Source organism: Petaurus breviceps, unplaced genomic scaffold (assembly GCF_028583685.1).
Source record: "Petaurus breviceps papuanus isolate PSGF00001 unplaced genomic scaffold, PetGlider_PUasm1.0 188, whole genome shotgun sequence".
NCBI classification, from domain to species: domain Eukaryota; kingdom Metazoa; phylum Chordata; class Mammalia; order Diprotodontia; family Petauridae; genus Petaurus; species Petaurus breviceps.
Genome location: NW_027185804.1, coordinates 22,652,567 through 22,723,950, shown reverse-complemented (window position 1 = coordinate 22,723,950; position 71,384 = coordinate 22,652,567). Strand labels below are relative to the sequence as shown.

General features: G+C 45.0%; 2 protein-coding genes across 4 annotated transcripts; both read right to left on the bottom strand.

The window, feature by feature from the left end:
* Positions 1-1,513: 1,513 nt before the first annotated feature.
* On the bottom strand, positions 1,514-40,535 carry TCP11L1 (t-complex 11 like 1). 3 transcript variants are annotated; one of them, XM_069091383.1, is made up of 11 exons: positions 40,399-40,535; positions 31,294-31,458; positions 22,837-22,969; positions 18,922-19,042; positions 17,847-18,067; positions 14,290-14,426; positions 12,671-12,867; positions 10,014-10,195; positions 8,938-9,110; positions 7,359-7,441; positions 6,774-7,000 (listed from the first exon to the last, which is right to left on the bottom strand). In XM_069091383.1, the coding sequence occupies exons 2-11, from the start codon at positions 31,433-31,435 to the stop codon at positions 6,920-6,922; spliced, it is 1,470 nt and encodes a 489-aa protein (XP_068947484.1). In that variant the 5' UTR covers positions 31,436-31,458; positions 40,399-40,535; the 3' UTR covers positions 6,774-6,919. The 3 variants fall into 3 exon arrangements, with proteins under 3 accessions (XP_068947483.1, XP_068947485.1, XP_068947484.1); XM_069091382.1 differs by lacking the exon at positions 7,359-7,441 and having other exon boundaries at positions 1,514-7,000; XM_069091384.1 differs by lacking the exons at positions 7,359-7,441; positions 40,399-40,535 and adding an exon at positions 28,438-28,555 and having other exon boundaries at positions 1,514-7,000; positions 31,294-31,433.
* Positions 40,536-43,876: 3,341 nt separating this feature from the next.
* On the bottom strand, positions 43,877-70,614 carry DEPDC7 (DEP domain containing 7). The gene is made up of 9 exons (XM_069091371.1): positions 70,471-70,614; positions 58,255-58,648; positions 57,391-57,521; positions 56,367-56,553; positions 51,462-51,673; positions 46,698-46,840; positions 46,429-46,554; positions 46,265-46,343; positions 43,877-44,217 (listed from the first exon to the last, which is right to left on the bottom strand). The coding sequence occupies exons 1-9, from the start codon at positions 70,541-70,543 to the stop codon at positions 44,003-44,005; spliced, it is 1,560 nt and encodes a 519-aa protein (XP_068947472.1). The 5' UTR covers positions 70,544-70,614; the 3' UTR covers positions 43,877-44,002.
* Between the last annotated feature and the right edge of the window lie 770 nt (positions 70,615-71,384).

Sequence of the window (71,384 nt, the reverse complement as noted above, 5' to 3'; positions counted from 1 at the left end):
TAAAGCTAAGGTCAGAATAAACATGGATGGCTATAGTTCATTTTGGAGATGACAGCATCCTTTTCAACCTATGGTTCTCACAGTTTGGTTTGTTAGGCTGTCTACAAAGGGTCCCAGATGTAGACAGAGCCCCTGCCTCAAGAACCTTGAAGGCACAAGCGGTACCAGACAGCAAAGACTGAAAGACACAGGGCAGAACCTCCCTCAAAACAGCATGTTGGAGGAGGGGCCAGCCTGATGCCTCGGGACACCGGTGGGTAGGTCACAGAGCTGGGGGCATGTTCCCCTCAGCTACACGTGTGCTACAGAGGAAAGAAGACCCACTTTTGTGTCAGTAAAAAGCCCATCTGTGACTCTGTGTTAATGTAGGCAAAACTCTTTTCATCTCCCCGGGCCTCAATTTCCTCATCTATAAAATGAGGAGTGGGACTAGCCGGCTTCTGAGGGGCACTTGCTCTGGAGCCCTGATTCTATCAAGAAAACTAATAAAAAACCAAAATGACAGGAAGAGAATTTGGAACTCAAAATCTTAAAGAAAAAATGTTAAAAATTGTTTTAACATGTAACTGGAAGAAAATATAAATTTTTTAAAAGGCCAAAAAACCCTCTAAACCCAAAATGAACATTGTGCAACAAAATAAGGTATGCCCACTGGCCTTTCAGACTGGCCAGTGGAGACTGACCTTCGAATGATCAAGATCAATGCTGACTTCTAGGATTATATTTATTTATGATGGTGTCTACAGTAACTAGTCCTAGGCTTTTTTTCCTTTAGAAATTATTCATTTTCAAACAGGAAAGGGTCTCATAGGAAGAAAATTTTCCCTCATGTTTTAACTCGGAAGCTATTGCAGAGTTTTATGAATATTTGATAACTGAATTTTTATGTAAATGCAAATTGACTTTACAGTTAACATTAAAGATTTCTCTATACAAGCTTCACCCTCAGGCCCCCATAGTGCCTTCACATTAGCCCTCTTATGGATATGAGCCTTTTCACATGAATTACTGTCAGACCTGAAGTTTCCAAGGAAACAAAATTTTCCCAAACACTGAAGCAAGGTGTTCATGGGACTAACATAACTAATTTACAGCAAAAAATAAAAGACTGTGAAAGCTACCCATCAATTCATAACGGTTCCAACAATAAGACAGAAAATAATCTCATTAACTTCCATCAGCATTAGTCTTGGTGTGATTATTAGGAACCTTTAATTTTTATATACCTATTTAGGTGCCACACCTATAAATCAGATGACAAAGAACAATTAAGTTCACAAACTTACCCTGATTGCAATTATATTCCCACAGTGAACAATTTATTTAAATAACAATTGAAATGATTGTTGGGATTTCAGAATACTAATTAAACAACTTCTATTTCCTTTCTGGCAATGAACCTCAACCACCATTTTGTTCATTTGCTTTCTAACCAGCTAATCAGATTAGCTCTTGGCATTTAGATCCAGGAGCTAACCAGTCCTGAAATGTATTTCATAAATAGTAAAACAGATTTAATTTAGTAAATGTTTATTGGATTCCACTGTGGTAGCATACTAAAAACAGCAACAAAAATACCTGAGAAATATAACTACGAATATCTTTTTTTTCAGGCAACTGATAGTCATCTAATATTTACTCATCTTCTAAAAACCTGATTAATAGGAGATGCCCTAGTCAAAATTCTGCATATCAATGAAGCTGATATTCCAGAAGATTTTTTAGAACCCCGTAAGGTTGCTTAACTGCCAATAATTTAAAGAAAAGAACTTGTATTTAAATACTCTCACGTCAGTTGGGTCCATGATCTCACTGGTGTGAGTATCTGTTCCACCAGCATAGACTGAAAGCCATCCACCCTGTGGGGCCATTCTTGTCTATATCTTGGTGCGAGAGACTGCCATACATATATATAACAGCACTACCTGGGTAGCAGAGCCCGTAGTAGTATTGCTGGTTTTTACCTGTAGAGAATGCTGTTCAGTGGGAGTTTCCATGGCTTTTTACTCACGGGCCACAACTCAAACAACAGTCCTTCAAGTCCAGACCAGGAATGCCCCCAGAATGAATGTCCCCTCTGCAGGAGGTTTAGCAATCACCTTGAGGGATGCAGTACCACCAAACCCTCCTGTGACCTCACTAAACATTCTGTTACTCAGACCATCCTCTGAAATGGGCATCTGGAAGCCAGCGCTTAATGCACAGGCCTAAGCACTGTCTCTAAGGACCTGCACCACTGTCTTTGGCCAAGGCAGTTAACTAGTTAGGCCAATGTGATGTAGTTAACCTGGCCCTTTGCTGACAAGAGGAAGTTGGGTAGAGGAAGAGGAGGCAAAGGGAGCAGGGTTGGCTGCAGCTCTGGAGTGAAGGTCAAGTGGAGAGCAGATGGAGGAGTATCGCTGGAATCACAAGCAGTCAGTCATACATCAAGCGTGTGTCTGAGCTCCACCAGCCTCTTCATGGATGGTAAAGCCCAAGTGGCAGGCCTGGAACCCAAAGCCAGGTTTCCCAACTCTCTAGCCAGTGGCATTATGAGGAGCTGTGCAGCCCACCTGCTGACAGGCAGGTGATGGACTTGGGCTGCAGGATGAGACACACAGATTTTTTGGTCATGGCCAATGTAGGAATTTACTCTGCTTGACTATGCGTGTTTGCTCAAAGAGCTTTGTTTTTCTGCCTTTCTTTCCCGAGGGGGGTTCAGGGGCCAAAAAATAAACTTTTGTTAACTGAAAAAAAAAATGAGATCATAAGTTACTACTATGCATAGGTCAGAGTGGAAAAAAACCACCAGACATAGAGTCTGAAGACCTGAGACTGAGTCCCAGCTTTGACTCTTTTTAAATGTGTTGACCTTGAACAAGTCATTTGTCCCTAAGCCTCACTTTTCTCATCAGCAAAATGGGGGCAAGAATATTGGCATCACCCACCTCTGAACCCTATGGTGGGAAGAAGTATGTTGCAAACCTTAAGATGCTACAGGGATGGGAGTTATTCTCCCACAAATGACCCCAAGGCCTGGTCTGCTGGCCATCATTCACTTATCTGCCCACTACCTGGGGGCCTGCTTCTTGTAACTCCCACTCCATTTTTACAGATCCTGAAACAAAGCCTCACATGCCTGCAACATGCCCACTGACCCCAGGATCCCAGAGCTGGGGACGCTGCAGGTCATCTAGTCGAAGGCCAGTGTCTTCCAGGGGAGAGGCCCGTGAAGGCTGAGTGACCTGCCCGGGGTCTCACTGGTAGGAAGCATCGAGGGTGGGATGTGAACCCAGGTCCTCTGACTCCAAAGTCCCTGCCAAGGTGAGCCCTTTCTCCAGAAAGGGCTAAAAGAAAAAACAATTTTGCCTCTGCCACCTCCCCCCACCATGGGATTGGTTGGCACAGGCCTGGCTTGTTACTGTGCAATGACCCAATTCAGCTAAATGATGCTTTTCTTCTGGCAACCAAAAACCCTTCATGCTTAAAGGGTTTGTAATATCACCCTGTCTCAATGTTAACTCTGTGAGAATTCCAGAAGAAAATAATCCACAGATCTTCATCCAAAACCACCAAACAACAGGCATCAGGAAACCCCACAGACATTTGGATTCTTAACTCTGCTCCTCAGAGAACCGTGGATCCTCCGCTTTGGGAGAGACCACAGCAACCTCTAGTCTGAGTCATTTTTGCATGGGAAATGACTCTAGTACTCCCAGCCAGCCTCTATTTCAGGCTGCTGGGGGGATCGGCCAGCCTCTCCCACCTTTCTGTGATCTCCCTAGGCATCCATCCACACTCCAAACCATTCCACATCCCCCTGAGGAATCACCAGCAATGAACAAGGAATCAAAATACTTCAGGAAGGTAAAAAGAGAATCTTTTTCCCCGACCCTCAAGCAGAACCATAGGGGAAAGTCATCTGCATTGTCTGGTGGCTTTATTACATTTTGGGGGGGAAGATTAGGGCCTTAACCATCAGGAGGAAGAATTACCCACCAGGAACGTAGGCCCAGAAGGCTGCTCTGTTGGGGAGCTCCCCTTTTTGCTGGGGAAGTCACCAGAACCGGGAAAGGAAAGCTCCTGACCTCTTTCTTCTGTGACATTGCTTGGTCTGACCTCCCTCTGTGCTCCCCACCTCTGGCCTTTTAAAAATATCCTGCACCATGAGCTGCCACCCCAGGCTACACTCTCAGAAGTGGCGCCTCTTTATCACATGGTATCATTTGGGGATGGGAGGTTTGTGAGGCCGCACCCTGGATTTGGAGTCAAAGGACCTGGCCAGACCCCAGACTCTGCTACATAATGGCCCCTATGACTCTGCGCAGATCACTCCCTTTTCTGGGCCTCTTTCTTCTTCTGTACAATGAAGCTGAAGCTGATGACCTCTGTGGTCTTGTTGGCCTGAATGAGCATGTCACAGGACCTCCTCTCCTGACAAGATCCCCACCACAGGATTCTCATTCTCTGTCACCCAGATACTGGTCCCCCTAGGGTCCTCAAACTTGGTTTTTTTAAAAAAAATGTTTTGATAGGAACATTTGTAATTGGCTTCCTTTATAGTCCTGTTTAATTTACTTTACACAGGTAAAAACAGCACTCTGAGAAAAGCAGGCAGCACTATGCTGCCCCAGGAGCCTGAGACAAAGGATCGGCTTTGCTAGAATGGGTGGACATGACCCATGGCTGGCTTTGATGGAGGCACTAACTAAGGCTGCGGGAGGCCAGGGGGACGGACGGCCTCCTTGTGGAGGATTCCCAGAATCGACTGAGGCTGAGTTTGCTCTTTTTTTCCCCTCCCTCTTCCAACAAGAAACGGGAGCTGACAGAGAGCTCTGTCTGTCTGGATTTCATGTCTGAAAAGCCATCACCTGCTGCCTTTGTCTATTTCCTCCTCTGCTCCTGGGGCTTCACCTGAGTCCTTTGTACAAACCCTGGGAACTTCTGAAATCTCCATGTGCCAAGGGGTAGGATTTAGGCTGATCTGGCGGCTTGGATGTCGATCTCTCAGTATTTGCTTCTGTCCTGGCTCCCCTCCTGCAGCCCCTACCTGCCCACTCCCTCCTGGAGCCCAAACTGGCTGCTTTTCTAAAGCCCTTAAGCAGCCCTGGCCCCAACTCTCCCCCCACCCTCCAGCATCGGGGCCTTCCTGGAGCCATTTCCCAGGTTTTCCCAAAGCTCCTGGTTCTAAGACAAGGTTCCTCTCCTGCTGGTCAATGGCCTAATTTAGCCCTAAAATCCTATCCTTTCTTCATTTTCCCCAATAATTTCTTTTTTTTTTTTTTAAAGCAATTGGGGTTAAGTAACTTGCTCAAGGTTACACGGCCAGTTATTATTTCTGGGTGTGGTGCTGAGTATCTGAGCCCGGATTTGATCCAGGTCATCCCGACACTGGAGCCGGTGCTCTTACTCACTGAGCCACCTGGCCGCCCCTTTTCCCCAATAATTTCACAAAAAAAAAAAATTATTTAAAAGTTGCCTTGAATGAGATCTTCCAAAGCTGCCTTCTGAGCTGAGGGAGTCAGGGGAGGAACCAAAGGAACTGGAGGCCAGAGGACAGTCCCACGACTGTGGCTTTTTCCTGCTCTCACAACGTTTGGGGCAGAGCCAAACCTAACCCCAGATACAAAAGGAACTGGAGTCCTGCCCCTAAATACACATGATGGCCTGCACCTAGGGGACAGGAAGGTCAGTTCTGCTCCACAGTCCCAGGCCAGGCGGGTCCCACCCAGCGACAGAAGTATGTCGAGCCCATGAGACGGCACAGGAGGATCCCAAGCAAAAAGAAGCCTCCTTATTGTCCATGGTACCCATTTACCTCAAAGTCTGTAAAGCTAGTGTGATATCTGGGACAAAGGATGCTCAGAAACCACATATCCTATACAGCCCCAACTGCAGGAACTGAGGAGCATTTAGTAAGCCCTCATGCCCAAAGCCAGAATTCAATCACTCCCATCCTGTCCATTGTACTGGAAAGTGAGATCTCAGTCTAAGCCAAAATCACACATCTTCTGTCCATCTTCACAGTGATATCAAATTTACACCTTCCCCCCTAAAAACGACCCCCTTCCCCCGTTCTAAGCATTCAAAAGAGTCAAAGAAACTTAACTTCCCCAGGCCCCAAGGGCCTGAGTTGCCCCAATGCCAGCTCAGACTTCATTCTATGGCAAAGAGTAAGTTCTTGATAACCAGAAAAAAATTCTCTAGAAAAATGAGAATCCTTCCAGGGCCCAGAGGGTCCATTTGGCCTGGTGGGGAGCAATCCCCAAAAGAGGACCCAGGAGAAGCAGCAAGGTTAGGGGTAATTTTCCCTGTAGTTCAGTTCGACCCCAGGGCTCTCCAGGGGCGGTCTTCAAGAGCTTGCAGTAAACTCGCTTGACCTTTCCCTGCCTACACCCACTGAGCATCTAGAAAAGAAACTCCCCGGCCCCCCAGGAAAGACTGTGAGCCTTCAGCAAAGGTCCATCTGGCCACAGAAGAGGTGGGGTCAGCTTAGCTCCTTCTAGGCCCAGTGTTCTCCTGAGAGCTCACAAGAACGGAAGCTCCTTCAGCTTGTAAACATTCACTCATAAATCCGTACAGCCCCCCAGAACGGAATTCAGAATATGGTTCCATCTTCTTTGTTGTTGCTGTCCTGTAGTGACACATTTTCCCTTTTAGAGTCAATGCTGAGAAAAAGGAATGTATTAAAGAGAAAGCCATTTTTCAAAGCAACATTACAGTAGAGAATAGGGGTTGGTAGCCAACTAAATAAATGCTGCTGCTACTGCTGCTGGCAGGGGTGGGGACCCTCTCTACAAGCTGACTGGGACCCGAGAGCCCTCCGGCTTTAATATCTTACTGAGGATGGTGTCATAGTAAGGGCTGAAAACCATGCGGTTGTAGTTGACCAGGCGAGCAAACTTGACAGCTACCTCTTCCAATTCTTTTTGGATAGGGCCTAAGCCCCCAGGAACTGTGGGGAGTGACTTCTGAAGACCAGAGGCAAGGTAAGCCTCCAAGAAGGCCTGGATTCTGGCATCTGAGATGGAAACAAAAGAGAGGTGATCATGACATGGGAGAATGGAGACAGACATCATGGACAGACATCCAGTGCCTGCCTACTATTGAGTGTCCACCAAACTCAGCCCTGGGATCTTCCCTCTGAGTAATGCCAGAAGACGTGCTTATGGACCACACCACCAGGCAATGCTGTTTGCTACACAGAAGGAGCAACAGGCTGGGCAGTCTGCCTACCCAGCAGGTCAGAACAGAAACAGCAGAGTCTTTTGCCATCAGTCCCAATGCCTCATATGTCAAGCCACAAAGAACAAGGGAAATGGGTAACACTCCACCTTGGAGTTGGTAAAAGATATTAACAGTCAATGTTAGATACTTACAGGCAGATAGGCAGGCACACTGATACATTGTTGGTGGACCTGCGAATCAGTCTGGACATCCCGGAAAGCGATTGAGAATGATGCTAAAAAAGTGATTAAATGGTTCACTGCCCTTTGACTCAGTGACACTCCTAATGGGCACACATCCCAAGTAGGCCACAGGCAAAGTCTAACACATACTGAAATGTTGACAGAAATGCAATTTGAGGAGACCAAATTCTGGGAGACCATCTATGAGGTAATAGCTAAACAAAAGGTGGTACATTAAGGGCATGGAAGATCACCTGCCCCATAGGAAATCATGACTATGCATGTGACACTCAGGACTGTGAAGGCTTGGATAAACTGAGGCAGAGTGAAGTAAGCAGGACAGACCACAGTGATGTAAATACAGCATTCCTGTCAGGCTGGGCTTCCCCAGCACAAGCCTTAAGGACTATGGGGCCATCATTATGACGTTCATAGAGTTCGAGGCAGAAGGGACCTCAGAAGTCACGGTTTAGAGATGCAGAACATTCAGGGAACTACCCTAAGTCACACAGGAAGTGATGAGCAGGATTTGAACCCAGGTCCTCTGACCCTACACCTAATACTTCAATGACAAATGCCTCAGAAACTCTGGCTACAGGAAACCTCTGTTTATTCTCAGTCTTCCCAGGCCAATAAGGACGTTCACCTCGACCTTGGGACAGGAGACACTGGCATCATCCCAGTCTTTGTGGAATGACCTTACTCCAAATGACCCCATGATTACCATTCAAAGCACAAGCATAGTCAACAGCCTACGGTCAGACACTCCCATTGTGGGAAATGATGCCTAACTGTCATGCCCGCCCTTTGCCACCAATGGCCAATAAACTTCTTAATCACAGTCCCTAAGGTGCCTTCTGAGTCAGCAGACTTCCAAGGCAAGCATGTTTTATGAGATTCCAATCCTCTGAAAACGGGAAACTCTCAATTAATCAATGGATTAAATCCTACAAAACTAACCAAAATACACCCTACTCCTGAGCCACGCCAGCGAAAAGTGTGTGTTTGTGGTCACTCCTCCAGCCTCAAGGCAGGATGGCCACCCCAATGCTCTTTCCTTCCACCAGAAAACCAGCCCAGTGGAGGACAAAGAACTTCACATATGGAGTCCAAGGTCCCAGGATCACAGCATGGCTCGCTCCCAGACAACTCATTGCCCCTCTTGGGCCCTCAGTTTCATCGTCAGTTAAAAAGGGGCTGAGCCTAATTTAGGGGTCCTTAACATGGAATCCATGAAATTAAAAAAAAATGTTTATAATTCTATTTCAATATAATTGGTTTCTTTTGTAATTCTCTGTATTTCATTCCATTTCTTTAAAAACATTATTCATAGAAGGGGCATGTAGGTGTCTCCAGACTGCCATAGGGGCCCATAATGCATAAAAAGATTAAGACCCCTTGGCCTGGATGGCCTGCCAGCTCTAAGTCCCATAATCCTACAGAGTGGGTCCTCTCTCTGCCTCCCACCTCCACCAGCCATTACCATGCTCCCATCAGTCAACAAGCTCCCTGTAGGAAACATACCCAACTGTTGCTATACCCAACATACCCATAAGCTTGCGAATGGGGTCATCAGGACTGGCAATTGCTTGGATCTGTCCTTTGAGGGCAATCTCCTTGTCAGCACTAAAGGGGGTGAATCCACACTGGGCCAGGCAGCCAGTCACCTCCACACACACTTTCTCCCCAATGGTGGCAAGGGCTTCATTCAGATTAAAGGACCTAGAGAAGAAATGGGATAAGAAAGAATAGCTGGGGGCTGGGGAGGGCATAGACATGTTGCCAAACACACACAGACCCCAAAGCCACAAGGCCCATGCCTCTGAAGACAGCTGAAGTACCTAACTAATTTGATTAGCCAAAGGATACCTAGAATCTCCTCTCTCACCCCCAAGCCTGTCTCAGTGAACTCGTGACCCACTGAGAACATTGTCCTTCAGGAGGAAGGGGAGGCTCTGGCAGTGTGGGTTCTACATACAGAGGCTGGGGCCCCTTACTATAACCCATGCCATTAAGCTGGGCTTTAAATGGAATCTAAAACCTCTCTATTCTCTCCAGGTTTCCAGGAGCATCTGGAATGCCTGGCTCTCCGGGTCTCCACACTGTGCTTGACTCCTGCTTTCTGTTGTCAGGGGCCCTGGGGCTGAAGGGCAGAACATTCAGAGGAAAGAGATGGTTTCATTTGTTTCAATCAGTCACCAATTTGATCTTACCAGTGGCAGTTAAAAGTGCAGGTGTGAGTCTTTGATGATGTCACATACCCTTCTCGGCCCAAACCCTGCAGAATGTGACCAACCACAAAGCTGGAAGGTCTGGAAAAGCCATTTGAATGGAGGGCTGGATGCCCAGTGGACTGGAGGGGAGGGGACACAAGGGCGAGAAGGAGAGGGAGAGAGGAGGGAGGGAAGAAGATGGAGCATGGCAGAGGGAGAGAAAGGTGACCTGCACTTTTAAACAGATGAAAGTGAATAGGAGTCAGCCCTCTGATTCCCAGAGACCAGTTCCCTGACCAGACTCCCAGAAAGGTGCATCTGCAGGGTGTCATTACTCTGACCCTCCTGACAAGGATTCATGAAGGCTGAGCTGTCCCTGGTGCCACCCCGAAGCTCCCTGGTGGTCACTTACGGCAGATGCATGTCTGTCAGCAGGACCTGGACAACCATCTTGAGCTTCTCAGCAAAGCCTGCTAGGCTGGACACCCCTGGGGCTGAGGCACTATAAGTGACCAGCAAGGTCGCCCCTACCACGCTGAGCCTCTCGAGCTCCTGCTGCATCTCTTGGAAGCGGGGCTGGTCCATCAGGACAGTCTACAAGACAACAGGGTGGCCATCAATGCCCCGACCCGGGGCTGGCCCATCAGGGCAGTCTACAACAGAAGAGTGGTGATCAATACCTGACCTGGCCAGCAGAGGGAGCGGAAGTCACAGTGCTATCCAGGCAGGGCTCTGGGTAATGGCCACCACCATGGAGGGGTTGACTTGGGCACTTCTTGCCACATGACTTTTGTTCTAATTGCTCTAGGGAACCTTCCTGCTTAGAAATAAAACAGGGGCATGGGAGATGGCGGTTGGAAGCCCTAGATAAGGGCAGGGAGGAGGAGGCAGCAGGAGAGGACAGACCAACATTTACCAAATCACCAGTGGTGCGCTGCCTTGGTTTTCACATCTGTAAAACTGCAACAATGATACCAGCACTGTCTATCTCCCATGAGCACTACGAGGAAGTGCTTGGCAGACTTTAAAGCAGGAGGAAAACAAGTTAATTTTGGCATCTCTGTATCCAATGAAGTGCCCTAAACATGGGGGGAGCTCAATAAATCTGGCGGCACAGGGTGTGAGTCGGGAGGACTTGAGTTCAAATCCTGCATATGTGGGTCCAGACAAGTGAACCTCTCTCGGTCTCAGTTTCTTCATCTATAAAATGAAGATAATAATAGCACCTACCTAACGAGATTATTGTGAGGCTCAAATGATGTTTGTACAGCCAGCTGCGAGCCTTAAATTGTCATATAAATGCTAGTTATTATTTTACTTTTTAATGAATAAAAGAAGTTCCAAAGGAAAAGAAAAGGACTAAGAGATCACACTCAAGGTCACTGTTCAGAGAAATGTCGGTGAGTGCCCTTATGATCTTCACACTGATAGCTTTAGGCTCTGAAGGGCTGGTCAGAGCCAAGGAAGTAAGGGTTCAAGTCAACAAGCATTTAAGTGCCTGCTGTGTATCAGGCTCTATGCTAAGCACCAGGAGTACAAAGGAAGGCAAGAGACCAGCCCCTGGTCTCAAGACGTTCCCAGTCTAACAGGGAGACAATGTTATGGATGAAGGAGGTACAGACAGGAAAAACGAGGCCAGCTCGGAGGGAAGGCCAAAAATGCAGGAGGGCTGGGAAAGGCTTCCTGGAGAAGGTGGGATTTTCCCCAGGGACTAAAGCGAACCAGGGAAGTGGAGGGGTGGACATGAGGAAGGAGAGGGTTCCAGGCATGGGGGGAAGTCAGCGTCATTGCCAAGCAGAGTATGCACAGGGGGGTAAGGTGCAAGAAGACCGGAAAGGGAGTACAGAGCCAGGCTGTGACTGGCTTTAAAAGCCAAAGGATTTTCTGTTAGATCCTGGAGACAATGAGGAACCCCTGGATTTAAGTAAATTAAGCCTGTGCTTTAGGCTGATGACTCTGACAGCTGAATGAAGGACAGACTGGGGCACTGGGGCGAGAGAGAGTGGAAGCAGGGGGATGCTCCAGTTACAACATTCTGGGGGGGTGCGGGTGGGGGGTGGCCGGGTCAGGGGAGAGAAGGAGGCGTGTGAGAGGCTACAAAGATGGATGCAATGGGCTGCATATTGGGTGGCAGAGGAGAAAGACTGGGAAGGTCTGCCAGTCCGTTCTCAGTGCTGGCCCTGACTGCTCCTTAACCTCTGAGGGTCTGAATCCTCCTTTGTCAATGGAAGGCTGCACGCGCCAAGTCCCCTTCTGCCTCTGACACCCTGTTTTACAGTTCCTTCCAGCTCCAAGATGGCGCTAGAACTCTTCTCCATTATGATTAAGAAGCTGAGAACCACATGCCAAAGGGCAGGAGCCCCTGCTCTCGTAGGGTCTGATGAGATGCTTAAATGTACAGCTGGGGTTCTTCCCTGTCTCTTGATTTGAACCTTACTGAAAGATAATACCCTTGGTTTTTCTGTGTCCTGGAAATAGTATCATCTTCACAGCAAGTTGTGACTACTTTGGATAGAGAACAGACATCTTTCCCCAGAGCAGACCCCCACATCTGTCACCAGGCAAGCTGGCCTAGAAACTGGGGGAGTAAGAAAGTTCTTCCCAAGACCTTCTCCACTTTTGCCTCTGTGTCCTTCCAGAGGTTTCCATGGGAGGAGGCCAGCCCTCTTCTCTCCGCCAGGCTCTCTCCTAGGGGGCCTCACTTGCTTAGAAATTTAAAGACAAGAATGGAAAACTCAAGTCCCCACAGCTTTCAAAAAGTTCCCGACAGCATTTAAAAACACAAGATTAGAGGACATTGAGAAGACCAGCAGGGGCTAACACGGGAGGGAAGGTTTTGAGTTCACTCCCAGCAAACAATGCATTTTCCAGATAACAGGTATTTTCCTAGCAAACACTAATAACAAAGGCAGCAGTGGCAGGAAGGGGAAGCTTCTTGAAATAATCCCATTTGTACAGAAGGCCTCACAAAGGTATTGCCTGTGCCTGGAAAACCAGGGGCAGGCTGGTCAATGGTACAGACAGAAATGAAGGCCAGGCAGGGCAGCCGCCCGCCTCCTTGGGACATACTTCAGGGAAGGGTCTGTGCAGATGGTCCCACTTCAGAAGCTTCATGTAGGCATGGTTCTGGACGGTCAGAGGGCATGGTGAGGCCATCTCCTCTGAGCCCGGAGCACCCTCCCCAGTCATCAGGGAATTTTTGTTCCTCTGATTAATGAAGTCTCCCGAAGCCTCTTCTAGCCACTGGGTGACAAAGTCAAGGGCATCTGTGAAGGAGAAGGCAGAGTTAGAGGGGAAGTCTCTAAGGACTATGTTAGGCAAAGATGTCTTTCAGCCCCCTCCTCTCAGGGCAGGTGGGAGACCTGAAGGAGGCTCCCTTGCTAAGACATTCCCTTGGAAGAAAGACAAATGCCCTCCCAGCAACACTCTAGGATGGCCATGCCCATAGACAGGGCTGTTCTCTGCTGAAACGCTACTTGCCCCCATCCTTTCTACTTTTCCTTTCACACACACTCTGTTTCTGTCAAGCTGCAGTACACAGGATGCCGGACCGTGGCACCACCCAGGCAGCAGGCTGCTCAGTACCTCTATGACCCTGGGCAAGCCTCCTCCCCTCTGCTTCCTCATCTGTCAAAAGAAGGTGCTAGACAGGTGATCTCCAAGGTATTCCAGCTCCACCTCTGCAGTCCCAGGACATTTCATCTCCTGCCTTTGCATGGGGGGCATTCCAAGGCTACAGCACACTCCCTCGTCCATCTTAGAATCCCTATCTTCCCTCGAAGCACAGCTCAAGGGCTACCTCCTACAGGAAGCTTTTCTGGATTCTGCTCTTTCCCTCATGGTGTGACTTTGTAAAATATTTTTTATTTATTCATCTGTGTGCATTTATATGCTAAAAATAGAAGGTAAGCTCCCTGAGGGCTGGAATGCTTTCACATTTGCTCTTATCCCCATTACCCAGTAGGAACATGGTAGGCATTTAATAAATGTTTGTTGGATTGGATGACTGTGGCTGCTGCAACTATCCCTGCCCAAGACAATTCAAAGGTTTTTAAATGCATTTAGGGTCTATTCTGAGAGTGAGGGGAAAAAAAGAAGCAGAAGGCTCTTTGAGTAGCACATGTAGGCTGGCATCTGGGGGAGAAGACCTGGTACTTTTTGGCATGTCCAAAGTTTCTTCCAGTTTGATTTATAAACATGTGCTGAGTGCCTGCAGCATACGATGCCCTATGCAAGGCATTAGGAGAAAACAGGAAAAATGAGATTCCCTCTCCTTCCCTACTAGTCTAGTAGTTTGGAAGACACACACACACACACACACACACACACACACACTCTTCTATTTCAAAGGTTCATGGCTTCCCTGATTTGCTCCTTAGGAACAAAGGACAGAAAGACTAAAAAGAAGCAGTCCCAACCCTCAGAGAGCCTATGTTCTACAGGTATGCAGCAGGTACATAAATACGTATAAAAAACACTGAAGGTGGAGAGGCTGAGGGGTCTTGCATGTGGCATGAGCTGGACCGTTAAGGAAGTTGGGGACTTAAGAGGCGGAGGGGGCTGCAATCTGCCTGGGAAGGGCCTAAGGGCCAAGCAAAAAGGAGAGATGGTCAAGGGGAGAGGGGAGGGAAGAGGATTCCAACCAAGATCGAGAAAGCGCAAGGACACCACGGAAAGCTGAAACGTACTTGGTTGTTTCTCGAAAAATTCTTGAAACTTCTTCCTTTCATATTCAACTGACTGGTGCATGAGATGCGGCCTAATGCTAGTGACAGCAAAGTTAGCCATGTCTACCTTCATTAGGTCTAGCACGGAAAACATTGCCCTGCAAGGCAGAAGGAAAAAACTTTTTAGTGCTATGCCCACATGACAAGCAGACCGGCCTGAGCGTGGGCCCCTGGCTGTTCGCCATCCTGGAGTGTCTTGTCTGACCCTCATGGCCCTTTCTGGGGAAATCTCCTCCCTCCCGACCCCAAAGTAAACACTTCCTTAGCAAAAAAAGTCCAAGGAAAGCCCAGTGACGGCAGGCCTCCCCGGCTTTCCAATTCCTCCAAATACGGCTTCCTTGGAGAGAGCTTTTCATTTAAATTGTGAGAGCCATTTAGTACACTGTTCTTCAGGGTATGCTTTTTGACTCTGTATCAATTAATAAAAACCTTCCCATGGTTCTCTCAATTCCCCATGACATTCACAGCCTCCTCGAGATGTCCCAGCACACCTCGGCAGTAAAACTTTAAACACCTTTCGCAAGGTGCCCTCAGGAATGTTGGCTCATTTATCTATCTAGGGTTTGAGGAGGGGGAAGGGGTTAGACCAGGGCAGCAAAGGGGAAGGAGCACAGGATTTGGAGCCTGAGGACCTGTGTTTGGGCCAGGTCCTATTTTGTTTTTTTTTACCCCCTACGTGGCCTTGGGCAAATCCATTCCCTTCTCTGGGACACAGTTTCCAAACCTGTAAAGTGACCAGACAGTCTCTAAGGCATGTGATTCTTCTCCTTTTCTGGGCCACAGGTGGACCTATGGGCCTTGGGTCGTCTGGTGAAGCCCATGGAACCATTCTCAGAATAATAGTTTTAAATACACAAAACACATAAGGCTACAAAGTAAATCAATCATCAACATATCTTAAAAAAAAAAAAAGGTTCCTGGAGCCTAGGAAAGAACACCTATCCAAAGCCTTGTTCAGGATTAAATTCTATGATCCCATCCCCTGGCAGGGCCATGTAACTGCTCAGACAGACAACTGTCCTTTTGAGCCTTTCCAGAGAAGACCAACAGTAATGGGATAGATACAGATGATGGGGAAGAAAAAAGGCATCTTTTGTGTCTGTCCTTGTCTGCAGGGCCTTGCACATCCCAAGGACCTGAATAGCACTGGATTTGAGAGGAGGGATCCATTTACATCCATCAGAAAGGCGTCCCCACCCAGCTGTTTCCAGCACGACTGCTGAGGGAGAGGGAGCAGGGCATGTTCAAGGTGAGGCTGAAATTAGAGACAGGCTGGCTCCAAGCCTCAACTCTGGCTGGGATATAGGCCACACAGCAAGAAGCCGCCACATAAGTAGCCAAGGCTAATTCTTGTTTGGTTCTGAGAACGTTTCCTAAGCCTTGAGGATGGATGGCACCATAACAACCCTGGGCAGGGTCCCAAGAGACATGATGTGACCTTCCTCATCCGTAAAATGGGAGAGAGGGACCGGACGACTTCTAAAGCCTCGGCCAGCTCCAATCCCAGAGTACTTGAAGTATCAATTAAGGAACTCAGGAACATCAGGTGGTGTTGGTATGCCAATTAGGCCTGACCCTGCCCAGGGGGAGGGAGAGCAATAAATGCTCTCTTAAGTCCCACCAAGTCCTGTGATTATGATTATACTAGATGTGATGAAACATTAACAGACCCTCCCTCCCATACTACAAAGAGTTACAGGGACAGATACAATGTTTTAGGAATAATATTCTCTCTCTGTCTCCTAAAGTGCCCAAGATGAAAAGCAAACCCTTTACTTGTTTCTTTCTGTACCTCAGGCATGGCTGAGGAGGCCTTGGGGACACTCATCAATCCGGTCCTGAGTTCTTGAACCAGGCCACAGCCCATTGCTCTCCTGGCAGATATGGAAAGGAGCCAAATGGGAGGGGTTAGGTGTCGAAGTGAATAGAGCACTGGCCCTGGAGTCAGGAGGACCTGGGTTCAAATCCAGCCTTAGACACTTAACACTAGCCATGTGACCTTGGGCAAGTCACTTGACCCTAATTACCCTGCCTTACCCCCTCCAAAAAAAAAAAAAAAAAAAAAAAAAAAAAAAAAAGGGAGAGAAAGGAGTCAAATGCCTCTGGACCAGGCATGCCTTTGATGCCCTTGCAGCCTGGCTCTCAGGCTTCAGCTATGGCTAGGGGAGATGGGGGAGGGTTTCCTATGGGACTGGGACAAATGTTTAATGTTCTACAAAGAAACCATTAATCTTTGTAACTGGCAGGTCACCACTTCAAGGTTTTCATCCAAATGTAAACAGACCTGGCAAGCTGTGTTGTAATATACCATCATCATAACTCAGGACTGGGCAATCAGGAGACCTCTGGGTCCAAATCCTGTCCCTGATCCTTGTAAGTTGTATGACCCTGAGAGACAAATCAATTAACTTCCCTAAGCCTCATTTTCTTCAACAGCAAAATGGGGCTCTTAATAAGAGCTAAATAACTCTATCATCTACTTCACTGGGTTGATTTGGAAACCCCAAAGACACAAAGAATGTGAACTGTTGTTATAACTGAGCCATTCCTGCCACCAGAATGTTCCCATAACCCACTTACAAGGAATCAGACACTGATCTTCATTTTCTCCACAGGAATCTCCACTGGGAAATCCCTTCCTTGCCTAGGGACCTCTCCATTTTAAAATGGCTCCCTCTGAGAAGGTGCTCATTGAGGATGGTGATCAGCTGTATATCAGTCAAGGAGAAAAGGCTCTAAATCCCACTCTGATAAATTTATCACGTTAGCTGTGTGACCCCGGGGAACTCACTTCACTTAACTTCAGTATTCTCAGATGTTAAATGGACACTGTAAGACTTTAAGAACCATATTGCAAGGTTACTGAGAGGCTCAAATAGAGAATATATGTAATGCCCTCCACAAACTTTAAAGTACACACACGTGTGCTGCTACCTCTATAGTTGTTATTGTCAACTCAAATCACAACAAAACACTACTTTGCTAAAGAACCTATGTCTCCCGATATAGGATAAGAAGGTGTGGATTGAGATCTCCACCCACATGGTCAAGATCCCAAATCTCATGGTGGAGGGACTGATACTCATGGATTGATATATCTCCTGGCAGACAGAGGTATTCAATTCCTGTCTTTATAATGGCCAATGAGTTAGGTTGGAAATTAATAAGAAGGGAGCAGAGGTTAGTGTTCAAAAACAAGTGATCAGTGGGAACAAAAATCCTTACAGAATGACTTCATCAGCTCAGCCCAATCTGATCTAATCATTAAGCACTTATGAGCAAGGCTCTGGGAATATATAGACAAAATGCAAAAAATGATTCCTGCCCTCAAGGAGTTTTCATTCTGCCTGAGGAGCGGGAAAGAGATTAGATGGCTCCCCCAAAGGGCACGGAGGGCATTTTCTGGCATAGCCACTCTGCAAGAGGAAAGAGGATTCCTTTTCCCTTTCTCCAAGTCTAGCTTCAAAGACAGGATCTACAATTCACAAATACCTTCTTATTTAAGGCAGGTTTTGTACCTGAAAAGGGGAACTATTTCCTTAATGTCCTTCAGCTTCTTAATCTCCTCATCTCTAGCTGGGGCACAGAGTGTTCCCATCATCCCAATGATGAACTCAGCCAGCCTGGAAATGTCCAGGGCTCCATTCTCCGCCTCCTGCTTTATCAGGTCTAGATCGAGGACTTCTCTGATCTGGTTTCTCAATCTACTGTGACCAGGCAGCAGGAAAGATAAGAGGGTCTAAAAGAAAGCAGAGCAAAGCTTAATCAGCATTTCTCAGACAGTGCAGGAGAGGAATTCTGCCATGATCCACATAATGACTAACTGGGAGCTAGACTGTGAAACACTTTGTAATTTAACCCTTGATTCCATTCAGGAATTTGGGGAGCAATGGAAGAGATCAGATTTCATCAGCTTAACTTAAAGACTCCAGACAGCACAGAAAGGACACTGGACTTGGAGCAGGGAACCCCAAGTTCAAATCTCACCTCCACCACTTGTTAGTGACATAACCTTGGTCAAGTCACAACCTCTCTGGACCTCAGTTTCCACATCATAAAAATGAAGGAATTAGATTAAATCTCCGGCTCTTAAATCTATGTTCCTTTGATCCTATGTTATAAGAAGGTTGGACTTAACCTCTGAGGTCCCTTCTTACACTGAGATTCTGTAATTTTTAAAAATATTATTTTCTTGGTGATTCTGTTCAAAAGCAGAGCAAGAAATAGTCCCTACTTCACTTCTCTCAGTCACCCCAAAGCCAGGATGTGAGAATGTGTTTACTCTTGCTGTATTGCTATAGATTACCAAAACTATAACTGCAATAAAATAATAAAATTAAATAACTGCATTTCAGTTATTTTCACACTAACACTTTTCTTAAACATTTCTATCATTGGAGGCCCTGAGACTGCCATGGCAGCATGATTCAATGGAGAAAACTTTCATCATGGTCCTTTTGTCTTTCTAGCTGTAAAATGGGCGTAATAAAACCTTTGGTTCAGGGATTCAGAGAGGGTTAACCCAGTGGGAAAACATCCCATCTGACATTTGATGAGTTGTGAATGATCTTCTCTTCTCCTCTTCCTCCTCACCTCTCTGATCTCCCCAACGAGCTTGATGGCATGGTCATAAGTCGGTGGATCTTCGCTTAGTTGGACACTCAAGCAATCCCAGAAGGCTTTATGGACAATCTCCCTGACTCTCTTCTCTAAGCTGTGAGCAAACACAAAATGCAAAACTCTGAGCCCCAAATCACAGACCCAAGAACAGAAATCATTTGGGTTTCAAGAACTCTGAATGAAAGTACTTAGTAAACTAAGAAAGCTAAATAATTTATTAGTTACCAGATATAAAAGTTGGAAAAACTGAACAAGTTCAGAATAAAAGTTCAATTCCAGGGGCAACTAGATCAATGACAGAGATAATTTTCTCTGTCCTCTGGGAACAATCTTCTCTGATGCTTTATCATGGCTCTGACCCCAAATTCTTGTCTTACCAAGCTGGGAAGGCTTCAGACTATGGGACCAACTATAGGGGAAAATGGTGAAATATATGCTGGAAATTATGGCTCAAGATTAAGAAACAAAGGACTTGTAGGCTACCCAGAAGCCCAACCCCTCTACATCATGACTACTGTTTTGAAGAAGAGATGGAAAGTGGGCAACAGCACAACAACAACGTGGCTCCATTTTGATAGGAAGTGATTGGTTAACAACGTGTGAGTCATTTCAGAATCAGCTGACTGTGGGCACTCCTAGTTAAAGCAAAGGCCAAAACCAACACACTTTTAGTAGAAAGGAATAAAGATGGGAGGGCACTGTGTACAATTATAGCTGTTCCAACCTGACCTATTCAACGATGGCCCCCAAGTGGGAAGTGGATAAAGGAAAAGACATGGACAAACACCATTCCTGAAGAAGTTTAGCTTGCATAAAAGCAATTACCTCTACAAGACCAGAAGAGGACAGAAAGCATCTCAGCTCGGAAATACTTGAGCTCTTTGTTAGGCAGCCCAGGGCAATGTTGGTTTAAAATATAGACTCATTTTAAAAGTTTACAGAAGTGTAAGATTACAAGGAGCGTTGTTCCCCAAAGCAGGGAAGCCCAGTATAAGGAAAATGAGGCCTCACAAATTTGGAATGAGTCCCAACTCAGTCATACACAAAAGAGCATTTATAGATAGAACTTGAATGAGGACACACAGATGTAAAAAAAAAAAGAAACATATCTGTGAGCATTTCTATGATAGACTTCTTTTCATCATTGAAAACAGTGTAATAATATCTGGACAAAAGTACTTACTGAACACCTAGTATGGCCCCAGGCTCTGTGCTAGGTAGGCACTTACCATCTCAGCCCCTGATGTGCTACTAGACATGAGAAATCAAAAAAGAAAGCAACGCTAATAGCAGGAGTATCAGATCAAATATATACAAACTCCATCCTGGAAGGGATACAGTTTTGAAAGCACTGAAGGATTTGAAAACTGTGAATGAAGGGGAGGATACTGAGCCATTAGAAAAAGTGACAGATTCACCTGAGTACTCCAAAAGAGGTGACCAGAAGGAAACTGCAAACTACCAACCCATACAGCTGCTTCCTCCATCGGTCTTTATGAACATAATTTATACACAACAAGGGGAGATTTGATGGAAATGTGAGCAGAGACCAGACGTCCTTCCACAACTTATCTTCTATGGTAGATTCCATCCTTAAGCTCAATACAAGATCTCAATGTGTTTACTGTCTCTTGATTATGGAAAAAGGTACTTGACTCAGTAGGTTCAAAGGTTCGTAGATTGAGAGGAAAATTCTGCCTTACAGGATCCCCTCTAACAAGGTGTCTCCCCTGCACTGAGCAAGGTCACTGAGTAAGGCATGAAACAAGATGATGGATGTGAGCTCAAGCTGACCTCCACTGTCTTGAGAGATGACCTCTCACAACCTATCTCTATAGATAGGGGGGATTTTCTAGATATTCCTATTTGTGGGTGAGATTTTGTCGACTGCAAACCCCAGAAGCGTACCAGGACTCCTTGATAAGATCCATGATCACTCAGAAGAGACCAGCCTAACAAAGATTACCTCACATAAAAACAATGGACACTAGGAGACCAAAAGAGGACAGAAATGGCCTCCATCAATAAACACCTGAGCCAGTATATACTAACAATTCACATAGGAAAAAATGAGACAGATAAAAGCTACCTGGGACATGCAGCTGGATGAACTGCCCATTGGGTTACTCCCTCATTTATTTACCTGTTTAGGAAAGACATTGCAGATGGAAAATGGAAACTGCATTGTACTCAGAAGTGACTAAGGAAAAGAGGGATGGCTACGTAGCATTTTCGAAGCCATTTAGTGCTTTCAAAGACCACAAGTGCTCCTGGACAAAATGCACCTTTAAGAATAATATTCTTCCAGTGATGCTATATAATTGCAAATCATAGAACATCCCAACATCTGATGAATCTCCACTGTAGGAGATCCAAAGGAAAATGGCAGGAGGTAAAGTGTATTTAAATGGGCTGCAGAGTATGACCAGTGATGCCCAGTACATCAGAAGTGGTGTCAATGATGCCACCTTGGAAATGCAAGACCCAAAAGAGGAGGTCAGTCAGTCAAGAATCCAGGGTTGTAGTTAGCCCAGGAGCTGCACCAGACCCAGAAGAAATCCTCCAGGCATCAGAAGGCATGGTCAAGAATCCCTCAGGAGAAGAAGGAGGTGATGAGCTGTGCCCCAGGACAGCAGGGCAAACTCAGTTAGAATCAGGGCCATTAAACTGAAGTACCACACCTGCTAGCTGTGTATTAACTTAGAAAACCACATAATAGTATTATCTATGTTGTATAATGTTTTTCATTATTAAATATTTCTCAACTACATTTTAATTTGACCAGGGATGCACTTAGGATTGTTGTGGGTCACATGTGGTCCTTGGGTCTTGTGTCCTGGGCTAGACCATTGAAGGAAGCACCAACACTGAGGAGGCCACAGATCCCCCAAGGCATGGAAGGCAACAATGGCGAGGACAAGCCTTCAAACAGTTTGATAACAGCTGCTGGTCCAGGCAGCAACACAGAGCTCCTGGGTACAATAAGGTTCAGTACATTCTGATTCTCCATTCTGGGATCTGGGCCCCAGAACGCAAAATATCTCAAGTCATCTGGGGCTGAGAAGAGCCTGAGGTCGAAAAGACTTTCAGCTGTAGGACACTTAACTTGTAAGTTCCTAATTTACTCTTCTTTTTAAATTTTCACTCAAAAAGATAAATGTTAATTTGTTTAATTAATGTTTTGTGCCTTCACCCTGTGTGGGCATGTGAAGGAGCCGGGCTCCTTGGAAAGAAATTCGAGATACTTGAAATTCAGAAATACTCATGAAATTCAAATACATTTTCCTTTACTAACTAATATCTCTCTAATGAAGGCACTTAGTGTCTTTGCCTAAAGAACAAAGAGAAGGATAATGAATGATATTAGTAATTGTGATCTCTCTCTTTCTCTCTGTCACACACACACACACACACACACACACTGACATCCTACACAGACAAAGGGAAGGGATGGGTAATTTCATTGGGATGGAGAATTCCCAGATGAGAAAGTCCCCTTTATCAATGTAGATCAGCCATTTTTTTAATAACTCAATAGTCTAAGAGCTGTCACCACTGAATGGTTGTCAGGGTCACACATACAGGAAAGGTCAGAGGTGTAGTATGTAGAAAGAAGGGTTATTTCCCAGAACTACTTTAGAATTCCAATGAACCCTAATATATAATAAATATATAAAAATATTTAGAAATATTTTAGTAATACAAGAATGACATAAATCACCTTTCTCACACACAAAATTAAAGAGGCAAAAGGAGAATACTGATGTGTGGACATACATATAATATTTAAATATAATATAAATTACCTCTCTAGAAATGGAACAAGCTGCAGGGCCTTTGATAAACAACAATCGCCACCACAAACCCACAATTCCAGAACTTTCTCACCTGTCTTCTGGCAGTTCCGTTGGCTTTATCTGGAAGTCCCCATTCACTACAATTTCATGGGCCAACGCCATGTTAGTGACTCCTTTGACGGTCTCCATGAGTTCATCCACAGACACAAATCGAGGAGGGCTAGCTGTAACAAAGATCCATTGTAAGACATCGGTTCTCCCAGGTCAGCTTTTCTACAAAATAAGACAGAACTAATCCTTATGTACATTGAACACCATCTTTCCTGACAACCTAGAAGTTTAATTAAAGCCTTGAATTTCTCACCCATTTTTCATCACTTAATCTTTTAGGCAAAATCTTATTTTATTGTTTTTTATTACTGTGAACAAAAATGCACATTATTCAAAACAACTGATTTCTTCCGAGTCAGCCAAAAAGCTAAAAGCCAAAAATTTGCCAATTATGGCAAACTGGGACTTGTACATTATAATACAAAGAAACAGAATTCTCCTCTTTTTCAAAAACCTGGAAATTCCATTCCAAATGGCTGAGGCTAAAAGATAACGAAGCACAGACTTCTGAGAAGAAGTTATAATTGGGGGGAGGGAGGAAGGTCAACACAATATAAGGGTACGTGAGAGAAAAGTCTAGACATGTATGATGAGAAAATCGATGTGGAAATAAGTTTCTAAAAAGTGTTATTTTCAGTTCTGAATTCTCTCCCTCCCTTACCCACTGAGAAGGCAAGACATATGGTAGCCATTATACATAAAAAGTCATGCAAAACACATTTCCACATTTGCCATGAAAAAAGGAAATGAGTCTCATCTGGACTGTCAGGGAAGGCTTCAAAGAAGAGCTGGTAGCTGACAGACAGAGATGAGGGGGCATGGGAGATGACCAGAACAAAGGAACAGAGATAGAAGGTGGGATGAGAACAGGGAGCCCAAAGAACTCCAGTGTGGCTGGAATACAGAGTTCCTGAAGGGCAGCAGTATGAGATCAGGCTGGAAATGCAGGTTGGCTCTAGATCCTGCAGGATTACAAATGGCAGAATGCTTTATCTGGTTGGCAGTAGGGAGCCACTGAAGATTTGTGAGTAGGGGAATGATGTGATCAGAGTGAAAAATTAAATCAGCAGTGTGAAGGAAGCACTGGAGAGAGGAAGCAGAAAGAAAAGGCCGGAGGCTGTTAGGGATCAGGGCCTGCATGAGGGTGGCTGCAGGCCTGCAAAGGAGAGGATGCCTAAGGGAGGTAACATTAACCAGATCTGGCAATTGAATGGATGTGTATGAGAGAGGAGAAAAAGATGACCACAAAGGTGTAAGATTTTTGGGGAAGGTGTAAAGAGAAGACAGAAAGAAGTGCAAATCACCAAGTGAAGTGTCTGTACATGATGCATCAGAGATGCCAGGAGGATGTCTGGGTAAAGATTCTCACAGTCAGCTGGAAAGTTAGGATGTAAGTTCAGGGGAAAGGCTAAGGATGGTAAAAGATTCTGGAGTCATGTGCTCAGGGGGCAACAAGAAATCACGAGACCACCAACGGGAGAGAAGGGCTCCCAGTCTGAAGCTGGTGCAGCATCACATTTGTGAGATGGGAGAAGGGTACCAATCAGACACCTGCAGGCCCTGAACTATAGCCCCACAAAAGCCTGGAGGGGACAGAGTCTGACCAGCAGCACAGAGCCCAGCTCTAAAACATTTGTTTCTAATGGAAATTCCAAGTTCTTTGGGATTCTCAGTGAATTCCCAATCAAGGAGGCCTGGCATGAGCACAGACCTGGGGGTTTGGTCAGAGCCTGGCCCCTGACCTGGAGCAAGTCTCCAACTTCTCTGGGCCTCAGTAAAAGTGAGGGGCCTGAGTGAGCTCATCTACCTTTACAGCCCTTCCCAGTCTGAAATTCTGAAGCCCTGGGCTGGCAGGAGGGGCAGCCACAGCTGGAGCAGAAGGGAGGGCCAGGACTTTTAGGGCTGGGGACAGGGGAGACATTCCATGACGTCAGTCACTGGTTCACTCCTCATTTCCCTAAGCTGGTAACTCTCCGGGTCAGTAACCCCACAGGTGTTATAAACTGGGAAACAAAGGGGGGTTGGGAGCTGGGGGAGGGGCTGGCAGGTCCAGAGGAGGAAAAGTTCCCAGGGAAGCAGGGGCAGCCAGTCCTTATCTCACAGACAGTGATAGGACCTAGTTAATAAAATCCAGCCATTAGCCCAGCACAGTTTTGTCCAAGGCTAGAATGGTCTTTAAAGGTCTGGATCTTCTGAAGTGGGTCAAAGGTGATTTCCCAGTCTTTTTTTTTTATCCCTTGCCCTTCCCCCTCTGCTATACTCAGACAAAAGGAACGAGCCTGATCGAAACCTTTATTTGGTCACAGGGTTAACCAAACGTCCGGTAGCAGTAAACAGGAGGAAACGACCAAAGTCTCCTGTACACAGTGATTGAGATAACTCTGGCCACTTGTATTACAGTGAGAAGACTCAGTCCCGCAAATGCCTTGTAGGTTACCTGCAGCAGTTGCATTTATGCTGTATTTAATAAACCAACTTATGAGATGCTAAGGCTGAAGAAAAAATTCTGTCCCCTGATGGCAAACCCAGAGATGTCATTCAAACTGGAAAGGCAGCTCCTCAGACCCAAAGAGGCCGCTGGGGTGCTGCCCATCACCAGGCCCAAACTCAAAGCCTTTCCATCTTGGCAGGACCCACCAGAGTCTGGCACAGATACTGAGAATCAGGCTTCTAAGGAGGAACGGCTAGAACCCAAAACAGCAGGAAGGGCTGAAGTTCTTGGGGGGTTCATTCTTAGGAATTTCTCAGAGGCCAGTAACACTGGGTTATCTAGCTTCTACTGTAACATGAGTCTGCAAATATAACCTCGAATCTCATCGCATCGGATTTACCTGTATCAGAGAAACAGGACACTGCTGGCATTCTAGCCGGCCACTTTCAGAGACAGACATGGGAAGGCCACTGTAAGTGAAAAAGCAATCCGAAACGTACTTTCAAACCCTCATGGCAGAAGGGAGATGGGCCCTAACCCTTTGGAGGTTGGGGGAGAGGGAGGATGGCTACTTAGGACACGTGGAAGCTACAGCTGGGGAGGCCACCCATGGGAGCAATAAAATGAATGGGGCAAGGAGGAGCTCACCAGGTGTGTGGCCCTGGGGAGGGGCGAAAGGAAGGGATGGAAATCCTCCACCTGGCAGTCTTCTAGGTCAAGTATTCTCACTAACTGGCTTTCATGCTTCTGGAGGAGTGAAAAGATCTGTCAGAATCAGGATCTGAATCCAGGTAGATCTCCTGACTTTCTACAACACTAAGTCAGTGCCCTTAGGCAAATGGATTTTTTCTTTTTCTTTTTTGGGCTGAACGGTCTGATTTCATTGCAGAGAGTACTTGTTCCCCAAGTAGATCTATTAAACGGCTTTCCTTTTCTAAAGGAAGAATGTTCATTCTGATTTACGAATCAATGTCTTGTTAATTTGGTTAGAGAATCAAGTTAGCTAGGCAAGAAGATAATACTGAATTTGCAAAGGATCAGATGCTGAACTGTAAGGCACTCTGCAAACACAAAAGCACTAAATAAATATTATTACTATTGTATTATTTTATACTGACAATGAGGGCCCATAAATATGGCCTCCTTCTGATTCTTGGCTACTCACCAGAGAAAGGTCCATCTAGAGTAGCTTCATTTTCCTCTAGTTATTCAATGACAGTAGGTTTTTTTCTTTTTAATTTAAAATACATTTGATTAGGAAACCTCCTCCACTAAGGCAGCTGTCCCTGGCTTTGGAGCCTGCTAGTCCTAAGGAGTTGTCCAGCAGCACTGAGGATTAAGTGATTGCCTGGGATCCCCCAGCCTGGGTCAGAGGCAGGACCTGAACCTGGTTCCTCCAGACTCCAGGGCCGGCTCTCTCTCCACTTGGCTGTGCCACATTTAGGACTGAATCTGCCAGCACCTGGATATATCCCAGACAAGGCGGAGGCTGACTCCAGGAACCCCTCCCTCCCTCCCTCCCTCTCTGGAGGTCTGATGGGGAAGGCTGGCTAGCTCACCACCTGTTGGCTAGGCTGTTGAGGGGATTCCTGTCCAGGTATAGGCTGGACTCAAGATTCCGTCATCTAAGAGTGCTGGAACTTGCAAACATAACAAAAGAGAAGTCCAAAAAGCCTACCAAGACAAAATGAGAATTCACTCCAGCTTTTTAGGGAAACTAGAGCCAGAGGAAGAAGCATGAACTGTGAAGAAGCTTGGTGCTTTAAAACTGCATGGAGATCAACCTGCCCCTAGATGTCCCACCCTAAATCTGGTCATTTTCACAGTACCTTGAGAAGCTGGAAACCAAATCAAATCAGTATGTTCTTGGGGAGACCAGCAGACAAAGTATGGCCCCTACAGGCATCAAATTCTGGGCCAAACAGAAGGAGCAGAGAAGGGGTGGTGACCACTCTCCTCTGCCTAGAAGATGGCAGCATACATGCCAAGACAGATACTTCAAGCAATCTTTAAGTCGGTGGCCCACGGAGCAGCCCCAGAAGCAGTGAGGACAAAGCCAATGGCTGTCTCTGGCAGGGCCGTGTCACCTTGGTGGGAATGTCACAGTATGGGGGCCGATCCTTGGCTTTGCAGATTCACAAACTCAATTTTATCAGCTCAGGAATAATGATTTTCCAACCAAATGAATAAGAGACTGGCTCACAGATAATTTGGTCACTTGCAACAGGAGAGCCCGACAGATTTACTCCATCATCTACACAGGACAGGCCTTCCCGGGAGACTGAGGTGCTGAGAATGATGGATTCAGGGCAGAGAGGCCCTCTGAGACCCATCTGATCCACTTCACTCATGCTGCAGATGAGGAACAGAGGAGGCAGGGGATTCACCCAAGGCCACACAATAATGGACCAACAGTTGGCCTGGAGAGAATGGAAAGCATTGGCAGAGCAAGCTTTCTGAGGCTTCCAAAGGGCTTTCTGCACAGCGATGCTCCACGTGTAGGTGGGGGCTGGGATCACCATCTCCAGTCCCCAAATGAGGAAACTGAGGCTCGGAGTCCACAGTCACATGGACAGTGAGGTGTAAGAAGCAGGATTAGAACCCAGGCCTCTTCCAAACCCAGACTTCCCTTCATTTGTTTTATCGTGCTCCCTCTGATAAACTGCTCTTCTCCATTCTAGGGAGCGTCTGCCACTGAATCAGTGCTGGAAAAATTGTGAGAGTCTGGTTTTCAAGATCTCCTCTCAGTCACTAAAAACTCCTGTCCTTACAACGCGGCTTCATGTTACATGTTCCAAGGTTATGGTTTACCTCTCATGAGTTACTTTTTAAATGGGAGACTTCCTGAGATTTTTTTTCTGGGGGGAAGGGGGCTATAAGCATTTACATTAAATAACACCTACTATCAGCCAGGCCCTGTACTAAACACTTAAACAAATATTATCTTATTTGAGCCTCACAAAAACCCTGGGAGGTAGCTACTGTTATCAGCCCCATTTTACAGCTAAGGAGACTGAGGCAAACTTGCATAGGGTCCCACGGTGTCTGAGGCTGAATTTGAACCCGGCTCTTCCTGTCTCAGCTTTGTGACTGCTACAATCCACACCCTGAGGCTGGCTCCTTCTGGGAAGGCTCCAGGAGACTGCTCACCACATCTGTGTTTTTTCTTTTCCAAATCCTCCACTCAGAGGGTACTCATGCTTCCAGACCTCTAGATCCGTGAATCCTCCATTCCCTTAGAATGGAAAAAGGACGCAGGACACTGCAGCTGGGGAGGATGAAAGGAGAGTTTTAGGGACCAGGTAAGACACAGCAGGGGCAGGAGACCCGCCTCCCATGGGCTGGGAGACCTTGGGGAAGATCATTTCCTCTCTCTAGGTCTCAGTTTCCTCAGTGGTGAAATGAGGGCACTGGACTTGATGATCTGTTAGGTCTTTTCCAGGTTAAACAGCTTTTGTAAACTGCACAGATTAGCTCACAAAGCGGCCCCAGATGAACGCCAGGTGCTACCCAGCAAAGAGAAATGGGAACAGATGAAACAGATGTCCCTGGCAGGGCAAGGGGCAGCTGGCAACAGGACAAAGAGTGACTGTAGCCACAGATCAAAGATGACTTTAATGAGAACTTACAGTCACAAATCAATTTTCCCTGAGTCACAGAATCTGAGTTGGAAGGCATTTTTGCAGCACGAAGCACATACCTGCATGTTGGCACCCAGCCTTTGCTTCCATGGTGGGATGTGGGGGAGGGGGGTTGCCTCTTCCAGAGCCAGCCCCTCCACTTGTGAAGAGCTCCCATTTTTAGTGAGGCTTTCCTCACATCAAGCATGGACTTGTCTCTTCAGCTTCTTATTCCCAGGCCTGCCCTCTGGGGCTACAGGGCTAATCTGATTCGGTTTCACATGGCACTCCTTCAAATACTTCACAGGGAGCTATCATGGATCATGGGCACCGCTCCCCCCCCCCCAGTCTTTTCCAGGCTAAGAGTCTTCCAGTTCCTCCAAATGACCATCATCTGCTCACTCCCACACCCAAGGCAGCCAAGACAGAAAGCAGGAGATGCACCACGCCACACGCCACACTTTCCTACCCACAAGCCTGGAGACGAGAACCCGGAGGAGCAAGAGAGGGGCAGATCCACCAGGCCCTGTGCAACCTCCTGAGCACACAAAGACAAAACAAAAATGCTTCCTGCCCTCAAGGGGCTTACATTCTCCTTGGGGACGAATCGCCCAAGGGAGGATCAGTGTCTAATGATGAATGATGAATTCACTCATGAATATTAATGAATGACTGAATTAATTAATTCCAAGACAACCACATTACAGGAGGGATGCTTGGAGGAAGAGCGAAACGATCACCTGGAAGGGTTCTGAGCAGTTCCTAAGAGCACCCAGAGAGCTGGGAATGAATGTCTTTACTTATTCTAGCTCTCCAACTGCACTTTCAAGAGACAGCATCCCTCTGACATTCCTAAACTATGGCAGTCCTTCCAAAAAAAAAAGGAACCACCTCAGTTTTTGATGCATTTGCCATTTTTTTTAGTAGCCTGCAAAAAAAATTACAGGTCGGGGCAGCTTCTAGGGAGCACATGGAAACCAGCCTCTACTCCAGCCTCAGCATTGAATGTGGTAGGCTCACCCAAGGAAGTCCTCTCAAACTCCTGGGAGGCAAGCCCTGGGGCGTGGGGATAGGATGTGGTAAATTCACAGACATGCACAAACCCACCAACACTGTAACCTGCTCAACCCTGCAGGAAAACACAAAAGCCAGACCTTTCAATGAGAACAGCACATTTCACACACCGTGCAGTAGTTTTCTCATCTGTAAAATGGGGAGAATCAGACTCACAGTACTGACCTGAAAGCATTGTTGGGAAGATCAAGGTGGAAAATACATGTAAAGCATCATGTAAATTGTTTAAAAAAAAAAAAGTAGGCAGAGAGGCAGAATGGAGCAGGAAAGAAAGCTCTGGCTCTGGTGCCAGGACGGACAGAGTTCAGATCCCACCTTCAAAATCTACCTGTTATCTAAACACAGACAAGTCGGTTAACCTCGCTGAGTCTCAGCTGGTCCATCCACAGTGACGCGGCAGTGCTGCCGGCGGGCAAGTGGCTGAAAGGCTGTCTACGTGGGTCAAACAAGAAAGGACTTGACGTCCTCTACAAATGTCAGTCACCCTCTCCTCTCAGCACTGAGAGGGGACTATGGCACAAACTGCCACCCAGACTCCCAGCTGTAGTGGCTTTGTTGGTTGATTTTATTCAGTGTTTTATTTATCAGAGCAGAGAGTTCGATCCAGGCAAGTGAGAAATGGAAAACCCTGCCCCAAGGCACTGAAAGACAAGTTAGAAGGTGATTAAATGCCTTGGGAAGTGATGAAAGAGCGGAAAGAGCTATGGCTTTGGAGTCAAAGGACCTGGATTCAGATCCTTCCTTGAATGCTTGGTACCAATATGACCTTGGTCAAGTCATTTCCCTAACTTCTCTGGGGCTCAGTTTCTTCCTTTTTAACATAAGGGGGTTGATGTGCTCTGAGATATTTTGTAGCTCTAAATCTATGACCCTATGCTTTAATATTTTAAAAATAAAAGGCCATGAGATACCAATTTGGAAAAAAAAAAGCGGCATATAAATGTCAGCTATTATCATTGTTGTTTGTTCAGCTCTACCAAAACGTCCAGAGAAGCTGCGCTGCCCAGGAGGCAGGAGAAAGGACAGCCGATCAATAATTCTAAAATATTCATTTCCTACGTAAGAGAAACCTCACGGGACTCACCCTGGTGAGTCATTGAGCCAAGTCCTGCTGGTAAAGGACAAGCAGCTTTTCTCCAATGTTAATTACTGGCCACATGTGCACCCTTAAATCACGTGCTCCTCCGTGCATGCAGTGTGTGTGCCAGTCACCTCAAACAGGGGGCGGGCACAGTCTAATGCACCCAGCCTTCAGTGACCAGAACTGCCCCTCTGCTGCTGGTGAAAAGGGAGAGGGGGCTCGTGCACTTACACTGAGGCCGGGGCAGTCTCTGCGGGCTGGGAGTGCTCTGCCGGATCCTCTTCCGCACAGATTCATCAGCCGCCTCTACGCCATCTTCCAGGGTATGCTCTGAATTGCTTGGGCAAGGCTTGTCATCACGGTTCTCGGACATCCTCAGTGGGTTTATCCAATTTCCTAAGAAAGAGGAAAACAGCCACCAGGACAACAGCCACAACAAAGGAGTCACTGTTCTGTTCCTGGGACTTGGGACCCTCCCCTTCCCTCTCGGTAAAATGAGGAGGGAGGACAAGATGACGCTGCCCGACATACCCCCTTAACACCTGTGGGTTCTACGTGAGCAGATGCTCTAGACTCCTGGGCATCACCACTTCTAAGAGGGCCCCATGCTTGGGACACATTGACCCACCCTCAAGGAATAAGAACCACAATAAGGACAGAACAGAGATTTCAATCTGGAGTCGTAGGACCTGAGTTCGGGCTCCGGTACTGCCAATTTCTGCATACAGAACCTTGGGCAAGTGACTAAACAGCCTTAGCAAGTGGAAGAATGAATCTAGGTCACAGTTTCCAAAGGACAACAGGCCATTCCCCTGCTGGTTTAAGTAGATTTACAACCACCCCGAGTCAGTCTCTCTCTTCCAACTGTATACCTTCCAAGCTGAGACTGGAAAGAACTCTTCCTAAAGCCTGGCTCTGATCAGGTCAGCCCTCTACTCAAATACCTGCTACAATGACCTACCCTATACCAAAAGAAACCTCAACTCCTGGCCCTGGCATTCAAGACCCTCCATGGTCTGGCTCCGACTTTCATCATAACTGCTGACACTTGTAAAGAGTGTCAAGGTTCACAAAATTCTTTATGTCTACAGTGTGTCCCAAAAGTCTTGGTGTGGTTTCAAGTTTAAGTAATAATGGCACCTACCTCCCAGGGTTGCTGTGAGGACCAAATGAATTAATACAGGGGGTCCCAAAAGTCAGCACAAAGGCATTAATTCACTTGAGCCTTACAACAACTCTGGGAGGTAGGTGCTATTATCATTCCCATTTTGCAGATGAGGAAACTGAGGCAGGCAGCGGTTGACTTGCTCAGGGCTTCACAAATAGGAAGTGTCTGTGACTGGATTTGGATTCAGGTCTTTCTGACTCCAAGGTCTGTGCTCTAGCCCCAGGACACCTGGCTGCCCTTGCCTCATATGATCCCTTCACATACTCTACATTCCAGCCCAACTGGACAGGCCCTATTTCTCCTCCCACTTTGGTCCCTTTGTTCTCACCATCACTCATACCTGGAATTAATTCCCACTTATCTCTATTGCTTCCCATTATCTCTATCTCTTCTGCAAAGTGAGGATGCTGGACTCTGGAATCCCATGACCCCAAGTTAATAGGTAGACATTCTAATGAGATTATATCTGTAAAGTGCTTAGCACAGAGCCAGATACATAGTAGGTGCTTAATACTAGTTTCCTTCCTTCCTACTGAAGTCATTCTCTTCCTTTAAGACCAATTTAGGTGATGCCTCCTCCACGAAACCAGTCAGACAACCAGCATTTTTTAAGCAACTATTAAAAAAAAAAAAGCCAGTCTTTTCTCTTATGGACCTCCCAGTCTGATGGGGAGACAACACACAAAAATGTCCAAACAAGATACATGTGGGATAAATGGGGTGGGAGTCCCAGAGGAAAAGCACCAAGATTGGGGAGGACCGGGAAAGGTAGCTTCTTGTAGAAGAAGGTGGGACTTTAGCTGGGGCTTCAAGAAAGCCAGGGAAGTCAGGAAGTAGAGATAAGGAGAGAGAGAAAGTTCCAAGTAACTGGGACATCCAGGGAAAATGCATGAGTCAAGTGACCATGTCACTGGATCATAGAGAATAGGGAGGGGACTAAGGCTTAAGAACACAGGAAATGTAGGAAAGGGCTAGGCTAGGAAGGGGTTTAAAAGCTAAACATATGACCAAACAAGAGATAAAGAACATTATGAAATGCAAAATGGATTACTTTGATTACATTAAATTGAAAAGATTTTGCACAAACAAAGCCAGCACAACCAAGATTAGAAGGGAAGCAGAAAGCTAGGAAACAATTTTTACAGCCAGTGTCTCTGATAAAAGCCTCATTTCTAAAATATATAGAGAAATGAGTCAAATTTATAAGAATACAAGTCATTTCCCAAATGATAAATGGTCAAAGGATCCGAACAGGCAATTTTTAGAGAAAGAAACTAAAGCTATCTATAGTCATTTTAAAAATGCTCTAAATCACTATTGATTAGAGAAATGCAAATCAAAATGACTCTGATGTACCACATCACACCTATCAGATTGGCTAATACGACAAAACAGGAAAATGATGAATGTTAAAGAAAATGTGGAAAAATTGGAGCACTGATGCATTGCTGGTGGACTTATGAACTGATCCAACCATTCTGGAGAGCAATTTGGAACTATGCCCAAAAGGCTATAAAACTGGGTATACCCTTTGACCCAGCAATACCATTTCAAGGGCTATATCTCAAAGAGATCATCAAAATGGGAAAAGGACTGATATGTACAAAAATATTTATAACAGCTCTTTTTGTGGTGGCAAAGAATTGGAAATTGAGGAGATATCCATCAATTGAGGAATGGCTGAACAAGTTGTGGCATATGCATGTAATGGAATACTATTGTGCTATAAGAAATGATGAGCAGGCAGACTTCAGAAAAACCTGGAAAGACTTATATGAACTGATAGTGAGTGAAATGAGCAGAACCAGGAGAACATTATACACAGTAACAGATACATTGATGACTGACTTTGATAAACTTAGCTCTTCTCAGCAATGCCAGGATCTAATATAACCCCAAAAAACTCATGATGGGAAATGCCATCCACATCCAGGGAAAGAAATTTGGAGTCTGAATGCAGAGGGAAGCAGACTATTTGCTCTCTTTTTCTTTTATTGTTTTGTTTTGTTTCTTCTTTCTCGTGGTTCCTCCCATTAGTTCTATTTCTTCTTTACATCATGACTAATGTGAAAAGATGTTTAATATGAACATATATGTAGAACCTATGTCAGATTGTATGCCATCTTGGGGAGGGGGGAGGAGGTGGGGAAAACTTAAAACTTAAAATCTTATGGAAGTGAATGTTGAAAACTAAAAATAAATAAATTATATACATATTTTAAAAAGCTAAACAAGGGATTAGAAAACCCTTTGTTAGAGATAATAACGAGACACTGGAATTTATTGAATGGGGGGTGGGAGAGACACGATCAGATGTGTGCTTGAAGAAAATCACTTTGTTGACTGAATGGAGGATGGAATTACTGAGGGAGGAGACCTGAGGCAGGCAGACCCACTGGTGGCTATTTCAGTAGGCCAGGCAGGAGGGGGGAATGGGGGCCTGCCCTCAGGTGGTGGCAGTGTCCCAGGAGAGAAGGGGTCTGGTAGGAGGGGGAGAGTGAGCAGATGATGCCACCTAGATTTTGAGCTAGGGTGACTGGGAGCATGGTGGATCCCCTGACAACAATGGGGAGATTAAGGAGAGGGGAGGACTTGGGGGGGAAAGAGAGCAAGTTCAGTTTTGGACATGCTGAGTTTAGGATGTCTGTGGAACATCCAGTTGGAGATGTCTAATAGGCAGTCAAAGATAAGGGGGTAGAAACTGGAAAAGAGACTGGGGGGTTTGGAGGAGCGTAATGACAACAAACCGTGGTGGGGATGAGACCACCTAATGAAATCATACAGAGCAAGAGCAGGGCCATGAAGCCTTTCCAGAGGCCAGGTCCTCCCCGCACAGATGCAGTCTCTGCCTTCCAGCAATTCGTGGCCAGCTGCCTGAGCGTCTCCTGGGCCCTCGCCCCACTCTTTATTACCCCAGTAGTGACCTGTGCTTGTTCCAACCCCGGTTAGACTATGAGCTTCTGGAGGACAGGGCCGGCGGGATACCTTCCATGTAAAATGTTTGCTGAGCTACAGTAAACACTTTAGGAACCATGTTCCCAGGAAGTCTTTGCAAGAAATATCTTGTGTAAATGCTTCTATGTTCAAAGAAAAAAGGAACACAAAGAAACATGGTAAGACTGGTGAAGGAAGCCAGCAAGGTACATGAGCTTAGGGTGGGAGGCCCTGAGTGTGATTCCCAGCTCCGCCACCCTCTAAATGTATCACTGCATCTGAAACTCAGTTTCCTCATCTGTAAATGATGGCTTCTGAGGTGCTTTCCAAGTCTTCATCTATGATCCTAAATCATAAGAAAAGAGGGAAGACAGCAGACTAACAACCACCATCCACACACTGGCTACAACTAAGTAAAAATGGCATCTTCATCAATAAGCAATAATGAAGTCCAAGGGGGAAACTACAGAATGAAAAGACATTGGAAGGGATCATGGAAGCAAGAAGACTATTACTGTCATTATTGTGTTAAGACACATAATTTTAAAAAACCTATATAATTTGGCACTTATGGTTTTGTACAGGTGACATTTTGTAATGCAGATGAACACATTTAAAAGGAATTTCATCCTCTCCTCTAGGCCAGCAGGCCAGAGAGTGAGTGGGGTGTGGGGTTGGGGACTAAGTAAACCAGGTCTAACACTCTACACTTTTGTTTGGATTGAGGCAAATCGGAAACCCTATTGTCACAGGAGCTTCTAATAGATTGTAAGAGTATTTGTGAAGTTTGGTTTTTTCCCCAGGTCCCTTGCTGTCCTGGGATGCTAACTACCACAACTGAGGGGGAGATGTGTAGGGAACAGGATGCCATGTTTTTTTCAACAGAGATGTCCATTACAGAAATAATTGGCACCTGGACATCTTAAGTCATGGAATAACAAAGAGCAGGTCCATAAACACTAATTAGACTCCATCCCCCCAGCTGGAAGGTGATCAAAGCAGGCCCCATGGCTTTAGGGAAGCTTCCTAGCAGCCTGTGCTCAGCAGGGCAGAGAGAAGGAGCCCATATCATATTCATCTGGGACCTGAGAAGGAACTCCAGACAAGGGAATGGAGGGGCTGGCAATGGAAGCGGAATTTTCCAGGCCTGCATCAGTAACAGGAGAGTTTGGTGACTGCATCGTTCCCCTTTCTCCGAGTGGGGTAAGAGGTACTGAAACTCTCTGATGCTTCCTCCTTCCCCACAGCCGCACTCTAAACAAGACCTGAAATGCCCTAGCTTGGTAGTTTGTTGTTGCTTGGGTCAAGTTCCATCACCATGGGATCCTTAACCTTTTTTGTGGCCTGGACCCTCAGTCAATAGCACTAAGGTGACCCCTTCTTACCAAGTGTTTTTAATTGCATAAAACAAAATACACGGGATTACAAAAGAAACCAATTATGTTGAAATAGTCACTGAAGTAATAAGACCAGTTTTTCAGGCTAAGAAGCCCTGAATTACCAGGGTGTTTTATGTGAGAAAGCAAAAACACATGAGACATTCTGAGCCCAGACTGAGAGGCCACCGAGTCCAAACCCTACCTTTTTTTATAGCAGTAGAAAATCAGACAGAGGAAGATCAGGTGGCTTAGCTAGGCTCACACTGTTGGTGTGGGGGTTGGGATTTAAACCCAGTCCCTCCGGATTCCAGATTCCCAGCACTCTGCCCACTATCAACAGGACCAGGGGACCCCTTAACGATTCTTAACACCACTGCTCTGCACAGTGAGAAGCTGAGCCAAGACCTAGGTTTCTTCTTCATATCTCATATCTCTGCTTCAAGAACTTGTGATTTTGCTAGTCATACTTCTGTGGAGACAGCACACAATCAGTCAGCCAATCAACAAACACTTATTAAGCCATTACTATGTGCCAAACACTGTTCTAAAAGCTGGTGATACAAAGCAAAAGCAAAACAAAACAAAACAAAAAACCAGGTAGCTCACATTCTAATGGGGAGACAAAATGTATATAAATCAGTATACAAGACAGAGAGAGTAGAGGGAGGAGCATCTTCAAGGGGCAGGCATTCAACAGCTGCTGTGTCCACTTTACACTGACTAGTAGCATGGTAACTAGAAAAAATTTATAGACATAGACATGTGTGTGTGTCTACGTCTACATGTATGCACTGTATTATATGCTTATATAGATCATATTGTATAGATTCATTATACAGTTATCCCATCCACATTTCAACTCTACCCATTGAGGTTTTGATATACTGTGGGTCAGTATGAGAAATTAAATGGGAATATCAGGGGAGTTTGGCAGAAGCTGTAGACAACACACAGGGGCCAGCAGATTACACAGAAACAGTTTAGAAATTCATTAATGCATAAAATGTACATATAATATTGTATAACATCAACATATTTTATCTTTTAATACCATAATAATTCAGACTTCTCTAGTATGAAAACAGGGCCAAAAAATTTTACAAGGATTTTCCAGATGGGGGGGGGGGCTGCTGTGCCCCTAACTCCCGAGATGTGGAAGGGGTAACTACATACTGTTGTATATATATATATATATATATATATATACACACACACACACACATATATATATACATATATATGCCATTGTGTATATATTGTATACAATATACACTATTATATATATATACACATACATACAATTGTGTATGTTTTATACAATATACACTATTGTATGTGGGTATATATGTATATACATATATATACACACATGCACATATACACACACAAAATAAAATGTATCCATAGATGGACAGACAGAAAGACAGATAGACAGACAGACAGACAGACAGATAAGGACTGGGCAAGTCTAGTCATTTCATTGGTATAAAGAACTCTCAGATGAGGAAACTCCCTCTCCCAATGTATATCTACATCTTACAATCCTAGAGACCCTAGAGATCATGGTTCTTGCCGAGGTTCATTAAATCAGTATGTTTCATAGGTGGACCTTTACCTCAGATCTTCCTATTTCTGTAACACTGTTTCTCATATATTTCTAAAGCTCCAGTTGATGGGGCTGTTGGGAAATAGACACTTGTATACATTGTAGCTAGACTGACAAACATTTAGGGAAGGCAATATGCAATCAGAGCTTTGACCTTGTCCCAATGGATTCTAGTGTTAGGACTTTATTTTAAAACATGACAAGGGGGGAAAGGACCTATTTGTATAAAAATATCCATACCTACTTTTTCTCTCTAAATACATACATACATACATATATAATTGAAACAATCTATACATCCAACAATTTGAGAATCACTAAATAAATTTATTAGAAACAGTAAGATGTTTTGAATACAAGATCAGCTTTGGAGTTAGAAAGACCTGGGTTCAGAGCTGGGTCTCTGACATATATCCACTATGTGCTCATAGGCAAACCTGTATGACCTTGGCCAAGTTTCTGACCCTCAGTTTCCTCATCTGTAAAATCAGGGGGTTGGACCACTAAACTCCCTTTCAGTTCTAAACTTAAGATCCTATAAAGTGCCCCAGGCAACTCTACAACACTTTAAGTTATTTGTATCAATGGAGACAGTTTACACCAATGAAATCCTAGGTTTGGATCTAAACCCCTCTGTTCCCAAAATACTAATGTAATGGAATATCACAGTTCCACAAAAATAACAAATATGAAGCAAACAAACAAATATGGGAAGACCTACAAAGAAATAATGAAAACTGAAAGCAGCACATTCAGAACTGCACACATATTGACAGCTAGATAAAAAAGGAAAAAGAAAAGAAATAAGAGAAAGACAGAAGTAGTAGAGTTTCTAAAAGGCATAGAAAAGGATACTAAACAAAAACTTCTTTTGGTCTATTTGTTAATTTACTTGGTTCTACCTTGTTAAATGCTAAGACTTTTGTAAATATTTAATTCATTACTTTGTATAAGAGATTGTATTTGCTGAGTCATTAGTCTAAAATGTCTTTTTTTTTTTTTATTAAAGAAAAGTTGTTGTGGTTCTAAAGTTCACCATACCCCTAACCCCGCCCTCTCCAGCCCCATCCATTTGGGGGTGGCCAGCATCCCAAGGGGAGAGCCACCATTCCCGCCTCCCCCAGAGGCTGGGCTGCTTGCTGGACAGCTCTGTTTCCCCATCATCTGCCCACCATCTCCTGAGACCTTTATAACTTGATCTTATAACTTGCCCAGTTTCTATGTCTCCAGGTACCCTTCCTCCCCTCCCCTCTCATTCCATACTCAGTAGCTCCAGGCCTTGCCATACCCCCCACTCCACTGTCCTACTTTTAGGGCTTCCTGGACTCTCCATCAGCCCCGGAGGTCAAATAAATGTGTGCTAGGTGCGGACTCTGCCTATGAAAGTGTGAGCTCCCTGACAGCAGGGGTTCTTCCTGTGTGCATTCCCAGCCCTCCAGCCAGTGCTGGAACACAGCAAACGCTTAATAAGTGCTGTTTACCATTCATTCACTCATTCATTTACTCACTCACTCATTCATTCATTCATTCACTACGGCCACTCTGAAGATGAGCTTTTACTCTCAGTCGGTAAATCAATTGTGGCCCAAGTTCAAGCTCCAGCTCCCTACAGAGCCTCGCCCATCTGGACTCCTGCAGCTCTGATTGGATCTAGTCACCGGCGTTTATATAATCTGCATCTAATGGATAGTTACCCTCTTTATTTTCCCAACTAGTCTGGGGGTTCCAGACAAGTCTTTGAAATGCCGTGTATCAGGTTCGGGTAATCGGAAGAGACCTCGGGGGCCGCAGGAGTCGGCGGGATCTGGGGCGGAACCCCAGAGGGGCAAAGAGTGTACAGAGTCAGAAGACCTGGGTTCAAATTCGGCTTCCTAGCTGGGTGATTTGGTCTCTGCCTGCCTCGATTTCCCCATCTGTAAAATGGGGATCATAGCGGCCGCTGCCCCGCAGGGTGGCAGTGGGATAAAGCGAGTGATCGATACAAGGCGGCTGGCACAGAGCCCGGCGCGCGGCGGTGGGAGCGGGGATGACTTCGCCCTTTGTCCTGGCCTGCCCAGCACCCCTGCTCACCCCAGCTAGGAGCCCTCGGTGCCCCCGCCCCCACCCCGCAGCGCCCGGCCGGTGCGATGCCCCGCGGCTCCCCCCGCCTGAGGATGCTCTGCCGAGGCCGCGAGCTCCGCCTCGGGACCAGCGCGCGCCCGCAGCCTCCCCGCCCCCCCGGCCCCCACCCCCGGGGCCCCTCGGCTTACCGCGAGCCGCGCCGGGGCCCAGAGGCTCGGGAACACGCACCACCGTGACTCAGGGGGACGCTGGAGCGGGAGCAGGGGCGGCAGCGGGCAGGGGGCGGGCCCAGAGCAGCCGAGCCCCGCGAGCCTCTCGCTGGGAAGCCGCCCAGCGGTCCTCGGCGGCCTGGGGGCGGGGAGCGCGGGAGCACGGCGCCGCCGCCAGCAGCGCACAGGGCGCCGCCATCTTGTTGTACGGAAGCGCGAGGGGCGCGCACGCGCCCGAGCTGGAGCCGCTATCTCCGCCCCGCACTGCCCCGCCCCGTGCTCCACTCGGTGGCTGGGGACAAAGGCCACAGCAACTCTCAGGCCCCCACGCTGCCATTGCCCTTCTTTTAAATCACAGTTATTAACAGAAACGAGAACCTTGCCCGCAAATACCACAAACCTCGCTGAGCATCGCGTACGTGGGAATGACGTCAGCGGGGTGGGGGTTGAATCTGCCTCAGCCCTCGGGCTCCCCTTTATTCCTTTGGGAGCAGAAGTTCGAGGCTCGCTTTAGCGGGCAGCTGCATCTTCGGGTTCCAGCCTGTGGTCTGTGGGTCCCCCCCCAGCCTTTCCTTCTGGCCTCCTCTAGATTGGGGAGGGGGCGTAGAGAAGAGGAAGAACAAGTGGTAGCTGACCTATAAAGGGACTGCAGAATTTGGTGTTGGAAAACACCTTAGAGATGGAGACCGATATCCTCCATCGTCCAGTTGAGAGAAGTTCAGTTAAAGCACGGGGCCTGGTCACACCAGAAATCAGTGGCAAAGGCAACATTTGAACCCCGTCCAAAGCCGTCCCCCGAACCTGGCACCCCCTCCTTAAAAACCAAGCCAGAGCAGCTCGGGGGCCCCAAGGACGTTTCCCTTGGGCTTGGCGGGTATGGGAGGGGGCGTCCGGCTGAGGGGTGGGGGGCTACAGCTACCGCCACCACCCGAGACCTTCTCCTGCCCGTCCGAGCCCCTCTCGCTCTTATGCACCTCTTCCCGAGGGCGTTCTAAGCGTCTCTCTGCACGTCCCACCCGGTCCGCAGCCCAGTGATCGCTGCCAGGCCCTCACCACCTTCCTCCTCCTAACGCGAGGGTCGGGCAGGGGAACGCAGCCGCTGAGTGGCACTTTTCGTGACCCCACTGGGGGTTTTCCTGGCAGAGATCCTGCAGAGGTCTGGCCATGGCCGCACAAACTTCCCCGAGGGAAGGTGTCCTTTAGATACCGGTCTGTTGAATGAGTGGGTCTCAGAGCAGACTTTATTTCACAAGAAATATGTAAAGAATTGTTCTCCTTACTTCTCAGTCATCCCTGCCTTCTCGTCCCATGCCTTGGTCTCCCCAGATTGCTTATGACCCCAGACATCTGAGGACCAGCTGGTGATGGCTGATGGAAGTTCAGGAGGGCACATAGGCAAACAGTGCAGTTAAATTAAATAATCCATTGGGGGGGGAGGGAACTCTACCTAACAGTTTACAAATTCACATACAATCATTTCTGCTTTTTAAACATCTACATTTCAATAGACAAGTTCATGATACTTTTAAAAAAGGGGGGCATTAATGTATCTTGTTGGATTTTAATAAAAAATCCAAGCCTCATATCCATAAGGAGTAGGAACAGGAGAGCTTAACGTCAGGCACTCTCATCATGCCATATCAGGGAGGTAAGGCGGTCTATAATGCAGTAAAGAATGATAATCAGGACAGACCCAGGTTTGAATTGGGACTAACTGTATTATAGTGACAGGAAGGACCCTTGAGGGCACCAGACTGTTCCCACATCTATAAAAGGAAGCTAATTCTATCCACAGCATAATGAAGTTCAAAGGAGATGTGGGCCATGTATCATAACTAGAGAGGAAGAAAATGATGTTGCCATGATACAGCCTATATGTTTTCCCCTCTTAATTTCAGTTCCTTTTTTTTTATTACATAAAGAAAAGCCTTGATTTATCTTTTTAAAAAAAATTGATATTTCAAAACAATTTGTCACTTTTTTTAGTCTGTTTTCTGGAATGTTACCAGATTTTCAGTTATTATATTTATAGTTAAGTTGGAATCTTAAGAATGCACCAAGATTGGCAATTGAGTAAGTATGAGCATCTTTGGAAAAAACATCAAAGGGAATTTTTTAAAAGTCCTGTTAGCATGTTTCATTTTCATTAGGTTTCTTAGAAAGAGCTGTACTTTACAGCCTGGGGGAACGGACAAGACTGTACTTCCAGTCAGAAGACCTGGGCTCTAGGCCCGGGCCCAGTATTTCCTGTGAGTAGCAAGTTAAAGATGGGTAACACTCACAGCAGTGCAGGTAAAGGACTGAACACAAAATAAAGAAACTTGGCTGAGTCCCAAGTGTGTGCAATAATTTGCACAAGGTCATCTCTCATTTGTCAAAGAAGATTGTACTGGATGGTGTCAGAAGCTCCTTCCAACTCTGATGCTCTATGGTGTCTAGCCCCCTTTGCCTGGATGTCCCACAGGCATGGCCCAAAGAGAAATCTTTCCCCTCCCAAATTTCCTAGCTCTGTAGAGCAGTCACTCTCACTCACTCCCCATATGCAGTAAATGGCCAAGCTTCCGTCATCTCACACCAAAACTTCCCTGGTGCAGGCTCTTTCCACTCACCCTATTTCATCTCTCTGCCTCCAGTCTTCCCCTCTTCAAACCATCCATTCTCCACTTCTGACAAACCATTCAAACTGCTGCTGAGTAGGTTGCTGTCCATTGCCTCTAAGATAAAATAAAATGCCTTCTTCTGGCCTCCAGAGAGCTCCTCACAATCTTGTCCTTCCAGGCTAATTGTATGCTATATTCCAGCCAGACTGGCCTCCTTGAGCTGGGCCATGGCATTTCCCCCTCCCACACTGCTGCCTTGGCATAAGCCCATGCTGGATAAGCTCTCCCTCCCCTGAAATCTCTCAAGCCTTGCCTTAAGTGCCACCTCTCTCAAGAGGCCTTTTCTCATTTCTTCCAAATTGTATTTAATTTGTGTGTATGTGTACACACCTTTGATATACTGTATTTACTTATCTGTGACCACGTGGCTCTCCCCACCCCCACAGAATGCTGGCTGCTCGATCCTGCGCACCAGAACATTTTGGTACTCCTGGCCCCAGGCGGGTGGCTCTGGCAAGGAGCAGTCAATAAGTCCTGGAAGATGTGACTTTAATGTACCTTGGGAACGAAGCACTCTGAACCCTCTACACCATCCTGAAGGTGGGAACTTGGATCCTTTTCTCCTCCCTTCTCTATTCTGTGCAGCTTGTCAAGATGCCTCCTGGCCTGAGCTCTGAGGAACACATTCCCATGAGCTTTCTTACCACCCAGCAACTTGGGGGATGTCTTGGCTATTTTACCTTTGGTTTGGGGAACTGTCATTCTAAGTCAATTCACCTAAAAATTCATGGCCAAAAACATCCTGCTTATTGCTTTGTGATTTCATGCTAAGTTTCAGACACACAAAAGAAATATATATATATATAGAAGTAAATATTTTATTGATCATAGTTTCCTATTTTTAAAAAGCAACATTTCAAAACTCACAATACAGATCATACATCTTATTTTCAGATATACACAATCACTCTCATATACACAAATTATATAAAAATATTTGAAACTCTGTCTCCAAAATATTCAATAAAGATGTTTGGGTGACTCTTATAAAACTGACCCAGCAATTTCTTTTTTTCTTTGGCAGATAATTTTGAGTCCTCATCAATTGTTTTTAGCAAAGACAAAAGCTCTTCCTTGGTGGCTTTCTGGGCACTGCCATAATACTCACTTTGGTCATGTCTCTGGCAGAAAACATAGCCTTAAACAAGAGAGAGAACTGTCAGTAAAGTTCAGATTTTTTTTAACCTATAGAAATAAAACAATGTGAAAACTTCTCTCATCTCATTAAAAAGAAGCTAAGCCTTCAGTCATCAAATCCTAAACTTGTACCTTGATTTACTAACTCTGGTTGACCCAACTCAGGATGCTTTCCACAGTGACTCTTCTAACCTTTTTTATCTCTCCCCAAACCACTCACAGCTCCATCTCCCCCTTCCCCCCAGCTGAGAACTTCCCTTCATATTTGACAGACAAAACTGAGATCAGTCACCACAAGCTCCTCCTTCTCCCCTTTTCTTCATCTGTGGTCAAGTGCCTTCTGCCACCATCTCCTCCTTTCCCCTTGTTCCACATGGTGAGATGGCTCCTCACTCAAGCCATCACATTCCATCCCATCTCCTCCAACAGGCTGCTCCTAACCTCCCAACTCTTGCTTATTTTCAATCTCTCCCTGTCTACTGGCTGATTTCCTACAAACATGCTCATCCTAAAAAACACCTTCACTCGATCCTCCCTCCCCACTCTCATTTCATTTCTCCTACGCCTTTTGTGGCTAAACTCCTCAAAAAGGCCATCTGCAATAGATGCCCCCACTTTCTTTCCTCTCACTCTCTTTTTAACCCCTTAACAATCTGGCTTCCAATCTTATTCCAGAAAACTGCCAAGCTACCAATGATCTCTAAGAACCAAATCCAGTGGGCTTTTCTCAGTCCTCACTCTCCTTGACCTCTGGGCAGCCTCTGATGTCATGAATCACCCTCTCCTTCCTGACACTCTTTTCTCTCTAGGTTTTTGGGACACTCCTCTTGATTCTCTTCCCTCTCCTTGGCTGGACCTCATCTAGACCAGCCCCAGGTGTCCCACAGAACCCTTCTGTCCTGGGCCCTCTTTTCGTCTCCTTCTGCATTACTTCTCCTGGTGATTTCATCAGCTCTTATATAGTTAATTACTATCTGTCCTGCTGACTCTCATCTCTACCTATCCTGACCCAATTTCTCTGTTGACCTCCACTCTTGTATCTCCAATTGCCTTTCAGGCACTTAAAAACTGGATTTTCAGTAGACATCTTAAACTCAGTATGACTGAAGCAAAACCCATTAAGAATCCACCCCCCCATCCCTACTCCCCCTATTCCTGCAAAGGGGAAACCCATCCTGCAGGGCCCTCAGGCTCACAAACTAGGTAACAGCCTGGCCTCCTCACTACCCCTCACCCCACACTTCCCCAAGATCTCCAAGCTGCTGCAAAAGCCTGTCCATTTCATCTCTATGATACCTCTCCTCTAACTCGCCCTGACCCTGATGCGGGTGGGTCTGCCTCCCTCCCTCAGGTCTTCCCATTCCAAGCCATCCCTTATTCGGCCACCAAAGTGATTTTCCTAAAGCAAGTCTGGTCAGGTCACCCCCTTACTCAATAAACTCCAGTGGCTCCCTATGACCTCCAGGATCAAACACAAAATGCTCTAGTTGTCATTCAAAGTCCTTTAAACCCAGCCCCCTCTGATCTTTCCAGTCTTCTACACCTTACTTCCCACCACACACTCTTCAATCCAGAGACATTGGCCTCCTGGCTGTTCCACAAACAAAGCTCTCTCTTGGTTATTCTCTCTGGCTGCCCCCATCCCTGGAAGGCTCTCACTCCTCTGCCCAGACCACTAACCTACCTCCCTGGTTTCCTTTAAGTCCCAACTAAAATCCCTCCATTAGAAAACCTTCCCAAGCCCTCCTAATTCCAGGTCCTTCCCTCTGTTAATTATTTCCTTTTTATTCTCACATGTAGCTTGTTTGCACATATTTATATGCATATTGTTCCTCTCCCCCCACCCCCCCACCCCCACCATATGGCTGTGAGCTCCTTGAGGGGAGGGACTCTCTTTATACCCACAGTAAAAGGTGCATAATAAATGTTGACTGATTAAATATCTGAAACTGACAATTCAATAAAAGCACACTTTCCCATAGCAAGTCACTTTCATTTGGAGTGTCTCCGCATCTAATACCCCACAAAGAGAGTCACCCCTGAATTACCTGTGTCTCTTTCTGGATCTCTTCCTCTCTGTATGGCCAAGAGTTTGTCACTGACGATTTTGTGTAGCTTTCCTGGGATCTGAAGAGACAGAAACAGACAGCATTCAAGTCTTTCATCAAGACTCTCCCAGGGTTCAGCTTTCCCATCCACTTTTAGAGCTTACCTTAAAAACATCTTTTTGATGATCCACTAAAAACAGCACCAAAAGGTCTGTTTTGCCTTTGGATAAATTTTTGTTGTTTACGATCGCTTTAGAAAACACCCTTTTCACAACCATCCGATTCTCACTCTACAAAAAGCCAAAGCACACGGAGAGAAGAGGATTAGGGCCCCCTGGCTCTCCATTCATGCTCACTGACAAAGCTGCCTTCCTCTCACTTGGTGAAGAAGGTAGAGGCCCAGGCTCTGAAGCGACAACAGGCTGTAACTTACCTCTTTCTGTAACTTAAATTCAGAAGGTCGAGCTGCCACAGCCATCAAGTACAACAGTCTTCTAAACTCTTCTCTCCTGCTGGAATCCAACAGCTTCAGGCAGAGCTGAGTGGCTTCTAATGCTTTGTCTGTCTTCCCATTCACTTTAACCAAGGGGAAAATCAGTTTTACAAACCACAGAAAGGTGAAAGCAAAGTTGTGTTCTAAATGAAACTACTATGGTTACCCATAAAAAGCAATGCCTTCAACAACAAGAAGTTCCTATATGGAGAACAAAGGTCTTTCTTCACAACTGCTCTCTAAGATCTGCACAAGGGACCTGTGAGGTATCTAGTCCAACACCCTCGTTTTACAGATGAGGAAAGTGAGGCTTTGAGAAGTTAAAGGGGATTATTCAAGGTCACATGAGTAATGAACAACAGAGTTCAGCTGGGAACCCAGGTACTATCTGTAAAATGGGATGATAAAAGCACCTGCCACCCACAGCTGTCGAGCACAGGGCCTGGCACAGAGGAAGCACTATGTAAATGGAGGCTGCTATTATTGATTGTTATTACCATGATGAGACCCCCAGAACCAGGTTCCTTTCCACTGTACACACCAAACTGGCTCAGACAGGTGAAAGGATGTGTCCCAGGGCACAACACTAACAGCTGTCGAAGTCTCACAAGGACTGAGTCCCCTCATATGGCCTCTCTATAAAAGCAAAGCAGTTCTAAATCTGTGCAGGATGCTCTGAGATTGCTTGTCTAAGTTCTGAGAGAGACAGAGACACAGAAACAGAGGGAGAGACGGGGAGACGGAGAGAAGGAGAGAGACAGAGAGAGAGAGAGAGAGAGGATAGAGACGGGGGGGGGGGGGGGGGGGGGAGGGAGGGGGGGAGGGGGGGGAGGAAGTGGGGGAGGGGGGGAAAAAGAGAGGGAGAGGGGAGGGGGGGAGAGGGAGAGGGGGAGAGAGGGGAGGAGGAGAGGGTGTGTGTAAAAAAGATCACTGAGATGGAATGGGAAAAAGGACCTTGGCACTTTCAATCTCACAACTGTGCCTGTCTTGATGCAGCAAATAACTCACAGAATTCTCCCAATGGCCAAGCACTAGCGTTCTGTGTTTTCAGCCTCCTTCTCCAAGGGGGATGGGCTGGGGAAGTCCTCTATGAGCTCTTAGCTGATCATACTGAGGAACTGGGCTCTTCTGGTGGGCAGGTTGGTTGGGAAATGCAGCCTAAAGTAAATTCCTGCTCTGGGCTGAGTTCCCGGTGAGCCTTCTTCAGGCACAAAGCTAAGTTGACCCATGAACCCACAGGTTTCACATCCATCTTGTCCCTACAGCTTCTTCCCAATCAGCTCAAAGGAGCTCTGGGATAAAAGGGTAAGTCCAGTGAGTCACCTCAAGAGAGGCTCTGGAGGACCAAGGACAATAGGACTGTGGCTCCTTGTACCGATCCCCACAAAAAAAATAAAGATTGAAAGTAGTGTGATCCTGTGGACCTGGCAATGGTACTAACCCCACTTTAGAGAGCCTGATTAATCAATTTTTACCAGTTAATCCAAATGATATTTAGAAGGAAATACTTTAACATACTCTAAATTTAAAATCTAATTAAAATACTTTTTTCCAGTCTACCAGAGGACATTTAATATATGAAGAGGAGGCTCTTAATTTACTATCAGTAAAGGAAATATTTTATTTTTCCAAGAAATGACAGATTTGTAATAGTTCCTCCTTCTAATTATCCCATGGTTGCAATTTGCAATTCATTGTTAGTGGTATCATCTGTGGTCATGTAACCAAGTAGGGGCTGATCCCATAATTTTGGCTTCAATTATACAATGATGAGTCCACCTGAGTTATACCCAGCATAAATATAATTATTTGGTTATGTATTTTTTTTGGAATATAGTTGTTGCAGAAACCATGTCTGTATTCTGAAAGCAAGTGATACAAAAGGAAAGCATGTATGTGTATAGTTAAGGTGAAGTTTGAGGAACGATGATTTGTGCCAGTGAAAAACTTAACCACTACTAAAGTTACATTTACTTAGCTTATATCAGGTTTTTTTAAGCATTTGCTGTGATTGGGAATTTCATCATGCTACATATTTCTCCCTCAAGAGAAAAAAGAAGTCACTGAAACTGTCATTATTTAATCAATTACCAATTATTTATTAAGCACCTACTATGTGCCAGGTACTGCTAGGCACAGGAAACACAAAGACAAAAGTGAAATCATTCCCTGCCCTTATACAGACCTTCTATTCTCTCAGAAGACAAGCATTTACATATTAAAATATATACAAAATAAACCTAAAATAATTTTTTAGAGAAAAGCACTAGTAGCCTTAGGGTGCCAGGGGTGGAACTAAGAAGAGCTTTCAGAAGAAGATGGCATATGAACTGAATTTGGAAGGGAGCTAGGGGTACTAGGAGGAAGAGGGAAGGGCATGCCATCCAAATGGGGAGGTGATATGCTGTAAAGGTACAGAGATGGAAGGTTGTACAGAGAAGATTAGCCAGGGGCAGTTTGGCTGTACCATGGCATGTAGGAAGGGGAGCAATGTATAATAACGTTACAAAAGTAGGCCAGAGTAGGGGATGAGATGGCCAGGCTTGTGCTTATGAAAATCCCTTTGGCAGCTGTCTAAGATGTCCTGGAATATGGAAGAGTCCTGGGATAGGATGGTCATTCTGTGATGGGACAGGTGGTCTTCAGACAGAAGCAATCAGATTTGGCAACTCACTGCCAAGAGATGAGGAGAGGATGAGTCCCAGGGCAACTGGAGGATGGTACTGCCTCCACAGAAATAAAGAACTTTGCAGGAAAAGGTGGCTAGGGTGTGATGAGAATGAGTTCTGTTCTGCTGGGGCATGCAGAGTTTGAGGTGCCTCTGGGATGTCCAGTCAGAAATGTCCAAGAGCTGAGAGGTCTAGAGACACACTTTTGGTCATGGCTCCTATGGTGCATATTCACTTGGCTTATCTGTTACAGAGTTTGGGGGTTTTTTTTTTCCCTTTCTCTCCTACATTTTTATTGAGGGGAGTGGCCAAGGGACAATGGGTTAGTAGTAATGATGCCAAAACATGAAGGCCACTGTATCATTTTTAAAAATGCACAGAAGGGCCTAGAAGAGAGCATAAACAAGCAGGACATGTTTGAAAGGAACATGTAGAATTCCTTTCATACTTTTAAGAAGCTGTATGAAATTAAGATGTTGGTTTCATAGCAAACTTTCTTTTTGTGTTCGGCTGCAGGGTTCATGTTTACATTAAAAAAACATGTTTTTAAGTTCAGGAGGGAGTTGGTGATGTCAGAGTGAAGCTTGGGAGAAGGACAGTGCCAAAGTTTACGGAGAGGTCAAGGGGGTGAGGAGACCACCGGAGAGAGTGGAAAGGACAGAAGGGTGGAACAGCAAGAGGGGACCAAGCTGGGCCGTTTTTCCTGACTTCTACTTGACAAGGAGGACAACTCTAGAGCAGCAGCTGGAGGGAAACGGCAGAATCATATGAGGGCCTTTTAAGGGTGAGTTTAGGGAAGGAACCAGTAGAAACAGAGACCGAAGGTTGAGGGCTGGAGGAGGCAGGAGGCAATGGGATCCAGGGCTTGCTGGCTTTGGTGTAGAGAAGTGTCACCTCTACAAACACTGGACTAAAGGAAAGGGAAACTAGAGCTCAGACAGAAAAGAGGAGAAGAGGGGGCTCCAAGTGAATGACTTTTTATTTTCTCCAGTTCAGGGCAGAGGGAAGGGTAGTGGTGGGAGGCCTGAGGAGAGAAGGTGGGAAGCGACACAGAATTAATTTGGGGGGAGTAAGAAGATTGCCTTGCTGAAGAGAAAGTTTAGTTGAGATTACTCCATCCAGCAGCATTCAAGGATGGAAAGCCAGATGGTTTTAAGTATTACGTCACCCAAGCTTAGGCAAATGTGACCAACAACTTTTAAATACCCTGTACCAATTATATAAAAACACTGGCAACAACATTCTAAAAGAAAAAGATCAGCTGAAAACATAAAAGCATACAGGATTTTTTTTTTGTTATTAAATGTAACCTTTAAAACCAAGCTGTGAATAATTTGGAGCTTATCATTTTTATGTCTTTATTTAAATGCTTGTGTTGGGTCTTTTTTTGTAGTGGGGGGGTTACCACCTCTGAATAAAATAGTTTAAACTCTCATGTAAATCTCACATAAATAACTGTTCACATTCATAGATACGATTTGTGCAGTTTTATAAAAGTACTAGAAAAGTTTTTTTTAATAAAAATACTGTAAGAACCCTGTTGAGATATAATTATTTTCCTTTTACAGATGAGGAATCTGAGGTTTACAAACATCAAATGATTTATCCCACTGGGACCTGCCTCCTGATTTCTGTCTAATCCACTTTCCCTACTCAAACACACTGTACAAATCCATTATCTGTCAGGAAGCCACACCAGCTTATGTTCAAAAATGCAGAATGAATAGTTCACATTCTAGAGTTCTAGCCAGCCACTACTAATGATGATCTGAAGTTATAGTTGTAGAATAAGCTAGCTTTGCCATTTCAAATGTGCTATCTACTTCATTATGGGCTGTTGAATATCTAGGTTATTTTGAATCGCCCCTCATTCAGTAATCAAAATTTATAGGAGTTATTTTGTTTTAGAAGATAGGAATTTTAATGAGCGGTTTTCTAGGTTGACTTAAGTCTATCTACCATATCAGCTTTAGAAATGGATTTTTTTCTCCTGCAAAAGACCAAAATAACAAGGATTGCCAAGCTTTTTGCTTACCCAGGAGCTCTGCAATCCCCGTGTGGATTTCAAATAAGTGGTTTAGCAGAGGCTCCCTACTGTTGTAGTATTTACTAATGGCATCAAATAAGAGTGCTTTCCACATATCTCCTTTGTCTGGTAGCTCAGGAAAATTTCTGCTCAGCTCCACCACCACCTGGTCTGGAAGGTATTCTAGGCAGTCAGTCGCTGCAGAGAGCCATTCATCATCCCTAGAAAAGTAGAGATTGTTAAAAACTACAAGACCAAGTAAGCACACAAGAGGTTCCTCCTCCTGAGATCTCCTCATGGAGGCGATGCTATGCCGGCAGAGCTCTCAGGGATGGGCATCTGCTCCTGATGCAGGATGTGGCTGCTGTCTGGGAACCAGCCTGGCCAGGTTCAGAGAGGCTCACCACCACAGCCATGCTGCCAAGTGACAAACCCTTGGTTGGTGCATCGCCAGAAAGCCAAAGAAAAGTGCAAAGGGGCCCTGGTCCTAAGCTGCGGCCTCTCCCACTTCTGTGAGGACAGCAGTAGAGAGGCTGAAAAGCCCACAAAGGATGCCAAGAACTGGACCATCCCTATGTTCTCAAGAAACATTTTCACTGTTGGTCCTCCAACTAGGAGATCTCTAAGCCAACATCCCACAGAAGGATTGGGATCCTACTAATTAATACTGATAATCTTACTCTGACTGAAGTCAGAAAATGAAGACGAGGGAGCCTAATGGAAGAAAGCTGACCGGTTCTTGGAAAGGCACAGAAAGAGCTAGCTTTATCACCTTTCAAACAGCAACAGGCATTTATAGGACATTTGGGGTCATTTTGCTTTGCAGTTCTTATGAAAATAAGCAAAAAAATCGACCATAAAGATAAATGTAGCTTAACTTCATCTGTCATAAAAAAGGAGAAAAGTGAAAGAACTATGAAGAATGAACCGATGAAGAACTCTATAAGACCTCCCAAATTAGACTGATGTATTTTCAGATGGTGACAACAATGTAAAAGGTAAATAAAAGAGGAGAAGATCAAAAATGTTGGTTTTATATTATGAATATTTTATTCAAGAAGAGAGTCAGAAGGCACTGGACATCACGGAGAGTGGAAATTGCCTATATCTTAACAGGAAATAACTGGTTAGCAGTGTGGTAGTCATTTCTGACCTCACTGCTGATGGACAGGCAAAGTTCTTCAATTGGCTTGAGGAAGGAGTAAAACCCACCAAATTAAAAGGGTAAGATGAAAAAGCACGGCATTCAGTTAAAACAGTTGTAATCTGGTTTAAACAAGCTAGTCATGCCTCTTTCCCCTCAAATGGGGAAACAAATTTTTAAAAAAAGATATTGAGAAAGACTATCACTGAGTCCTTCTATGCAAGTTCCAATAAAGTTTGCCATGAGGATGAGGACCACACCCAAGAACTGCCTGAGCTGAGCAGATGGGGCAGCAGGGCCTAGCACAAGGTCAGCAACTAAACCCACTACAAGAATTTATGGTAGAGTACAGTGGGAGATGAGGAAAAGAAGCGCTGGCGGAATGAAGCGAGTTGGCAGGAAAACTCGCTGGAGGTCTGGCTAAACTAAGTAAATAAGCATTTAAAAATATAGCAAGAGGGCCAAATACTGATGAAAACAAGGAAGCTCGGTCAGATCTCTATAACATCTGCTCTTCCATGACAATGGGCCCCCCATAGCTGGGGGAGCAGGATGGTACCTAATGAGCAGCCTGAGGAAGCAGAAAGATCAAAAAAGAGAAAGCTCACAAGATCCCCCTGTCTAGAGGCAAAGCAAATCCATGTTATAACAGGAAATCAAGAAGTCATTTATTAACTAATGACCGGACCACATGCCTACATTAACAACTCTCTAAGAACTTAAAGAATACTCTTAGACATCAGGAACTCAGGCATTTCCTGACCAACAAGAAAGGCACAGCTTCACTCAGCTTCCCTGTCTACCAGGAGAGGGGACTAGGTGAGATTATGGAGATTACCTCCACAGTCCTTTCCAGCTCTAAACCTGAGATTCTATTGGGCATACAACTGATTGTAAAGGACAAAAGACTTGAGATTCATCCCACTGTGTCTTTTGGCTATTAAAATAATAACACAAGCATTTGTTAAGTAACACTATGCTGAATGATCCCCTGAATATTAATACCAAGTAAGACAACACCAATACAAAGCAAAACAAGACCTAGATGCTTAACAAAGGCATGGGTCAGTGTCACAGAAAATATATGAATACAGATGGAAAAAGGATTCTCTGCAACAGAGAGTGCTCTCCAAAGGGTCCAGTGAATGACATCATGCTGATTTCATCAGTCCCTGGAACCCTACAAAGCCTCTGAAATTAGGTTTTTAACAACCACTGCTCTAAACAATCCACACAGGAAAAATAAGTGGACAAAGAATGCTTAAGGTTGAGTCTGTGTGATGCAGTTCTATGGAGAGCTTGCCGAGCTGGTCTACCAGATGTACTACCAGATAGTACATCTATCTCAGACACCGCAGGTAGATAATGAATTGTACCCAAAATCAAAAGGAGGAAATGAGCAGGCTAGAATGAATTTGGGAAACTGTGCAACGATTTAACAATGCCAATTTACTTCCTAAAGCCCAAAGCTGTTTTTTAAAAAATATCAGTATTTTTCTGGTAATGCTCTGTCACAACCTCCAAAGAATCAAAACTGCAGGCGACCCAAGGAGCAATGGAGAGATGGATAGTCAACACAAACAGGCAGCAAAACATGAGCAGCAACAGGTTACTGCTTACAGTGTTTCTTGTACACAGAGGGCTGTAGGACTGGAAAAACAGATGAAGTCCCATTGTAATACTCTACAGGTGTCTATGGCATAGTGGGCACAAATGACACAGACTAAAAAGGCTGGGTTGCAGTTGGTTCTGTTGGTGACATCATGGACCCACTGAGACACTGAAAAGCTCATAAATGCTACAAGCTTCCACTGCTGGAAAATCTGTGTGCCTCAGAATAGACGAGGCCTTTAGACTAGATAAAAATATTCCCCCCATGCCAAGAGATGGCAACACAAAGAGAACTCCCCACATTCTGCAGCTGGAAAGGGCCTTACAAGTCATAAGTCAACCTTTGCATTTTACAGAAGAGGAAACTGAGGCCCCAAAAGGAGAGGTCACACATAGCAACCACAAAGCCTAGAGCTATGGCCAGATTTTCCTGACACTGAGTCCAAGTCCATTATTCTTTTCATGGTGTCAGGCTGCTTCTTTTTAGAGCTTATGGTACAATTTATGGTCTCTTATTTTTGCTAGGTGAAGTAATCTAGGAAAACTTTTTTTTAAGCTAATTGTCAAATTATTATTCGAAATGCTAACTTCAGACAGAAATGGAAGGTAAATTTTTTTAAAAGCATCAACAGGAAAGGTGAAATAAAATTTTTGTACATTTGAATATTTTATTTGTTAAATTCAGTAGGAGAAAAAGGACCATGAGTGAAGAAATCTGGGTTCTGACATTAGTTTGATTTGTAATCTTTATAGAATTCAAAGCCACTGACCAATTTTCATTTTTGTCTCTATATCCTCAGAGCCTAGAACAGGGCCATGAACATAGTAAGCACTCAATAAATGTTTCTTGATTTGAGTGTAAATTTGTCAACTCCTAGAAAAGTCACTTAACTTTAGGGACTCAATTGTACCACCTATAATGAAAGGACTGATCTTTGGAGGTATCTGTCAAACTCAACAGAAAGGTACAACTTTCTAAGTGGGCGTGAACCAGATTAAAATGTAACTGGGAAATGTTTAATGAAATAAATAAAAACAAAGTACACTGTAGATGTTAATTTGTGGCTTTCTTTGAATTTGACACCACTAACCTAGACCACTCTAAAATTATATACTAACATTCTATATCCAAATAAGAGAAATACAGAAACTTACTCTGATTAAGATTTCAATTATACATATTTATTAACAGTCCCTAAACTGTTAATCAAAAGGGTGTGTAAAGGGCAGCTAGGTGGCACAGTGAGTAAAGCGCCGGCCCCAGAGTAAGGAGGACCCGGTTCTGGCCTCAGACACTTAACACCCACACAAAAAAACTAGCCCTGTAACCTTGGGCAAGTTACTTAACCCCAATTGCCCTCCAAAAGGCCAAAAAAAAAAAAAAGGGTGTGTAAAGTAAAGAGTTAACCTAGTTTACCAAGGTCAACTATCTCGTGCTATTCAACTGTTAAAATATTCATTGATGTATGGCATTGAAAGGGTTGATTACAACCTGACAGATTCCTCCTTCCCAACTGGGCTAAAAAAGTTAAGAATTGACTCATGTTCCAATAAAACACAGTAGGCTTTTTGAGGGCAAGGGCTACCTCCTCCATGTCTGATTCCCCTAGCGATATATCTTGCAGGTATCAAGTGCTTAATAAGTTTGTTGAATGCTATAAACCTAAGAGCTTACTTTCAATTGAATCCCAGTATAAAATGTCAAAACTTGTTAGGAATTTATGAAATTTTGTATCTCAGTTCAAGTCCTACTTTAAGAATCTTGGTAAAACTGAACCTCAATTGTAGAATTTTTTTTTTAAATGGCCAATGCAGTTCATTGCCTTCAGAGCATCACTGTTGTTGGGGGCTGCTCAGTGCCTAAGAACAGACCAGGTTGACCTCTGTGGTAAGAGACGAAGTTAGATGGCCAAGGATAACAACTTTCTTTGCTTGATTAAGGAATTATCTATATGTGGAACAGAAATCAGAAAGTTAGAATCTGGGAAACTTATAACTCTGAGTATTAGCTGCCTGAAGTCACAAAGCAAGTTGGTTACAACACAGATGTGTCCCAATGACCTGTCACTATGCAAAGGAGTGGTAAACTGCTAATAACTACTTGGAATTCTATGTATGACATACAAATACTCTTAAAATTATTCCACATTTCTACATACTGTGAGTCACTATATGCCTTGAGAATCCCTCGGTCCAAATAGTTGGTGTTGATCAAGTCTGGTTGTGCCTTAGGGTGCGTGACCTTAGTTGTCATCTCTTGATGCTGAAGCAAGGAGTCAAGGAGAGGGAGGTCTATAAGTTGTAGCAGGCGCCTAATTGTTTCTTCTCGCCATACTTCATTAATAACTACACAGGGAAAACAGCAACAACCAACGATTACTAATTCAAATGGTTACCACAATATTTCCTTGGCAGACTTAAGTCAGTAAGTTAGTGGCCATTAAAAAATATATAAACTTTACAAAATGCTGTCTTCTAAGAAGAGGAACAATTAATGGTTTGTTTTAAAATGTAGGAGAATAGACTTTGCTTTCTACTGTACAAAGAATGTAAAGAATTCCAGTTGTCCAATCTGTCAGATAAGAGATCAAGTCACATAACTCATGCTAATAAGGACTTTGGAAGAAAGAATGATTCATTGAAACTAAAAAATAGCTCCCAACTACTGGCTGCACATTATTCCACTCGGGGGTTTCTATAACTCTGTTAGAGGGAGGAAAAGTCATTATGCTGCATTCCACTGACAGACAAGTAAACTAGAGAATAAGAATCTAAATACTGGGACAGGATTGTGATATGCATTTTCAGTTGATCTTACACCTATTAGAATTTGAAAAGAAAATATTTACATTTGAGAAAGCATTTAAGTTATAATTAACTGGTGTCATTAAGTTATAATTAACAAAAACTAGTACAAAACAGACTTCAGTTTTGACTCTCTGCCAGCCAATATAACAGCAGCCAGTATTCTTCTAGAATGGCTTCACTGATTTATGCTTTAAAGAGATAATAGACTTCTATTAGAACTGAAAAATACAAACGACTTCCACACAATGTTCCCTCTGAGCTATTTCTCATAAAAAAAAAACTAGGAAAAAATCAGAGGACATTAATAAGGAAAAAATAATTCTAATCCTATTTAAAGACATTTTCTATTTCTCAGCATGTATCATCTTAGCTTACCTTGAGGAGACAAATTTGTGGAGATATTTACATGTGGGGAGTTAGCAGGCTTTAAACTCAGATTCTCCCACAGATCCTCTAAAGTTGTGGATTTCAAAGCCGAAGAATTAAATAATGGTGTCTTCTCGTATCTTAAAGCAAGAGATCTAATTAGAAATCAGTATTTACAAACTGAACACAACCATCTTCCTCCATTGTACAAGGTGCATTATGGCTGCATCCTGCTCTGCTCACTGGTTCATTTGAGAACTGGACTATCAGCTTCCAGTACGAGAATGGTGGGATGGGGAGTGGTTCCAAGCTTAAAGTAATCACCTCATTAGCCCAGTTTCTGACCTGACATGATGAGCCAGAGCTGAGCATTTTCTAAGTACCCCAGAGAAAGTGTGCTTTTCCCTAACCTACCTCCAAAGTTCTTTCTTTGACATCTTAATTCTCGAGCTGGTGGCTTTAGAAGCTACAAAGATAAATGATGTGATCTAATGAAAAAAGTTTCTAATACATGTGCCACTGTCCTATATTTTTGCAGTTGGAAATACTTAAGAATCCCTATTTCACTCATCCTACTGAAGATTCAAATTTAGACTTTACTTACCCAATAAAATTTAAACTCCTTTCAAAGCCAAACACATTTCATGAAAAATAATTTCCCTTTTTAAATATTTTTCATAAACTTTTTCCCTTAAACATATGCTTATTAAATACAGAGTTCAATGAGTCCTTTGTATTAAGAGACCACTCACAGGCCCAAGATCTTAATAAAAAGGAACAAAAAGACAACCATCCCCTCTTTTCTTAAGAGAGATAAAGTCTAACTCTGCCCCCTCCCCTGGCCCCCAACTGACTGAGGAACTCGCCACAAACCTGGAAGGTGAACACACTCTGTTCTCTTTCCCTGAATGAGCATCCTCTTGGTCAGGCACAGCTGTGAACCTGTAAAGGCTGCAGCTACTGTCTTCAAACACCGGCCTCTTGTCTCTTCCAAACACTTTGGTCGGGACTGCTTCAAACACTTTGTAGTCCATTAATGCTTGACATACTCTTACAACTTTGGCACGAGGAATATCTACATCTCCAAAAAACTTATTCTGAATTAGATGAGAGAAGACAACGTCCACAGCATCGGAACCAACAAAACAGTCATCATGCTTTTTTAAGTGGTGCCTTCGCTTCTTGACCTCCACTTCTGTTTGAAGGGTGTTTATAATGCTGCTCCAAATATACGTGGCCCCAAAAGGCTTCTGTGCCACGCTGAAACCTGGCAGTGGAAAGAACACAGCACCTCAGATTCAATACCAAACAATGACAGTGAGTCCTGATTAGTTCTTAGACTGGTCTTCAACAAGGAAGGTGAAGGACCTGGTATTGTGGGAAGAACACTAAACAGTCATGAGACCTGCCAAAGGTTGGAAGACTCTGGCTAAGTCACTTCACTGTGTCTTAATTTATTCATTTATAAAAAATGAGTATTAGACTAAGGCAGAGGTGGGGAACCTGTGGCCCTCTAGGTCCTCAAGTGTGATCCTTTGACTGAATCCAAACTTCACAGAACAAATCCCTTCAATAAAAGGATCTGTGCTGTAAAACTCAGACTCAGTCAAAAGGCCATACCTGAGGACCTACAAGGGCACAGGTGGCCTCCAGGCCACAGGTTCCTCACCCCTGGACTATATGGTCTCTGTTATCTCTGACTTGTAGTTCTGAGTTTATAACTGTATGCTAGGAATAATCATCCAAACATTTAAAAGCCTACAACACGCTGAGCAATGTCCTAAGTGAATAGTTTAGATAATAGTCCCTGCCCTTATGGAGCTTAGTAGGAAATAAGACCCCACTGAAGATAACATAATACACAACAATTATATCAGATGTTGTTCAGTCATTTCAATCCTGATGCTTCCTGACCCCATTTGGGGTTTCCCTGGCAAAGATACTGCAGTGGTTTGCCATTTCCTTCTCCAGCTCATTTTACTGATGAGCAGCTGAGGCAAACAGGATTAAATGACATGCCCAGGGTCACACAGTCAGTAAATGTCTAAGGCCAGATGTGAACTCAGGAAGATGAGTGTTCCTGACTGCAGGCCCAGGGCTCGTCCACTGTGCCACCTAGCTGACCTAATTACATTAGACAGGATGAGTCATAACAACAATAATAACTAACTTTTATAACACTAAGTCTTGGTTCATTCTTCCAGCAGCCTCATGAGTAGGTGCTGTTATCATTCGTTGCCCTGGGCCACAAAGCTAGTAAGTGTCTGAAGTAGGATTTGAACTCAGACCACTGTAACTTTAAGTCCAGCATATAAGCCACTATGGAGAACACTCTTTGAGGCTGGAGAGAGAAGGTTGGTAGTGGAAGAAATAAGGAAAGGCATGTAGCAGGCAGCATGTGAGTTGGCCTTTAACGATCATGGAGGAACTAAACTGGTAAGCTGGGTGAAAGGGAAGGCACTGCAGACATCTAGGAGAGTCAGCCCAGGCCTGAGGCTGGAACGTGCTGGGTGTGCACACCCGAGCATTATCCAGTTTGGTTAGAGAGTAAAGGAAGAGGTGTGTAAGGACGCTGGACTGTGGAAGATCCTCTATGCTAGGCAATGGGGTTTAGATTTGACTTGGTAAGTAATAGGGAGCCACTGAGTATCTCTGACCACAAAAACAAAGCTGGCTCTGTGCTTCGAGCTTAGTCCTGTGGTTACATAAAGAGGAGGTTAAGACTAAGAGATGGGGCAGAGAGGAAATGTCGTGGTAGACCGGGCCTCTGTCCTGATTCTCTATGAGTGGCACAGAGTCAGGTGCTTAAGGAAAGTCTGTGACTCTAATTCTGAGGTAAAGGAGAGTTAGAGCCAACACCAAGCCTGTAAATGTTGGAGAACAGGGACTCTGTCTTGACAGACAGAAGGAAATCAGAAGGAAGAGATGTCTGGAGGATGGCTGGAGAATGTAGTAGAGGCTCAGTTGTGGGCATAATGTGTTTGAGATGTCTGTCTGGGGCTTGGTTCTGAAGGAAGTTTAGCATATTGCTCTGGAGTTCAAGCAAGAGGGAACAAGTCAGACCTAGGGATTTGGGAGTCATTCGCCTCTAGGGATAGATGAAACTACTGTGGCCTGAATGAGATTTGATTCTTGGCCTTGACACAGAATAAGCTCAAAGAAACTGAGACCTGGCCAACTATGAGTTTAGGAGCTAAGGAAAAAATTGGGATACTAATGCATTGTTGGTGGAGTAGTGAACTGACCTGGCCATTCTGCAGAGCGATTTGGAACTATACCTGAAGGGCTATAAAGCTGTGCATACTTTTGACCCAGCGATACCACTACTAGGTCTGTATCCCAAAAGATAAAAAGAGAAATAGACCTCTATGCATAAAAATATTTATAGCAGCTCTTTTTGTGGTGGCAGAGAATTGGAAATCGAGGGGATTCCCATCAACTGGTGAATGGCTGAACAGGTTGTGGTATATGATCGTAATGGAATACTATTGTGCTGTAAGAAATAATGAGCAGCACCAGTCAGATAGGCTAAGATGACAAAACAGGAAAATGACAAATGCTGGAGAGGATGTGGGCAAATTGGAACACTAATGCATTGCTGGTGGAGTTGCGAACTGACCCAGTCTTTCTGGAGAGCAATCTGGAATTATGCCCAAAGGGCTATAAATAATTTCATACCCTTTGACCCAGCAATACCACTCCTACGGTTATATCCCAAAGAGATCATAGAAGTGAGAGGAAGACCCATATGTACAAAAATGTTTATAGTAGCTCTTTTTGTGGTGGCAAAGAATTGGAAATTAAGGGGGTGCCCATCAATTGGGGAATGACTGAACAAGTTGTGGCATATGCGTGTTATGGAATACTATTGTGCTATAAGAAACGAGGAGCAGATGGACTTCATATTTATCTGGAGAGGCTTATACGAAGTGATGCTGAGTGAGAAGAGTAGAACCAGGAGAAATCTGTACACAATTATAGACATAATGTATGTGTGATGACCAACTTTGATGGACTGGACTCTTCTCAGCAATGCAGTGATATAAGTCAATCCCAAAAGACTCATAATGGAGAGAAATGTGTGCATCCAGAGAAAGAAGTAGAAAGAACTGAGTTTATATCCAGATGGAAGCAAAGTAGCTGATCTTTTTCCTTTTCTTGTTTGGTTTTATGTCCTCTTTACCATTTTTCATTCCATCTGATACAATCTGTCTTTATAACCTGACTAATGTATAATGTGAAAGTATTTACAGATCCTATACTTGACTATATGCCGCCATGGGGGGGAGGGCAGGGAGAGGGACAAAATGTGAAACTCAAGAAATTGTGGAATTGAATCCTGTCAACTAAAAGTAAACAAACAAATTAATTTTTTAAAGATTTAAAAATTAAAAAAAAGAAAGAATGAATGAATGAGCAGCAGGGAAGCTAGGTGGCACAGTGAGTAAAGCACTGCCCCAGGGTTCAGTTCTGGCCTCAGACACAGCACCCACACAAAAGAACTAGCCATGTAACCTTGGGCAAGTTACTTAACCCCAATTGCCCTCCAAAAAGGCAAAAAAAAAATAAAAAAATAAAAGAAATAATGAGCAGGATGATTTCAGAAAAACCTGGGAAGACTTATATGAACTAATACAAAGTGAAGTGAGCAGAACCAAGAGAACATGGCACAAGTAACAGCAATATTGTATAATTATTGATTGTGAATGACTTAGCTATTCTCAGCAATACAATGATCCAAGAAAATTTGGATTTACGATGAAAAATGCTATCCATCTACAGAGAAAGAACTGATTGTATGAGTCTGAATGTAGACTGAAGCATTTTTTTATTTTGTCTGTGTTTTCTTTTGCAACAAGGTTAATATGGAAATACTTTTTGCTTGACTTCACACGTGTAATCTTTATCAAATTGCCTTCTTAAGGCAAGAAAGGGAGGGAGAGAATTTGGCACTCAAAAATTTTTTTTAAAGTCAATGTTAATTTTTTTACATGTAATTTGAGAAATATTTAATGAAATATATTAGAGGGTTCTGGGGAGAGTGAGGGGGGGGAAGGACAAAGGTTCTGTTTCTCATTTTTCTTTGAATTCAAATTGTAGTTAACCATGCTACTGGATTTCTTTCAGTGGGATGAAGGTGTGCTGCATAAAAAGAAAGCATAGGCAAGAGGCAAGGCTCTAAGCTAGAAGGAAGTAAAGGATCTAGTCAGGAAGCAAGTCCAAAATCCACCATTTAACAAACCTCATTAATCAGTCACCTACTAAGTGACTAGGGCCAGTGCTAGATGCCAGAGGGGCAGAGACAAAAAATAAACAGCCCCTGTCCTCAAGGAAATTACACTCTGAAGGAAAAATAAATATCACATATCTGAGTGTATTCAAAACAAATACAAATTAATTTTATTTGATGAGGGGAAGAGACTCAGGAGGAACAGCAAGTAGATCCTGGTATTTGAGCTCAGAGGCCAAGGTGAAACAGAATGAATTCCAGGCTGGAAGCCAGGGCACGGTAATGGTATGAGTGGAGAGGAAGCATATGAGAAAGTGCCACAAGGCCAGGCTAGCTGTACTGGACAGATCTCCATGGTGGTACGTGGAAGGGAGTAGAATCATTAGGACATCTTCTCATTCACAAAGTTACACTGAGTTAATTCTCTTAACTTTGGTTAGCTTTCAGTTACCCATTTAGATAAATTACTTTTTGCCATTGAAACCCTTGAATCCAATACTTAAGTGGTCACCAAGCCTTTACTTGAGGTTCTCCAAGGAAGGGGAATTCACCATCTTCCCTCCCCTCTGGCAATCTGACTTCTGGGAAGCTTTTCCCTTACACCCAGGAGTCTAGCTGCCTCTCCATGCCAATCCTCTCTGTTCTTTTGGGCCTAAGGAGCTTGTGCTTGTTGTATCTTATGTGTTTTGTGTTACAGACATTTCAGAAGCCTCCACTTAAGACAACAGAACGTTAAGTTTTAGCTGGGTCACCGGAATTGATCCTTTGCTATACAATTCACTATAAATGGTACAGTAAAAGATTTCACCATTCATTCAGGACAAATCTGTCTTGGAGCTGCTAGGGACTACACTAGGAACAATTACTCGGTCCCATCTAAGAAGCTTGATGCTGTGTACATGTACACACACATACATACACACACACATACACACACCTACAAACTTTTCACAAATCCAAAGCTGACATTATTTTGAACACTTCAAACAACAAAATATGAACTTTTTGTAGCTAATTATTTTTTTAACATCTTATTCTTTTTGATGCCTTTTGTTTTCCTATCATATCCTCCTTCTCTCCCTACCCCAGGGGCCATTCCTTTAAAACAAAGAATGAGAAGAAAAAAACTTCTGTGAAACCATCAATTGCGATGCTGTGAAACCACAGCATATTCACTTCACTATTTCACGTCCATAGCTGCTAACCTCTGCCACCCCCTCCCCCGAGAAAAAGAGCGAAGGGAACTTCCTCCCGATTGGTCATTAGAATGGAAGGCAGGTCACTGGGTCGGGCTGGTTGTTTGGAGTTATGGCACATGTTTTCTGGGTTCTGCTGCCGACACTTTACTTCCGTTGAAGTTTTCCTGTGCCTCTCTCAATTTCTTCCTTATTCATAGCACATCCGTGCACCACAACATGTGCAGCCTTCCTCCAATCAACCTGCTTTTGTTTCTTGTTCTTTGCTACCACAGAAAAGCATGGCTAGAACTATCCTGTGGAGAAAATGCATTGGTAGAGGGACTTTCCCATATCCATGAAAGCAGGTCTAGCCCTTATCCCCAGTCAATCTTCTGGTGGATGTGGGACCTTTCTTTGTGTCTTTTGACTCCTTAGGGCAGGTGCCTTCTAGGGGAATCTCTGGGTCAAACATTTTAGTCCCTTTTAAGTATAATTCCAAGTTACTTTGCAGACCGGCCACCACCAGAGTATTAATGAGGCTGTTTTTCCAAAATACCCAATATTGACTATTCTCATCTTTTGTCAGCTTTACTAACTTACTAATGAGACTTCACTGAATAAGAGCTGTTTTGATATATACTTCTCTCATTAATAATTTATAGCAATGTTTCATATGCTTGTTATAGCTTGTAATTTCTTTTCAGAAATGCATGTCCAGTATCTTTTGACCACTCATCCATTGAGGAATGTTGCCTGGTCTTCTATGTTTGAATTAATTCCCTATATATCAAACACTGCAAATCATTCCCTTGCATATCAGGCCTTTATCAAAGATCTAAGTTGCCAAGTTTTTTCCTCCAATTGATGGTCTCTGTTCTTATCCAGGGAATACTGATTTTTACTAACGCAAAAACTTTTTAATTAGATTTTTATTTTCTTTTGCGCTCTGCTTGTTTTGTTAAGAATCCTCACCCCAACCAAAGGCCAGTCTTCTATCTTGAAATGATTAGGAAGATTGTTTTCAAGAATCAAAACCACATTTGAAGGTTGAAAACATTTCACAAAGTCACACCAAATAAACACTTGCCATGAATACCTGAATAACTATGTTCAGCAAAAAACCAAAATGAAAAAAACTATGTCTAGCAGTTTCCAGTATGAATTCTGGAGAATGCTGTAATAATTCTAACCCAGGGGTGGGGAATCTGTGGCCTCAAGGCTACACGTGGTCTTCTAGGCCTGGGTGTGGCCTTTTGACTGAGTTTTATAGAACAAATTCTTTTATTAAGGGGATTTGTTCTGTGAAGTTCAGTTTCAGTCAAAGGGTAGCACCTGAGGAATTGACTCACTGGCAATGAGGACAATATATCCCATAGTGGCTTCTTATCTTACGTGCTTTTGTAATTTGTTACACATGTTCTCCTAGAAATCCTCCATAAAGAAGATGAAGAAAGCAGTAGGTTCAAGGGCATCAATGCAGCATGAGTCATTCATCTGTTACATCTCTTTTGAAGCAACGTAAATGGCAACTGCATCACTATGGGGACAAAGACCATACAGTAGCCTTTATCTAAGATAATTTAACTTTTGGAGAACAGCTCAACAACCTGATACATAAGCCAGAATTATGAAGGCTCTGTGATGTGGAGGGAGAATGAATAAAAACCAAGACCTGGGTTCTAAAACTGGCAAGTCATTTCACTTCCTTCAATCTTCCCCAAATTCAGGCTTTTAAACTACTTTACTTTGGTTTCTACTGAAATGGAGTCTAGAGGCAGCACTCTCCATAGGGATGGGGTGGTAAGCCCAGGGCAACACTTCTCTGGGGATCTGGGCTGGGTCAGAAAATGGAAGGGTCTACATCACCGCCCCATCGATACAATGGAACAGGTAAAGGATAAAGTCCATTTCTTCACAACCTGTTCTTTAAAGGTAAGAAAGCAGGATTTTTTGTGGGGGAGAGCTAGCTAGCTAGCTAGATGGACCTAAGATTAAGAAACAGGTTAGGGCAAGACAAGCACTTGTGAAGAAAAACTCTGCTTTTCCTCAGTCCCCCAGGAATAATACAGTCCAGTCCCTTCAGATCTTCTCCCCACTTAGACCACAATTCCTAACAAATGCATTCTGGGATGTTTCCCCTCCAGCACTACCACCTACAGAGCCAAACCAGGTCATGTTCCTGCAGATACTTTAATACCTAATGCACAATGGATCTGGCCAATGGAGATGCCCAAACCCACACCAGGATAACCTGTTTTCTCAACACTGACATCAATAGGTGAGCACAGACACCCCATCCACAGATTTACTTAGCTTTCCTCTTATTTATCATCTAATACAAAATAAAAATTAACCCACATTCAGCTAAAATGCACCTTAGGAACTGTGATATATCCCACATCAAACAGGACTGAAAGGAGGCCAGAAACAAGGCATAAAGGAGAACATTCACTATCAAAATTCCAATCCCAGTTTTCTAATGTCATGTTAAAATACATGCTAGCCAAAGGTTTTACAATTCAGTATTGCTCTCCTGCCATGAACTTTCTATATGGTTTGAGGATTTTCCTCCCAAGAAACTTAAGGCAAGTCTATAGCACAAGATGGGAAGCAGGCCAAGATTTAACTAAGTCAGAAGGCAGATTTCTATATAATTTTGTGTTCTGTGTTCTCCCCTTTCCAGCTGCAGCTCTCCTTAGTTTTGACTCCAGGGAACAAGATGCCCCTCTTAGAGATAATTGCTAATCTCCAGCCTACATGCCATCTCCCTCAGCCTCCTCTCCCCTCTGACTAGAAGCTAGAGGGGGAAGTACTAAATTCCTCCCAAAGCTGCCTTTTATAGGGGTCAGAAATTGTACTTCCAGCTCCTTCTACTCTCTATGTGGAGCTCTGACTGGTTTCAATTCCACAGAATCCCCTGGGCCAGAGTGGACACCCTCCAGCAGGTCCTACCAGGTCAATGGATCACGGATCTAGAGCTGAAAGGGACCAAAGAAGCCTGGTCAATCCCTTCACTCTACAGATGAGGAACCTGAGGTCCAGAGGCTAAATAACTCGCCAAGGTAGTGTCACACAGAAATGGCAGCTCCCCATCCAGACACTCATGTAATCCTCTTGACTTCCAGCCTTCTAGAGTCAGTACTCCTTCTATGCAAGGACTCAGGGGCAGAGAGACTGATGTGGGCACTGTCGCTAGTGATACCTCAGTCATAACCACATACCTCTCTAACCAAAACACTAACATGACCCGCTATGTTCCAAACCTCATTGCACCGCCAACCGACACTGGGGGCCTCAGACAATGAAGGTACTCATTTTAATGAGTATATATAGCACAGAACATTTAAAAAAACAACAAAAAACCTCTGCTGCATTATAAATTTGGCCAAAACCAAGAGTCAAAGCTAGCTATAACTAAATACTCTCCTGTTTACCCTTTCCTAGGGCTTAGAGCTAGAAGAAATATTGGATACAGTCTAGTCCAAATTCTAGGTGAAAACTGAGTCCCAGGGAAGTGAAATGCCTTGCCTGAGGTCACAGAGGACAGAAGGAATGGGGCCGGATTTTGAACTCACATCATTTGACTCCAATTCCTGGGTTCTTCCTACTATTCCATGTTGTTTCTGTCCCGAAGCTCAGAAAAGCATCAAATCAAACAAAGCTTCACAGAGAATCTCAACATGTCATAAAATCATTGACTGAAATGGGAAACGCAACAGGAAAGGAGGCTAGTCCAACTCAAATCCAGCCTGAAGTTTTCCTTTTCTATAGACCACAATTCTGTAGAAACTGGGTGGCAGGAAAAAAGTGGTCCCCTCAGTAAAGGGGCTAATCTGGCAGCACTGACAACAGCTTAAACAAAGCTAGAAATGTTATGGATTACCAATACTAACTGGAATGAGAGGATGAAAGCCTTTGCTTGGCACTCATTAACTGCCCCTGCCAACAAAAGGATATGTATTTGGGGGTGCTTATGGTAAAGACTGGGTACTATATGTAAATGCAAGAGCTTTGAAAGACTGACTCAAGAAAAGAGTACTTGTGGCTAGGAAGGTCTGCCATTTAAACATGTCCATGTCACACAGAAATCACAACAAAGGCAAGCCCTGGTCCTCACCTTACTCAGGGAAGTAAATGAGAGAGCATATGGGAAGACCTTTGGGTTCCCAAGAAAAGTGAGACTGTTCAAATTCAAGGAATGACATTATTGCATTAATAGGTGGCATGCCACCTTCTCAGAGATTCTGCCTACATTTAGAGATGAGTCCAAGATCTGCATTTTTACAGGTCCTTCCCAGCCCCTCCAAAAAAAGCACAATCAGCACACAATTAGAAGAATCTGAATTTGGAAAACATAACTAGTAAAGGAGATGAGAGACAATCAAATTTACAGAGTATACTGTAACATACTTCATGTCATACCAAAGCATATATAGATATAATTACAAATGATAATTTCCTGGGCCCTTAAAAAAACAACAGGTCTGTTTCATCTAAAATACAAGAACTTCCCTTGAGTGTGCTAATCAAAAAGTCTCTGAGAAGTCAAGGTAGGAACCCCTAGGTGGCCCCTCAAGACCAGAGTGGCTACTACTCTTTCTTTTCTTTCTTAAAGGGGTGAAGGAACAGAGGCAAAGAGATGCTCAGTGAACCAAGGGCAGCCGACCAAGAATTGCTGTCTCTCATTACTTTGCTCAAGTAATAGACTGAAGTTTTGTTACTTACCAAATGGTGGAAATGTAATTAACACACTCTACAAACCAACGATTGCCCCATGAGACAGAGCAGCAAAAAGCACTCACAACCCAGCCGTCCTGAGCACGGGGCCCACTGCACCCAACACAACCTTCAGGCACTTCTGAGGGAGCCTAAAATAACCCACTGAAATCACACATTTTCTCTTACCTACTATCCCCAAACCTAGTCCCTGTACTACTTATAGCAAATGGAGTGACCTGTCATTTTTCAAATCAGGGTAAGCTTTGTTATTAGCACATCATCCTCCCTCCATTGGAGAGGAATGAGCATGAAGATTTCTTGCAACTTTCCAAACAGTACATTAGTTTTAAGGCACAGGATGCATCAGGTGTGTTTCAGTTACTAAATTCTATCATTCACAGCAGCTGAATCCCCTTAAAATACAGAAAAATCAGTAAGATCAAGACTCACAAAGCATTCTTTTTTTTTTTTTTTCTGAAATGTCTTTGTTAGTATTTTAACAAATATTAAGGACCAGACTAGGGTTTCAGAGGTGGATTTCTAGGGCTATGATTTCCATAAGAAGGAACAAACCTCATGAAAACCTAGTCTTAATGAGTGCTTTGCAAATGAGAGACTTATTTAGGGATAGAGATCCACTATGTGGTTAACCCAAGCCGGAGACAGAAAAGAAAAAGTGAGTCACCTGGTCAAAGGGAAGGTGGTGATTTTATTTCTTTACTATTTAAAAATATCATATTTCTGCAACTGAGGCACCTGAATCTCAATTTATTAGACGCTGAACAGGATGACAGGCATTATTGTCCCTAGAATAAGGCAGGAGAAAGTTCATTCAAGAACATCTTGCTCAGTATTATTTTTTCTTCCCCCCCAAATGAGGAAATACAAAGTCACTTGACCACGGCAAACAGCCAGACTATCAGGATCTTCGATTTGATTTAGTTCGACAAATACTTAGTAAGCATATGAAGTCAAAAAAGAAAAAGTCCCTGCCTTTCGGAGCCTGCATTCTATTGTGGGGTACGGGGGCATTTTTGTGGGGTCATGGATACCCACAGATTCAAGGCAAGTCCAGCGAAGTACAAAATGCTTTATAAGTAACGAGGCTGTTTGGCACGGCAGAAAGCGCACTGACTTTTGGACTTCAGGTTCCTCACCTATCAAGCACCAGTTACTGCCCATGGGGCGCTGGAACAGAAAGAACAAAACTATCTCTAAGGGCTGGGGACCGGCCTTCGCTTGAGAGACAGCTAGGAAGCCTATTCGGGGAGAGCGGCCGGCAGACCCCAGTCCTATCCAAAGCCCGCAACTATGATCAGGGCAGAGCGCAATACCCAGAGGGAGGAAGCCTGCAGCTGGGGGGGCGGCCACAGAGGGGGAGCTGTCTGGGCAGGTGGGGGGAGGGGCGGCAGGAGCAAAGGTGCGGGAGCGGCTGCCTACGCTGCCATCCAGCCCCCTCCCGGCCGGCGCCCCACGTCCTAGAACGGGGGGACGTCGTTTGGCGGGGCGCCCCGGGAGGTCCCGGCGGGGTGGGGGGCAGGTGAAGCCGCTGGGCAGGCGCAGCCGGACAGAGGAAGGGGTTCGTGCTCCCCTGCCCGCGGTCCTTCTTGGGGAAACCAAGTCGGATTGTGTCCCACTCCGCTGGGCTGCCGGACGAGCCCGGGCCGGGGGAGGGGGCTCAGAGCGGGGGAGGCGGCGGCGCGAGCTCGGGGGGGGGGGAAGAAGGGGGGGCGGCGGGAGCCCGGAGAAGGCGCGTGAGTGGGGGCGGGAGGCAGAGCGCGAGCCCAGGGCAGCGGCGGCTGCGCGAGGACCCCCGCGGCGCAGCGGCCGGACCGAGGCCAGCGCGCGGGCTGGCGGGCGGCCGGACTAGTGCCTAACGGCCGCGAGGAGCGCGCGCCGCCGCCAGCGGCGGCCGGTAAGTGAGCCCGGGCAGCAGCCCGGCCCCGGCCCCTCCGCACTCACCCGGGGGCTTGTGCTCGGGGCTGTAGAGCGCGGAGATGTGCAGCGCCGCCGCCTTCTCCCGCACCGCAGACATCACTGCGCCCGGCCGCCGCGGCTCCCCCGACGGCACTGAGCGCTTGGCCGGCTTGTCCCGCGAGCTAGCTACTTCGGGGCCGCGGGGAGCACGGGCGGGGCTCCGGCAGGCCCCGCCCCTGGCCCCGCCCCCTCGCGGCCGCTCGTGCTGCCCCCGTGCGCCAGGAGGAGGCGCGGCACGAGGCGGGGGCTACCCGCCCCCTCCCTAGCCCGTGAGGCCCCGCCCTCCAGCGCTGCTCCGTCTGGGAGCAGCCTATGGTTCTGTGCAGGTCTTCGGGGAAAGACCTCACACACCCACCGGGAGTCCCCCCCCCCTCCCCCCCGCCTCGGGGGCTGCCTGCCCGGAAGCCCCGCTCCTGCACCCTCTGCCCGCTTAGTGACAGCTTGGGCTGCTCCAGACCGCGCGGATCATCCGGCTCTAACTCCGGGCAGTGATCTGCCAAGACGGTGGGCGCTCAGCCCGCGTGCATTTCCCAATTTTTCCATTGTAAGCCTGCGTGCATGCATTCCTCAGCGCACCTGTCCTGGGGCTGGGCACGTAGGAGGAAAGGGCAGGGCTTTGGGACTGCTTTCTGTCTGTGTCTGTACGCTTTCAAAAAGTCATGCCTAGTATTCTCCGTCCCAACCACCCCCCAGTCTCGGGCTTCCCTCCTGCGTGAAACCTTCCCCACTCGCTAGGGAGCCCTTCCTTCTCCTCGAGTTGTCTTGCGGGTTATCTGTGTGTCTGCCCTCGGCCCACGTGGGCCTGTAGACTAGAACCTCCTACAATGCAGAGTCTTCCCCAAGCCCAGCCTGGTCCCTTTCCTATAGTAAGCACTTCCCAAATGGTTGAATGGAATTTA

Excerpts from the sequence above, each read along its gene's own strand:
- TCP11L1 (XM_069091382.1), bottom strand. The coding sequence starts at position 31,435 with ATGTCCGAGAACCGTGATGACAAGCCTTGCCCAAGCAATTCAGAGCAT. Across the intron at positions 19,043-22,836 it reads ACGGAACTGCCAGAAGACAG|CTTAGAGAAGAGAGTCAGGG; the intron begins GTGAGAAAGTTC and ends GTTTGCTCACAG. Across the intron at positions 9,111-10,013 it reads CTGACAGACATGCATCTGCC|GTCCTTTAATCTGAATGAAG; the intron begins GTAAGTGACCAC and ends TTTCTTCTCTAG.
- DEPDC7 (XM_069091371.1), bottom strand. The coding sequence starts at position 70,543 with ATGTCTGCGGTGCGGGAGAAGGCGGCGGCGCTGCACATCTCCGCGCTC. Across the intron at positions 56,554-57,390 it reads CACAAATTTGTCTCCTCAAG|TTATTAATGAAGTATGGCGA; the intron begins GTAAGCTAAGAT and ends TTCCCTGTGTAG. Across the intron at positions 46,841-51,461 it reads GGGGATTGCAGAGCTCCTGG|TGAATGGGAAGACAGACAAA; the intron begins GTAAGCAAAAAG and ends CCTTGGTTAAAG.